Here is a 72089-nt window from a genome sequence, read left to right on the forward strand (position 1 = left end):
GGCAATAAATTTATTTCCTGGGTGAGACTCCTATACACTTCACCCACAGCATCCATTAGAACCAATAACATCCTCTCAGAACATTTTCCTCTGTACCGCTCCACCCGGCAGGGCTTCCCTCTGACGTCTCATTCTTATGAAATGGAAATCCCCGACTCCACCAACCTGTCATGTATGGATACATTTTTTACTTTATCGACATGGAGAAAATCCGTTCCACACTGAGGGGATCGTCTGCTTCTTTCAGGAAAACATGGGGCCCATTTTTTGCATACACAAATAAATTGACTTTTCCTAACATCCCAAACTGACAAACAACCCTTTGTACGTTGTCTGATCTGTTTTAATGTCATGCTTTGTACAGATGTATGTGATTGTACACTTTAATGTCGGACTCCGTAGTTTTCTCTGGGCCCCTGCCAAATCTAACCAGTGATGACATGTTTAGCCACATGTCATCATTCAACCGCTGGCTGTCGAGGTGGTGTCCAGCAAACACTGTGGGCTTTGTTGGTAATTGCCGGACTTTCTGGGGAAAACCTGGTCTGATTAGGAGAGACGGCATCCATCCCACTTTGGACGGAGCGGCTCTCATCTCTAGAAATCTGACCCATTTTATTAGCCAACCACTAACCTGACAACCCAGAGTTGAGACCAGGAGGCAGAGCTGCAGTCTTACACGCTTCTCTGAGCTTCCATTAGATCAGTTGCACACCCAAAACTTTATTGAGACTGTGTCTGCCCCCCGACCACCTAAATTAATCAAATCAAAAGTCAGCAGAAGAGGAGTTGTGCATGAAAATCTAATAAAAATTAACAGCAACTCTGCAATTTCAAAACAAGACAAGAGAATTAAATGTGGACTCCTCAACATCAGATCCCTGTCATCGAAAGCTGTACTAGTAAATGACTTAATTTCAGATTGTAATATTGATTTATTCTGTCACACTGAAACCTGGCTGCATCCTGTCAGCCTGAATGAATCCACTCCCCCTAGTCATATTAATACTCACATTCCCCCTAGTCATATTAATACTCACACATTCACAGACTTAAGTCTGTCAATCAATCCTCATTTGAAAGCCTTGTTCTTAGTCTTTCACATCCAACGTGGAAAACTTTACAGCCAGTTCTATTTGTTGTAGTGTATCAAGCACCTGGTCCTTACTCAGAATTTTTATCTGAATTCTCTGAGTTTTTATCAAGTCTAGTCCTCAAATCAGATAAAGTAATTATTGTAGGTGATTTTAATATTCATGTGGATGTTAATGATAGCCTTAGTACTGCATTTATCTCATTATTAGACTCTATTGGCTTCTCTCAGTGTGTACATAAACCTACTCACTGTTTTTACCACACCCTTGACCTTGTTCTAGCTTATGGTATCGAGATTGAAAATCTAACAGTTTCTCCACAGAATCCTATTTTATCAGACCAACCCTTAATAACTTTTGAAGTTCTATTACTGGACTACACACCATTAGGCAAAAACTCCTTCACTAGATGTCTATCTGATAGTGCTGTAGCTAAATTTAAGGAAATTATACCGCTGGCACTAAATTCAATGCCATGTCTTAATATAATAGAGGACTCCTCCGCTAACCTCTATTCCTCACAAATTGATCATCTTGTTGATAGCACTGCAGGCTCATTGCGAACAACACTGGACTCTATTGCCCCTCTGAAAAAGAAACCTATAAAACACAGGAGGTTAGCACCTTGGTATAACTCGGATACCCGCAAATTGAAGCAAACATCACGGAAATTTGAAAGGAAATGGCGTTCCACCAATTTGGAAGAATCTCGCTTAGCCTGGAAAGATGGCCTTAAAATATATAGGAAGGCCCTCCGCAATGCCAGAGCAAGCTATTACTCGTCATTAATAGAGGAAAATAAAAACAACACCAGGTTTCTTTTCAGCACTGTAGCCAGGCTGACAGAAAGTCACAGCTCTACTGAACCATGTATTCCTACAACACTTAGTAGTAATGACTTCATGAGCTTCTTTAATGATAACATTTTAACTTTTAGAGAGAAAATCCATCATCGCTTGCCCTCAACTGGCACTATTGTATCTTTAAACACAGGAACCTCAGAAACAGTTGCAAATTCTGACTTATATTTAGACTGCTTCTCTCCCATTGACCTCCACCAACCAACTTCGATGATTTCTTCATCTAGACCAACAACTTGTCTCCTAGACCCCATCCCGACTAGGTTGCTAAAAGAAACTTTACCTTTAATTAGCTCATCTCTACTAGAAATGATCAACCTGTCTCTATTAACAGGATACGTACCACAGTCCTTTAAACTAGCTGTAATTAGACCACTTCTTAAAAAGCCTAATCTTGATCCAGAAGCTTTAGCCAACTATAGACCTATATCCAACCTCTTTTTCCTCTCCAAGATCCTTGAGAAAGCAGTCACCAACCAGCTATGTGACTTTCTTCATAACAATAGTTTATATGAGGATTTTCAATCAGGTTTTAGAGCACATCATAGCACAGAGACGGCACTGGTGAAAGTTACAAATGACCTCCTAATCGCTTCTGACAAAGGACTTGTCTCTGTCCTGGTCTTGCTAGATCTTAGTGCTGCATTTGATACCATTGATCATCACATTCTACTACAGAGACTGGAACACTTAATTGGCATTAAAGGACCCGCATTAAACTGGTTTAAGTCCTATTTATCGGATCGATTTCAGTTTGTACTTGTTAATGATGAGTCATCCCTGTATACCAAGGTTAGTCATGGTGATCCTCAAGGCTCTGTGCTTGGACCCATACTATTCACCTTATATATGCTCCCTCTAGGAAATATAATTCGGAAACACTCCATAAACTTTCATTGTTACGCAGATGATACCAAGTTATACTTATCAATAAAGCCAGATGAAACTAATCAGCTAACTAAACTCCATGCATGTCTCAAGGACATTAAGAACTGGATGACCCGCAATTTTCTGCTGTTAAACTCAGATAAAACCGAAGGTATAGTACTTGGTCCTTAACACCTTAGAGATACATTATCTAATGATATAGCTAGTTTGGATGGCATTAACTTGGCCTCCAGCACCACCGTCAGGAATCTGGGAGTTATCTTTGATCAAGATATGTCCTTCAACTCCCACATAAAACAAATTTCAAGGTCTGCATTTTTTCATCTACGTAACATTGCAAAAATCAGGCCCATCCTGTCTCAAAAAGACGCAGAAAAGCTAGTCCATGCATTTGTTACTTCCAGGCTGGACTATTGTAATTCTCTATTATCAGGCTGCCCTAACAAGTCTCTAAAGAGTCTCCAGCTGGTCCAGAATGCTGCAGCACGTGTACTGACAGGAACTAAGAAAAGAGATCATATTTCTCCTGTATTGGCCTCTCTGCAATGGCTCCCTGTAAAATCAAGAATAGAGTTTAAAATCCTTCTCCTCACTTACAAAGCTGTTAATGGTCAGGCACCATCATATCTCCAGGAGCTCATACTACCCTATTACCCAACTAGAGCATTACGCTCCCAGAACACAGGATTACTTGTAGTTCCTAAAGTCTCCAAAAGCAGAATGGGAGCCAGAGCCTTCAGTTATCAAGCTCCTCTTCTGTGGAACCATCTTCCTGTTTTGGTCCGGGAGGCGGACACCCTCTCTACCTTTAAGAGTAGACTTAAGACCTTCCTTTTTGATATAGCTTATAGTTAGGGCTGGCCCAGGCCTGTCTTGGACCAGCTCTTAGTTATGCTGCTATAGGCCCAGTCCGGGGGACAAATGATACACTGAGCTTCTCTCTCCTCCTCTCCTCTCCATCTGTATACATTATTTAGCGCCGCCCCTCCCTAGACGCAGAACACGCGCTGTGCGTAGGGCCCCACGATCCGTGGGGGGCCCCATTTTGCGCAAGGGGACGCATTCTCTGCAAATGCGCAAAGGATGCGCATCGCTGCCGTGAGGCGCGCTTAGAGCACCGAGTCAGCCCGAGGCAGGAGAGAGAAAAAAGAGACGAGTAATCTGACAAATGATTGCCGCAATGATTGACAGCACGCAGCATCTGACCAATCAGCGGTCAGATGCGCCGACAGGCAGTTGGATGCAGGTGGAGAGATGGCGTCCAAACGGCAATATGAATCGGGAGCAAGCAAAAGAAAGACAAAGTCAAAACAAGAAGAGGCTTGTGCTTCACTTGAAGTTGGGTATGTTTTGGCATGAACACCTCAGCTGCTAGCCTGCTAATCATGAGACAGAAGAGAGGATAATTCTGTCTAGATGTGGACTGGAGATTAAATTTTCCAGCGGCCCTGATTATCATTTATTGAATGTCTTGTTAACTGCATCTACATTCAGCTATGTTGAAAAAGGAGCGGTTAATTGACCAGTTGGTGGTCTTATGTTGGCTCAGGTTTATAGCCTATCAATCTATGCTATCAGTAGAAGTTTTGGGCTATTTTTATGGAGGTAAAATGTCGCCATCTTTTGGTGAATTTAATTCATAAGTCATATAAGATTAGATAAGAAAAATTAAGATAATCCTTTATTTGACCCACAATGGAGAAATGTAAAGCGTTGCAGCAGCAAACAGCAGTGTAGGAATATAGAACCTAAGTACTAAATGTAAAAATAAGTATATAAAAATATTTAAATATAGAAATATCATCAAATCAAATCATAATGAATATTATTAGCTGTAGTCGTATTTGCATTAATTGCATTTTAATCTTTTTGAGGCTAGTATTTACATTAATTTCATTGTGTAATTTACCATTAAGACCAGAACAAATCTTAATAATCTGCTTGTATGGTGGATTTCTTGTCATAACAGGGTCCATGCTGAAGTTTGTTACTAAGGGTGACACGGAGCCAGCACCCAGTATGTCACAAGGGCCATCAGGCACCATGTCTACTGAAGCAGCCTGCATCTGTAAAAGGCTTGTTCCATTGTTGAAAGAGGCTGTTCATTTGATTTGTTCCTACTAATAAAAGGTTGTAAACCTAAATGGCATTTAGTGATACAGTCATTTTGTAAAGGGGGGGCCTCAAAATAAAATTCTGCTTAGGGCCCCAATTTTACCAGGGGCGGCCCTGACATTATGCCTGTATATATGCCCCATCTCTGCATGTCACTGACTTCACTTCTTCCCCGGAGTCCTTGTGCTTTCTAGTCCTACAGGCTCTCATGGATCCTGGCCGCGCCCGGGTCGTGGATCGTGGATGCGCCTACTGCCATGGCCCTGCCTGACACCCACCACTACTGTTGCTAATATTAGTCATATCTCTGTTACATACGTTTCACTACTATTATTGTAATGCATTACTACATACTATCCTTACCGTTAACCACTACTACTGCAATTACTAGTAGTCACATTTCCATTATGTGCATTTGATTATTATTGCTGTAATACCTCTTTATGTACTTTCATTCCTGTCAACCATCTATTATAATTGTATACATTGTGATCTCGTTGATCTGCTCTGTACATGCGACATCTATTGCACGTCTGTCCGTCCTGGGAGAGGGATCCCTCCTCTGTGGCTCTTCCTGAAGTTTCTTCCGCATTTTTTCCCTGTTAAAAGGGTTTTTTTGGGGGCAAGTTTTTCCTCACTCAAATCGAGGGTCGATGGACAGAGGGTGTCGTCTCTGTACAGATTGTAAAATCCTCTGAGGCAAACTGTGATTTGTGAATTTGGGCTATACAAATAAGATTTTGATTTGATTTAATAACTGCCATCTATGCTACTGTCCAATTCTTCATTTAGTGTCGTGGCACACATTTTGTGGCCTCTAGAGGTGTCATTCTAGTCTTATTTTGTTGCAATCTGTCGTAAAAGAGACTATATTGTTAAGTGTTTTCCTATTGGTCAGTTAAGGTCATGTGACCATAAGTTACAGGAAGTGCAGTTATTCCTGCTCCATGCGGTCAGGCACATAGCTCCTCTCCCCTTTTCTGCTACGTGAGTGCCTTGGAGAGCCTTTGCTTGTAAGTTTTGTTACTTTTTCTGTGTTTTGCTCAACAGAACATATAAATAATTTGCAATTCTTAAGTTTGATTTAAAAACACAATAACTGTGATAATATAATTTGCTAAATGCTAAGAAAAGCTAAACGTAGCTTATTGTTATGGATTGTGCATTGAGACTGTAATCAATGTAAATTCATTCTGGGTTGTATTTTGTGAGTTACTAAAGCACTGTAACTTTATATTCATTTCAGTTTTACAAAAAAGGATGGAAAGAAGAGTAAAAAGGACTCAGTAAAGAAAAGTAAACATACTCCTGTGTCCGACTTTCTCTAACTCCTGCTGTTAGCTATCTGTCAGTTTGTGCGTATATGATACACGCCTCAGGGACAGAATATTTAGTATAAGTGACCTACCCTTTTTGTTTGTTTGCTTGTTTATTTTTTTTTTGCGGGTTTTTTTGTGTTTGTTTATATATATGTATATATATATATATATATATACACACAAGTATCTTGTTCATTGTTTGTCTTTATTTGAGTTTTGTAATAATAATGAGAAACTTGATACTTGCTTTCTTATAACTGTCACTAATGTGTTTGGAAATTCAATAAAAAAAGAAATAAAAAAAAGAAAAAGCGAATCTTCCTAGTGATTGAGTCTCCTATGATATGTGGGGTAGGAGCGAAGAGGGGACGAGGAGATGATGGCTGTGGGCTTTCAGTACTCTGTGTCCGAGCAGGGGAGTGCTGTGGCCGTGTAGTAACTAGGTACCTCGGAGAGGTATCGATAGCCGGCTTGGTGTGAGGAAGAGCACCGGAGCACTGCATTACAGCATCCCTCAGGATCCGGCGCCGCGAGGAGGAAGTTTTGGACCTGGATGAGAGCCACTGGTTCTGGTCGGGCGAGGAAGGTCATCTGGGTCAGCAGGCATAGCCATCGGGCGGAGAGGAGCAGCAGGCGTCGTCATCGGGCGAAGAGGAGTCGCAGGCGTCGTCCTCAGGCAAACAGTAGCCGCAGGCATCATCATCGGGTGATGAGGAGCCGCAGGGGGCTCATCAGGATGAGCTGGGTTGTCAGCCGACAGGGCTGCATAGCGGTTTGAGAGGTTCAGGCAAGGCGGAGAAGCAGACCCATCTGGGTCCCTCTTTCGACCGCGGACCAAAACCTCGGTCCAAGGCAGCTGCTTGGGTGTTGAGCAGGAGGAGAGTCGTGGCCTCGTAGGCCATCAGCTGGGTCCCAAACTACTGTGTCCTGGAGGATTGCACTGAGCAAGGCAATCTCTTTGGATTGTACTGATGCTACATCCATGAAGTTGGATAGCAGTGACTCTTTCTTCTGGAGTTCATCAGAGAGCCATTGGATATCATTCTTGAGGTCAGAGATCTTTTTGTTTGCTTGATGTAGGAGGTAACAGTCCACGCCAGGCATGGTTAGCAATGTTGTTGTGGTTAGCATAGCCGTGATGCTAACAAGCGACACTGGTCAGGCAGTTAGACTCTTAGCTCAGTCCAAAAAGTCAGGTGGAAAGAGTGTTCAGAGTATCCTCGCTGTGTCCTCAGCCCAGATTTGTTAAACTGTGGCTGTACGCAGCTGAAAATGCCCAAATAATTTGCCGCAACAAAAATGTGGTGCTTGTTTCTCAGTATGTCGCAGTTTGGTGACGTATGAGACTTTTCATATACTTTTCATATACTGCATACTCCCTACAAAATAAATGTTTAAGTATGTTATTACCAGCAGACCATTCACTCTAAAGTATGCAGAAGCAATACATCTTCTCGGCACAACACAACTAAATTGATCACATTACCATCTCCCCAATACATCCATGTGCCAGCGACTGTTAAATAAACCTTATTCATCACAAATTTAAATCAATATTATGTCCCCTTCGCAATGCATCCCATGCAACATCTCCCAGTTATTTTAAGGCAAACTAGAGACAAAGGGTAGAGATGTGGAAAGGCTGTTTTTTGGGACACTTTTAATTTTTAAGTATAAAGTATGAGGTGAAATAACAATTAAGATCAAAGATGGACAGAGCAATGTTAGAAGCTACTGTGGGTATACGTTAACAAGTACAAAAGCAGGCTGCAAAGCTGAGGCGATTGAGAGTGAAACAAGCTGGGAGCAGGAGTAGGAGGATTTGTGTCAGTTATCTTATAATTTACCTTAAGCAGCACTTAACTTTAAAAATGGAAAATAAACAGGATAAATCCAGTGCAGTAGACAGAAGTGACACGAAAGTTGTCCACTGCATTGACTGCAGTGCTCTACGGGGGGTCTATAAGTCAACTAGGCAGATACAGGCAGATAGCTGGCTGGCTAGCTAGCTGCCCCACAGACACTTGAATGGAGCAACTCGGCTCCAAAAACATCAGACCAATTTACGATGCTGTTGATTTTTGAGTAAAAATATTCTCAGAAGTTAAGTTAGTGATAAAATGAATACGAAAATTGTAAATAAAACTCCAATATGGTGCTTGAACTGTCTGCCTTGCAGCCTTCCGTTCAATAGTCTGAAGAAGCGCAATGCATTCTGGGGTGACTGCATACAAATTCTACCATAGGGTATCTGGGTATTTCTTGCATACACAAAATCTGCATACCATGCAGTTGAAACACACTACATACTCAACTTGATGTCATACTTAGTATAGTACATTAGTAGCCGATTTTAAACACACCCACAGATTTAATACACAAGGGATGGAAGAGTAATGAAGGACAGGGGAAACTAATCAGTGTAGGGTTAACAATGACACAGGCAGGAAACACACAAAGGCAATAAGTGAAGTATCTGAAACAAGAGAAGAAAAGAGCATATCAAAACAAAACTGAAAATGATGAATGAACACACATGGTAGTATTTATTGTGGGCTGTGATGAATACGAAAGATGAATACATTCTGGTTCTCTAACGTGCAAGATAAAGTTTCTGTTGAGCAATTTCTGTCAAGAAAAATAAGCAAATTGCCTCAAAACATTCACATCTATTCATTATTCTCATGATCCATTGTTGATCTTTCAGCTGTTTTCACCCTTTGGCAGTGCACTTTGCAGCTCCTCGATCAGTGCTGGAAGAAAAAAACCCCAGAGAAATACATAGGTATAACACTATCATCTTTACAAGTAAATAGCTTCATAAGTTTATGTAATGACAATGGATGGCATACTTAGTTAGAACTCACCTTTGATAATCTCCTCCTTTACTTTTTGTAGTTCTTTTTTCACTTCTTCAAGGATTTCCTTCAAACACACATACATAAAAATTTTTGTAGGATCTCTGCTCATTATTAATATAGGCCACAACATTTTCTGTGCCACACAAAGGAAACTGTGGTTTTTGATTAGTTAAAAGTTAATATTCTGCTATAAAACATTCATAACACAGAGCTTCATTGTATTCTTGTATTTTCAAATGGAGATCGAGGGACCAACCTGTTTGATTCGTTCCATATCAGTTTCCCTTCCTTCACCATCTGAGTTCTTTTTCACCACCTTCATTCTAAGATAAAAATTAAATGCTTGAATAAACTGAGGGGGGGTCCAGAGAGCTGACCAGGAGAAGCAGCACAATAAATTTCAGACAAAAAAAACAGAAGCACTGAGAGACTGAGAGAAACAGAATAGCAGCAGTCAAAAACTAATGGAATTAGTAAATTCTGGATGTTGATGCTATCTTTAAAAATATATAATAGTATAGTTAAATAATGTAATGATACATTTAAACAATCCAGTATGAAAGATAGAACATTTTCAAATTTGTTGAAAACCTGATGCTAAACTAAATTGCTGGCTTGAATTTGTGTGAAAAGCAGCTGAGTATGAAGACAAAAAATGGGAAAGAGTGGAATTATGAATTGGATCTAAAACTTGAATCCAAGTCTATGTATTACAAGTGAAGTAAAGTGGCAAAAATCTTAAAACTGGGTTTTTCCTCAAACCCCTCTTTTACTTTTTACTTTATTACTTTACGACATTGAGAGTGTAGGTGCAGTGAGTCACACTTGCAGCCTTCTTGCAATAAATAAATCCAGGGAGCATTCACAATTTACTGTTGCTGAAACTTCACAGTAGAATAAATGCATTATGGAAAACAGTGCAGTTCTTTCAGAGTTCTTGAACTTAAACTAGGGATGAGCTGTAAGGCTGAGGTCAATGATGGTATTTGCTGTTCCTCGCCTTCCCCTCACCGCGTGCCATAAGAACCAAGTTATAGTAGCACCCTCACCAGCTATGACCAGTGCACACATTTGAACTTTTTTTTTTTTTTTTCATTTTTTCTCGGATTGGCTGCTTTAAATTCGTATTCATTTATCGCGCACATTATGTGAAAGGATGCGTTGTGGGACCAACATACTTTCCTTATATACTTATACTTATGTTGAGTGTTCTCTTTCATTTTGAAGAGGCATTAGTTCATCAAAGGTCATACCATGTATGTTGAGTTTTAGTCTGCTTGTCCATGCAACTCCCATAGACTACAGTAGAACACCGTTCCTTCTTTTGTGGGGTGGATCACCACCTATCAGCTGGTGGTGAATTTCTGCAGGAGTGGACACTCCCCCCCCTCCGACAACGGTAAACATCCAGGGAATGGACATTGAGATATTGAACTCTTACAAGTACCTGGGTGTTCACATGAACAATAAACTGGACTGGACAGACAACACAAATGCACAAATGACAGGAAAGGTCAATGCAGACTCTACCTACTGAGGAGACTCAGGTCCGTTGGACTCCTGAGGACCTTTTTTGACTCTGTTGTGGCATTAGCCATTCTCTATGGAGTGGTCTGCTGGGGCAGTAGCATCATGACTGCTGACAGAAAGAGACTAGACAAACTGATCAAGAAGGCCAGCTCTGTCTTGGGATGCCCCCTTGAACCAGTGCAGGTGGTGGGAGAAAGAAGGAAGATATCTAAGCTACCAAACCCCCACCCTATGCAGCACACTCTGAGAGCACTGGAGAGGTCCCTCACCGACAGGCTGCTTCACCCTAAGTGTGTGAAGAAGCGATATCGCAGGTCATTCCTTCCTGCTGCTGTTAGATTGTACAACCAGCACTGCTCCCAGTAGACCACACATACACCAAATCAACTTAAAACTGTGAAATCTCATTATCCAAATGTGCAGTTTCTGCATCTCAATGTGCAATGGTGTAAATATTCTTATCAGTGTGCAATAGTGTAAATCTTTTTTTGTTTTGTGTTATGTTGTTTATATTCTTTCTACTGCTTTTTAACATATATTTCTATATATTTTTCACATTTTTTATACTACTGTTTTAATTGATGTTCTCTATTTTTGCTATCCCCTTTGCTGCTGTAATATTGCAAATTTTCCCGTTATGGGACTAATAAAGGATTATCTTATTTTTATAGGTTATCTGACATACAGACTGTTAAGTCAAAGAGGTTCAGTGAGTTTATTGTTGGAAAACCGCGGAATGTCTAATGTCTTCAGACTACATGAGATGCATGTAGTTGCAGGGCATTATCATGGCAACATGTTGCATTGAAGCAGAAGACCAAAAGTCATTATAGCAGCTGACAAACAAGTTTTAGCCTCTTGCTATAATAATAGTCTCAAACAAAAACCACCAAATGTTGAGTGCTTTGTTTGTTGTAGTGAGTCATTTGCAAGCAGCACACCAGCAGTGATACCAGTGCAGAGCTCATTTCAATAGCTCATAGCATTTGAAGCAGGGATCACTGACAGGTAGTCTATTTGGATGGGAGAGAACCTTGGCAGCAGGTGGGAGCAGAGTGGTAATTGATACCTGGATCCAGAGGTGGTGCCGGAGTTAGAAGAGGGACTTTGGCTGCAGTCCCTTTGATTGTTGGTTAAGGATTTAGGCCTGCAAAAACATGCACATTCTTTAAGGCAGCTGCTGATTTGATCTTTGAATGTGTATGGATTAGGGGGTTGTTATTTATCAGAAAATATTATGGGTGTCTACAGAAAGTATGTAATAATCAATTATGTGGATTGTGAAGACTTGTGAAGGCTTGATGGATCAGGCTCTTACCTTGGCATGGTGGCAGATTTTTCCTTGGTCTTTCCATCAATTTCTGTTGAAACACAGTATAATTGTATGTATCATGAAAGGGGAAATCCAGTATTTTTAAACCTGAGCCCGACATTTACACGTTTGGGTGTGTAAATGATTCATACTTACCAAAAGTTTTGGAATTGGTCCAGTAGACCACCTAAGCTGGCAGCCGAGACACAGCTGCAATGGCTGCAATGATTCCTACAGTACATAATCCTTTGGGGCAACTCTGACTGTCAAATTTATGTCTACTGAAAGTGCTTTTATTTGCCACTGTGAGACTGAGGTTGCTATTCTAAGTGTCTGACAACATTACAGAAATGATTCCTACTGGAGAGAGACCTTTTTGTTAAATAATAAGATCCTTTTTGTGACCAGAATCATAAGTCTCGTCAAGGAGAAGTCTCACTTGAAATGTTGTTTCAGTTGTTGTCTCATGCAGATTGTTACCTAACCCTAACCCATCAGTTAAATAATCAGCCATGAACTGCTGATAAACTCTTGCTGGCAGTTCTTCTAAGTAAACTACAAACTCCTCTCTTAAACTCTGACACATGATTCATGTTCCTCCAACAACTCAGCCTTGAGATCACCACATGAGACTCTGTTAGCAGAGGCGATCTGCTGGACCCAATTCCAAAACTTTGGGTAAGTATGAAATATTTATACACCAAAACATGTGAATATAGGGCCCAGGTGTAAAAATACCTGAATTCCCCATTAAAGTACATCGAAATGCGATTAAATTAAATGTTTAGTTGTCCATTTTAGTCTAAGGAATGAAGATATAATAACAAAAACAAATATATTTTAAGCACGTTATTCTATAATTAATCGAAAAGAGTTAAGTACCATGTTTTCTTGTTATTTTTAAAACTGCTCTTTTGCAGTATCATGTGCTTGGAAGTCCCCCTCCAGTCCGTGTTTCTTCTTGTCTAACGGTCAATGTTCTCTCAACAGAGAATGGGGCTTGGTTAATAGTCATACGTAGTTATCACCATATATGAGATCAACCCATTTGGGTATTTTGCCCTTGCATCACCTGGGCCCTATATTCACATGTGGTCAATACAAATTCTAACGACTCTAACGGCAAAATTAACAGCATAAAATAAGAAAACCATATGTCTTTTAGGTATTAGCATCCAAAATACTATGTCAGGCAAGCAATTATATTATGTTGTTGCCTATCAATGATCGGCATCATTACAAAAAATAGTGGATGATGAGTGTCATTTCAGTCCCAATCTTCATTAAAGTAGACGAACCTGACACACACAACTACATTATTAAATGTCCAGGTCATTTTTCTGTCATCTATCATCTTTTCTGTCATTGAGACTCTTTATGTTGCTGTTTTGTAATCTGTTCAATGTGACTTCATTGTAAACTAATCACATCTCTGTGGTGAAGCAGAACCGCTTTCTCTATTCTGACAGTTGTTTGTGTCTTATTGACTCAACCCATTACTCCAAGCTGAGAGGAGGTGAAAACAGGTCAGTTTAGCTCCACTTCCAACATTAATTTATGCTTTTTACAAGGTTCATTATTAGAAGGCAGGTCAGCTCGGTTTATGCGTGTTATTAATATTAAAACACCCTTTGCTCCTGGTCTGATTCCATGGAGTTTGGTTTACCGTAAACCAATCTCCAATCTAAAAGCAGGTGTTTTAAGGTTGGGCCTTATTTTTTCACAGTAAAAACTGTAGTTACGACTGTACAAAGGCGCTTTTTTGATTGTCTTCGATCTACAGACACTCGGTAACATCATTAACTTAACCTGTGATGAAGTGTTTGACAGACGGACACATATTGACTGGACGGGTATCTCGGTTTACAATTTTCATCCTCTCTGCGGACGACGTGAAGCCACAGATCTCTTTTTAAACTGCCCTTCAGTCTTTGGAGTAGTGAATAAAATCATAACCTTTGGGATTTTTCATTGTTCAATGTGAAAAAAGCAACACAGTGGCTTTTAGACATGTCACTACTTGCAGTTTTCAATCTTGCGCCAGCACTTTCACAGCATTTGTTTTCACCCAAAAGGGGTCATGGTCGTTCTGGAGACAGGATGGTCTGTGTGGCTGATCTCATCTATTGCAACCAGACTGCCGTTCTGATAAGATCAACATCACTAGCATGGATTAGCGATGGCATATTAGCATGGACAAGCAGCATTAATATTAGCAGGGATAGTGATAGCTGTGACTTTAAGCACAAAATTACGTTTTTTGTCAAAAAATATTTGTCAAATAGTAAACAGTATGGCTCATCAACATTACCAGGAAAGGACCCAAAAAATATGAAATATCATAAAAATACCAAAATACACTGGAGGGGGTCTTTAAGTGTGACAATGAAAAGATATCAGTACAATGAAAGGTATTTACATAACTATATTACAGTCCTGTAGGAGGAGTGAAAGTGACATTACTTACCTCCTGGTCCTGAAACTTTTGATATTGAGGAGTCAGTATCCTCCTGCAGTCATGTAAAGACATTTCAAAGTTATCAATTACTCATATCTTAAATCTTACTGCTCATTCTACAAAAGTTACAGAATAATGACAGGAAATCCAGTTATCCTGAAGTCACTAACAGGACACTTACATTGCAAGATTCTACCTTTCTTGAAGTCGGATTGTCAGCAGCTTTCCTCCTATTTAAAATAATTGTATTATAGACATTCCATAATATCAGATAATCACATGCATATCTGTCTTGGATGACTCTGAAGTAGTAACTTGCCTTCTAGCAAGGATGGCACTCATTTCTCCCATTAGATTACCACCTCCACCTCCACCTCCACCTGATGACAGTGCTGGGGCTGCTGCTTCTCCCTCATCCTGGATATACAAAAAGAGTCATTATGTTCAAAGGATACTAAGTGCTATATCATAGGCAACTGGACTTGTTTCAGTTTCTTGAAGACATTTCACTTCTCATCCAAGAGGCTTCTTCAGTTCAGTTCTTAAAGGAATAGTTCACTCTAAAATAAAATTCAGTCATTATCGACTCACCCACATGCTGATGAGAAGTCCGGTGTAGTTCTTATTCCTCAAATTGCAGCTGGAGACCCACAGTGCTTCCCTCCGGCAGGAGTAATCCATATAACGAGCATAAGTGGCGACCCAGGGAAAATGTCCATAAAACTACACAAAAACTTTGTAATATTCCTCCATACTGCTCGTCCGCTGCAATCCAAGTGTCCTGAAGTGGCGACATCCAGAGTTTACTCCAAACGACGTCATTTAGTACATTTTTACAGCCTAAACAGTCACTATGCTATGTTTACACGGAGGCACGCTCTGCGTTCACGCGAGTCTCCCTCGCAGTCGATTGCGCTACAGAAGCCGCGCCGGACAGATGAACGAGCCTCGCGAAGATACACACCGGCATTTACTTCTTGTTTTGAGTGACCGCGCGACACACAAACACAAGAGGGATCTGCTGCACTAGTGAGTTGAAACTTTGACACTCACTGCAGGAAGTAAATGCCGGTGTGTATCTATCACGAGTCTCGTTCATCTTGCGGCTTCCGTAGTGCAATCGGCTACAAGGGAGTCTCGTGTGAACGCAGAGCGTGCCTCCCTGTAAACATAGCATAGTGACTGTTTAGGCTGTAAAAATGTACTAAATGACGTCGTTTGGAGTAAACTCTGGATGTCGCCACTTCACGACACTTGGATTGCAGCAGACAAGCAGTATGGAGGAATATTACAAAGTTTTTGTGTAGTTTTATGGACATTTTCCTCTCGGTCACAATTGATGTCTGTTATATGGATTACTCATGCCGGAGGGAAGCACCGCGGGTCTCCAGCTGCACTTCGAGGAATAAGAAACTACACCGGACTTCTCATCAGCATGTGGGTGAGTCAATAATGACTGAATTTTGTTTTAGAGTGAACTATTCCTTTAACCTGGATGATTGAGAACCTTCATCAACATGTTCAAAGGAATTCAATTAATCAGCTTCTCACTGTGTCATTCACAAAATGATTTGTGCCAAACTATATCTTAGCATAACATCTGGGTGAGTACTTGATTGTGATTGGCTGCAGGGTGTCAATTAAGTTTTGATATACAGACACTCTTGAATCAAGTAGTTCAAGTGAAACTGTTTGTTCACCATTCTAAAATAATGCACCATAGCCTGTATCTAAAATGACTGGCACTGGTGTTACACCCTGAAAAGGGGAAATATCAATAAAGATGCTCAGACACAATGCTTTCCTCTTTGGCAGCTTCATTGAGAATAAATTGTTTCAGAAGTATTAACAGAAGGTACAAAAGTTACATATCTTTACATTTGAAGTTTTTGAATTATTTTCTCCATGTTAACCAAGTTCTCTTTGACAGGTATACTGTACAAATACAACAGGTAAGTACACATAAAAAAGGTCTATAAATAAACACACATTTAAATTATCCAACTTAATTGTACACTTGTGTCTGTTCTTGTTACTTGTTAGTTAGGAATCCCAACATAAAAAAAAGCATTAAGAGCATAAATAATCATTCTGTACCTGAAAAGGGCAATACAGTTGCTCAGACACAGTGCTTCCTCTTTGGCAGTTTCATTTAGAATGAAGCGCTGTGGCTGAGAGCTCCCCCCCTCCACACTGCAGGCGTAACTAATCAATCACAAGCATCATCTCTTAAAAGGCTTAACAGGTGGATACAAGATTAGCTCATCTGACAGGTAGGTATATTAATAACACTTTAAAATGTTTTAACCTTGTTTTTAACCTCTTGTGTGTCGGTATATTCAATGGTCCTGCCAACCATGGACACCTGAGGCTGTACAACTGGCTTATCATAGTACCCCACTAGAGGTGGGCCAATAGGACCTTTTACAAACTGTCGTTAACAGCTGAACTTGGCTCCAATGGTGTCAGATGGCTGCGCAGCCTCCACCGACGCCGGGGGAGTACGTCACAATTTTGCATGGAGTCAATCTTGGAGTCATCATTTTAGGGACACTTATGCTTAAGAAATCTAAATCCTCTTACTCTCCCTCTTAATCTAAAGTAAACAAATTGACACAGACAGATAACTCCTATACATTAACATTAGATATGCAACAGCCATACATGCATGACAGACTTTAGTTGTAATTTAATGTAACATTTTTCAATGTAGACTAAGAAAGTTACATCAGAGATCTAGTAGTAAGTCTTCTAGTCTAGAAGTAATTCTCCACTCCATGAAATACCTTCCACGCATTACACTGGCGATAGGGTTAGAAAATATGGGCTACTCCTAAATCTTTGCGGTCATGGGGTAATGTTAAATGTTGGAACAGATGATTTTACCAGAGACTGACTAGTGTGGCATTCAAGTCATATGTAGTCTTGCATAGCCAGACCTCTCTCATCGGACCCCTTTTCAGTTTATCTAGTCTTGAATATATAACGCAACACCATCACCTTGTCAATGATAGGGACAAGGCACTGAAGGCAGCCAGACAGGCAGGAGCAGAAACCATTCTGTTAACATTGCGTTACTTAATACTGTGCTTACCAATGTGGTGTTGTCTCGATGTTCTGGTCAGGCAGCGCCATGTAAATAGTTTTGCAGATCTACTAATATCAGAATACTACTCTCTTCATACCACTAACAACTTCACACACTTAGATAAAAAGTTGAGTTATGTCGATAATCTCTGCCAAGAAAACCTCAAGGAAGCAACAAGTCAGACTCGGAGGAGAAGGCTAACGCTAATGCTATTGCTAGCACAGCAGAGGTCTCTGACACGCTCGACGACCAGCACGTCCTGCTACTAGCCATTGAGTCTTTAAAACAAGACCTGATGGCAAAAATGGAAGAAAAGGTGACAGCACAGTCAGTGGAACTTCGCGGCCAGACTACCCAGATTCGGACGGAATTTTGTAGTGCAGTGGAACAATTCAATAAAAGAATGGAGGCAACCGAGGGACAAGTGTTTGAGCTAGATACGGTGGTTGGCGGCCACTCTGATTCAATCACCTGCCTGCAGTCTAATGTCCGCAGCATGGAGAAAGAACTGGCCAAGTTGAGGGACCGATGCGAAGATCTAGAGGCAAGATCACGGCGCTGCAATATCTGCATCATGGGGGTGAAGGAGGGACGCAAGCATGGGAAACTTCCCTCTCAGCACCAAACTCTCCGCAGCAAACCGTCGCAAGACAACCTTCCACCGCGGGCAATAGTAGTGAAATGCCACTATTTCACAGAAAAAGAGTCGCTGTTAAAGAGGGCCATTGAAATGATGATGGTGACCAGATATGAATCCTGCCGGACTTTACCCAGGCCATAAGTAAACAACGGGCTGCTTTTTCCAAGGTGAAGGGCTTGCTCCGTGGCTGTGAAGGAGTCCGCTACAGCCTGAGATACCCAGCGCTATTAAGAATCACAACACCGGACGAACTGCATTTTTACAAGAAGTTTTTATGACAGTTGTGTGGCATTTGAGCATAATTGTGAGAGCAAGACATGTCAAGAAAGTCATCAAGGGTGACAAAACCTCCACAGAGGTTCATTGAGGATCACAGTGACCATGACAAAGGAGCAACTTCCTCTGAACCAGAGTATGTAGTAAACTTTGTACAAGCTAGCTAATAAGCTAACATTTTTATGACAAATGTACTTACTGTAAGTCACTTTGGACCAAAGCGTCTGCTAAATGCCCTAAATGTAAATGTCTAATAAGTTTTAGCTTTTAGGATGCCTTCTGCCGAAGGGCCATCCAGATCGGTGCCAGAGAGTTCCAGCCGTGGTCGCAGTCCCAGCCGTGGCCGGGACCGTGGAGGTGCTGGTGATGCCGTTAGAAGCTGGTCACCAATTAGTGCGTGGAAGACAGAGGTGGATCCTGATGTTGTCACTCAAGCAATAAGGTTTACCCCGTAGCGAAAGCCTGGTGTTCAACCCCCTCTCAATGGTGGAAAACCACCACCAATTGAAATATTCGGTAATTTTTTGATTCAGAAGTCCTCAAGTCTTGTGTGCAAACAAGTATAAATAAAATAAAATAAAAATGCAGCAAGAAATCTGGAGAATGGGAAGAAATTCACCTGGAAAGAACTAACCACACATGAATTGCAAAAGTACCAGGGCTTGTTGCTGTACATGGCAGTGATGGACATCCCAAAGGTGACAGACTTCTGAAGGAGGAAAACAATTTATCATGTGGCCTTTGCTTCCACTGTTATGCCCAGGGACCGGTTCCTGGCAATTTCTGCCAACTTGCACATCAGTGATCCATCAGAAGACCCAAAGAATGAAAAAAAAGGGCACAGAGGACTATGACTGTCTCCATCGGGTCAGACCTCTTCTTGACATGATGAGGAACCACTGCATGACCATCTATCATTCAAAGCAGCACATTTCAGTCGATGAGAGGATGGTTGCTACCAAGGCCAGATTGGCTATCAAGCAGTACATGAAGGCCAAGCCCACTTGGGGGCTAAAACATTTTGTACTCATAGATGTGGATGGCTACACTGTTGACTACAAGCTGTACACAGGGAAGTCAAAGTTTGCATTGGGGAAGGGGCTCTCCTATGATGTGGTGGCATCACTGGTCAACAAAGATTTCCTGGGATCTGGCTACATCATCTACTGTGACAACTTCTACACAAGTCCCCTCCTCTTCCAACACTTGGACCAGCAGGGATTTGGAGCTTGTGGGACGTACAGGCAGGTAAGAGTTGGTGTTCCATCCACTCAGGAAAATGCTTGGCACAAAAAGTCACCAAGAGGCTCAATTTGCTGCATTTGGGACAGTGACCTTTTATTTGTGAAGTGGATGGACACCAGAGAAGTCTCCCTTTGTACTAACATCCACCCTGTGTACAGTGGGGAGACAGGGATGCGCTGGCAGAAGGCAGATGATGGGCAACATCAGACCCACAGCAGTGGCAGAATATAACAAGTACATGGGAGGAGTGGACACGTCGGATCAAATGCTGGGTACCAATTCAGTCCATCGCAAAACAAAGAAATGGTACATTACTGTTTTCCAGCATTTTCTGGACATTGCTGTGACAAACAGTTACATAATTCACAAAGGATTATGTGCCAGCCAGCAGCAGAAGCACATGAGTCGCCAAAACTTCCAGGAAGAGCTCTCTGCGCAGCTCCTAGGAGTTCCACTGGATGGCAAGCCCAAGGAGACCACCAGTCACAACCACTTCCCTGTCCCCGCAAGCTACGGACAGGACAAATCACAGAGAGCCAGCACGGGGCGACGACAGTGCACTCTGTGCAAAAGGTGCACTCCCTGGAAGTGTGAGGAGTATCTGCAGCTGGAGAGGAACTGCTTCAGGGAATACCACAAAGGCCAAAAAACGCCTGGACATTTTTAGGCAAAACAGGCCAAAATATAAAAACTATGAGGCCAAGGCTCACAAACTTTCTTGCACAGATGTGTTATAGTAAAATTTCAAATGAACATGTGTAATATTTTTGTCTATGTGTAAATACAGTTTCTATTTTACTAAAAACCTTGTAAATCCAATTTCGTTTTGTGTTTTCTTACCCTTTAAACTATTATTACACACTCAAAACATACAGTAATGTCAAATAATTGCCAGATATTAAAAGTTGAAGTAATCCTGGAAAAAGGGGCAAAAGCATTTACTCATAGCATATTTTCTGACATTTTTACAGCCAAAACAACAAAATAAATCCAGGCGGCCTGTTTGAGGCTTAGGTGTTAAATTAATGCTTTGTATTTATGTTTTTCTTTTCTTTTTAATGTGAGTATATAGCAATGGAACGTGCAATGGTGACCACATGAATTTCCTACTTCAGGGACCCAAAGCAAGCTAAGGAGTTTGTTTGGAAGGTGGTGAGTAAGGACTTATAGGGGTTGTGTCTCGGTATATTCAGTGTGTCATCCGACATATTTACAGTATTTTTGGGTAGTCATACGCACATAAGGAAAAGTGTAATGTGAGCCGAGACCAGCTATGCCACGGACAATATCATGAACAATACCATGGATACGTGAATGTATGGGACACTTTTAGTTTGTTGTATTACAACGTGTTAAGAACTATTTAGGTCCCCATGTGGAATGTTTTATTTTATCATATTTTATTTGGTTTTGCTGGCTTGGCACAAGCAGAGAGGACCGGATCAATTATCTGGGAATCTGCAAAGCAGTCTTTTCAAAACCAATGGCAGTGATCAGACAGTGGCATTACGTGAGAGGCGGCCCTCATGATGGTTAGAGATATAGCCAGGGCTGACACCTCACTGGTGAGTTGGAATGTAAGAGGACTAAATCATCCGATCAATCGAGGCAAGGTATTCTCCCATCTATGGAGACTATGAACCAATATAGTATATTTGCAAGAAACTAATTTATTGAACAGAGACCACACCAAACTCCGTACAGGAGGATTTTCACAGATCTTCCACTCTGACTTCAATAGCTAAAGCTGAGGAGTGGCCATTCTTCTCCACCAAGACATACAGTTTGAAGAGTCCAACACCATAAGGGACAAAAAAGGTCGCTACATAATCATTCAAGGAAAACTGTTTGGTAGCCCAGTAGTGCTTGCGAATGTGTATGCTTTCTTCAGTAATCTCTTTTGACTCTTACCTGATTTGGACTTGCATGATTTAATATTAGGGGTTGATCTAAACTGTGTCTTACATCCAGCATTAGATTGTTTGAGCTCAAAGATTGCCACACCTAGCAAAACTGCACGTTGCATAAATACATTTCTCCAAGCCTATGGTGTGAGTCACCCCTGGAGATTCAAATACCCAATGTCCAGACAGTTTTCTTTTTTCTCTCCTGTACACCAGACGTACTCTAGAATCGATTATTTCTTAATAGACCAGAGACTACTGCCCTTAATTACACAAGTGGAATACAACAACATAGTCATATCAGATCACTGTCAAGGCTACAGAGTTGCTTGACAGAATCAAAGTGGTTGACCAATTACATGCAACATCACCTTCTGAAAACCTATACAGAGAGAGGATCTCACTCCAAACAGAATTTGACTCCCTGATAACGCTACAGATCTCTATCTGAAATCACAATTTTTCTGAACATGGGGAGCGTGCTAGTAAGCTTTTGTGTGACCAACTCAAACAGTCAGCAACAACAGGTTTTATTTCTGCAATAAAAGATGGGGAGGGTAATATGGTTTTGGACCAAAGAAACATCAATGCACAGTTTAAGTCTTTTTATGAAAACCTGTATACCTCAGAAGCAAGTAACAAAGAATTAATAGAGGACTTTTTCAGTAAGTTGAAGATGCCCTCCCTGGATGAATTGGACAAAACCGCAGCAGAGATTAATAGTGCAATTAAAAAACTGAAACCCGGAAAGGCACCAGGCTCTAATGGGTTCCCAATAGAATTCTTTAAGAAATTTGCTCCCAAATTACTCCCATTACTGCCAAAGGTACTTGAAAAAGTCTTGGATAAAAAGGCTCTCCCCCCTACTACATGACTATGACACAGGCCTCTATCCTATTATTGATGGGGGGGGGACTACATAAAGTATCGCTCTATTCGGATGATCTTCTCCTTTTCATCTTGAATCCATATACCACAATACTGATTGCACTGGATCTTATCGCTGAGTTTGGAAGAATATCAGGATACAAGATACATTTTACAAAATGTGTTCTGTTCCCCATAAATGATAAAGCACGGCAAATGTCATTTCAGAGTTTCCCCTTCTCCATTAGCAGGGATAGCTTTAATTATATTTGGCTTTGTGTGTCACCTCTGAGTACAGGGATCTGTTTGACAACAACATTAAAACATTGTTCAATAGGGCCAAGCAAGACATGGAGAGGTGGTCGACTCTCCCCTCGTCGCTCTCCAGCAGGATCAATTCGGTAAAGATGACTATCATGCCCAGATTTGTATTTCTGCTCCAAACAATCCCAGTTTTTATTCCGAAATCCTTCTTTAAACAATTAAATAAGTGCATGTCTGTGTTTATTTGGAATAAAACTGTACCCTTAATAAGGAAAGAATACTTGGAATGACAAAAGGAGGAAGGTGGTCTATTCCTACCCAATTATTTATATTATTATTGGGCGGCTAACTTCCATAAATGGATATTTCTGGTTTCTGATTTATCTGAGGATGACTCTCCAGTTTGGGCTCATATGGAGCAACACTCAAGTAATCCAGTGTCACTTTGTTCCTTGATTTGTGCCCAGCTACCTCTAAAGGTGCGTTCACACCAGACCTTTTATTTTTGTCTCTGGCGACAAGTTTACATATTAAGTCAATGCAAACGAGCGACTGAGCGGTTAATCGCTCAGGCGAAATATTGCTGGGGCTCCGAGCAACAGCGTCCGAGCGATGGAGCGTAAAAACGCTCAATCGCTCTGTCGCTCGAGATGAGAAACCCCAAGTCTCTGGCCGTCAGTCGCTTGTCGCTCAGTGCTGACTGGCTGCCGTAATCTATGTGTAACTATGACAACTACTGAAACCATGGAAACGTAATACAACTCCACCGGTCCGGAAGAGCAAAGCCAGCTTTACGTTGACACACACACACACACGCGCGCGCACACACACACACACAGCCACTCACCGGAGACAAATGGCCAGGCGCTCCTCAGCTGGGATGGAGCGCCTGTAGTTGGTGTCCAACCGGGCAATCCTGCCTCCGATTCTCGCCAACAGCTCGTCAAACTGGGCCGTTGTCAGCCGCGTATACCTCCTGGAATAGCCGGTGGTATTCACCGAGATCAGTGCGCATCTTGAGTATGTTGTGGACCCAAAACCGACGACGCTTGGTTGTACGGCGCTTGTGGGGACTTCCACAACAGGTAAACGGCGGCAACAGGTACAATGTCAGCCATGCTGGACCAATACAAACGGGAAGAAATCAGCGCCTCCAAGCGACGTGAAATTCACTGGAATCGATTGAATGGCGTCATCAGAGCGATCTGTTGAATTGTGCCGACGAGCGACTGCAGCTGAGTGACACGAGCGACAGCGACAACAAAAATAAAAAGTCCGGTGTGAATGCACCTTAAGCAAACATCACTGGACTAACAACCCAATTATTCACAGTTCTTTAAAGATATGGTCTCAGTTTAGAACTCATTTTAAATGTACACAAGCCCTCGTCTCCTCCCCTATCCCTTGTGGATCCATCCTTTCAGTTGTGACATAGACGTGGGACGTGGGCATAGACGTGGGATCGTGGGAGTGAAGGACCTCTTTAAGTATGGCCACTTTACACCTTTCGAACAGCTAAAGAGGGACTTTAATATTCCCCAGTCAGATTTCTTTGGATACCTATAGGTGCATAGCTATGTCAAAAGACACTTCCCCCTAACAAGTCCACAGTGTTCTTGGATAGATGACTGTCTGAGTATGGATCCAGTTGGCAGAGGTCTGGTATCTGCATATTATGATAGCATTCAGAGGGCTGCCTCTTGGAGAGAGTTGGAAGAGTTGGGAATTACTATATCAGACACAGACTGGCAGGCTGCAGTCACACTGGTTCACTCCTCATCTCTGTGCATTTGACATGGGTTGATAATATTTAAGGTTTTGCATAGGCTGCATCTCTCTGCTTAGACCCAACCTGCATTAGATGCAGTCAAGACCCAGCCAGCCTCAGTCATATGTTTTGGCTATGTCCCACACTGATGCCATTCTGGACAGGTATATTTAACACATTTGCATATATGTGTAATGTGACTATAGATCCTAACCCACTGACTGCATTGTTTGGTTAAGTCCCACAGGGAACACCAATTACAAAATACCAGGCTGTAGCCATAGCATTTTCCACCTTATTAGCTAGACGCTTGATACTTAGCAGTTGGAAGAAAGCTGTGCCACCATCTCACAGGTGCTGGGTGGAGGAGGTAATGGCACATCTTAAACTTGAACAACTTAGATACACTGCACAGGGCTCCACCCAGAAGTATTATAAAATCTGGCAACCATTTCTCAATTACTTTGAGACTTCCCAGAGTTCCCAGCTATCATCGCAACATAACCAGTCCCTTTCACCCTCCCCTCCTTTTTTATTTACCTATCTTTTTATTTACTTGTTTTTAGAAATCTATTAATTTCTTTATTTTCTGCCCCCTTTTAATTTACTCATTCACGTCAATTCTGTGCACTAAAGTGGTGTTTCACCTCACAGAATTGAAGTTATAAACTATTTTGTTTTATGTTTATATGTCTTCGTTTATTTGTGAGTGCCACTGTGTTTCTGTTTGTGATAAAAATCAATAAAAATATTTGAGTAATGATAATGTGGAGTTGTCTCTTCCAAATAATCCAGCCACGTAACTATCCATCCATAATGAAATGAAATCGCACAGCACAAACATGAATGGTTTGTAAGAGTGGCATTTAGGAAATCTAAAAGGACTGTGCCTCCCACCCTCTCTATTGAAGGAGAGGAGGTGGAGAGGGTGGAGAGCTTCAAGTTCCTTGGGGTACACATTTCAGCCGACTTCACCTGGTCCATCCACATCTCGAATCAGGTGAAGGAACTTCTACAGAGCATCCATCGAGTCTATCCTGACCTACTGCTGCACTGTGTGGTTCACCAGCTGCACTGCCAAGGACAGGAAGGACCTACAGTGGGTGGTGAGGACGGCAGAGAGGATCATTGGGACCACTCTGCCCCCCCTCAGAGATATTTACTCTGGCCGACTGCACAAGAAGGCCAGAAACATCAGCACTGATCTCACACACCCCGGACATGCCCTGTTCTCCCCACTCCCCTCTGGAAAGAGGTACCGCTCTCTCAAATCCAGAACCGCAAGATTGAGTAACAGCTTTTTCCACCAGGCTGCCAGAACCATTAACCCACCCCTATTCATCTCACGCAAGGACTGACATTGAATACATACACTCACCGGCCACTTTATTAGGTACACCTTGCTAGTACCGGGTTGGACCCCCTTTTGCCTTCAGAACTGCTTTAATCCTTCGTGACATAGATTCAACAAGGTACTGGAAACATTCCTCAGAGAGTTTGGTCCATATTGACATGATAGCATCACGCAGTTGCTGCAGATTTGTCGGCTGCACATCCATGATGCGAATCTCCCGTTCCACCACATCCCAAAGGTGCTCTATTGGATTGAGATCTGGTGACTGTGGAGGCCATTTGAGTACAGTGAACTCATTGTCATGTTCAAGAAACCAGTCTGAGATGATTCGCGCTTTATGACATGGCTCGTTATCCTGCTGGAGGTAGCCATCAGAAGATGGGTACACTGTGGTCATAAAGGGATGGACATGGTCAGCAACAATACTCAGGTAGGCTGTGGCGTTGACACGATGCTCAATGGGTACTAATGGGCCCAAAGTGTGCCAAGAAAATATCCCCCACACCATTACACCACCACCACCAGCCTGAACCGTTGATACAAGGCAGGATGGATCCATGCTTTCATGTTGTTGACGCCAAATTCTGACCCTACCGTCCGAATGTCGCAGCAGAAATCAAGACTCATCAGACCAGGCAACGTTTTTCCAATCTTCTATTGTCCAATTTTGCTGAGCCTGTGCGAATTGTGGCCTCAGTTTCCTTTTCTTAGCTGACAGGAGTGGCACCCGGTGTGGTCTTCTGCTGCTGTAGCCCATCCGCCTCAAGGTTCGACGTGTTGTGCGTTCAGAGATGCTCTTCTGCATACCTCGGTTGTAACAAGTGGTTATTTGAGTTACTGTTGCCTTTCTATCAGCTCGAACCAGTCTGGCCACTCTCCTCTGACCTCTGGCATCAACAAGGAATTTGCGCCCACAGAACTGCCGCTCACTGGATATTTTCTCTTTTTCGGACCATTCTCTGTAAACCCTAGAGATGGTTGTGCGTGAAAATCCCAGTAGATCAGCAGTTTCTGAAATACTCAGACCAGCCCGTCTGGCACCAACAACCATGCCACGTTCAAAGTCACTTAAATCACCTTTCTTCCCCATTTTGATGCTCGGTTTGAACTGCAGCAGATCGTCGTGACCATATCTACATGCCTAAATGCATTGAGTTGCTGCCATGTGATTGGCTGATTAGAAATTTGCGTTAACGAGCAGTTGGACAGGTGTACCTAATAAAGTGGCCAGTGAGTGTACATACACACACTACCAAGTGCAATACATCCTCCTTCCTCCTCCATTGTACTACGAGCCCACTGTGTTTGCACTTTTGCACCACCTTGAACTTGCACATGTCCATATTTATGGGGACTTGTTTTTATACTGTTTATCTGTGTATCTTTTATATATACTGTTTTTATTTTTTCTACTGTCCTACTGCCATGTGGAGCTGCTAAACATATTTTCACAGTAAATGTTGGTGACAATGGTGACAGTGACAATAAAGGATTCTATTCTATTTAACAATGTAATGGGATGCGTAACAGAGGTAATCCTGGCCAGTTCAGCCACAGAACAGTTCATTGTAAACAGAACAGATTCCAACGATGTAATCCACTAAATCACACATTTCTAGATCTTGATCCTGCGCATCTCTAAGGTTACTCTATTTTACTAATGTTACAAAGCCCGAGCATCCTCATCATCTTCCTCTTCCTAGTCTGTGTTTTTGTGGTTGTCTCGGTGATCTTTTTCTTTTGCTTAGATGCTCCTTTTGGCTGGATTTCCAAAGGTAAATGATCACACACTAGCAACAGGTTGCAATGCAGGATTCTTGATCTTCCTCTTCCCTGCTTGGGTTTAAAAAAAAGGGGGCACAAAGGGGAGAAACCTGCTACCTCAAATTGTGTGCAGTTATATGCATAGATCCACTAGTTCAAGGATTCTTTCCAGTTTGTTTTCTGTTTGTCAGTAAGTGACTTTCACATTTGTAACAGTGTTCTGTTGAAGTGTTCGACTTTCCCATTTCCTAGCAGGTTATAGGGTGTCGTTCCCGATCCTAGTACGCCACAGTTCTTTTTCAGCTAGACAAGAGCTGGTTCTCACATTCTCCACCTTGATCATGGCCTATCCGTGCTGGCAGTCCAAACTTCAGGGCATAATCGTTGAATATTCGATCAGCAACAGACAGACCTGGAGCCTATGCAAAACAAGTGATGTGATCAACTTTTACCAATATATACTTCTATCTGCCTTTACATTTGTCCAGGTGGAGAAAATCTGTTGACACCAGTTTAAATGTCTGCTTGGTAATGATGCTTGTGAGAGGTGCCCTTGTTTCTTCACATGGTGTCTTTTGTTCCAGGCAGGTACATGTCCTTGCTACATAATGTTCAATTTCTTTTTGCATGCAAGGCCAAAATAATCTATCCCTGATCAGTGATGTTGTTTGATCAATGCCCTGATCCCATCTCATCATGCAATTCTTTTGATCCAGTGGACTTAGACCTCTCAGGTAATACAAGCTGTTTTGTTCAGTCTTTCTGCAAAGAATGCGGTTTGCATTGCATTACTGGACCAATGTTATCCAGTGTAGTCATCTTGCTGTGATTGTCTGATCTCAGCATCTGAGAATGGCTTGTGCATCTCCTCACTCACAGCTGTACATCAGAGAGGAGTAAGCACTGGACAGACCCATAGTGAGCTGGAGTCTTGAGCCTCAACAGCTAGGGTTGTCACTGCCACACAATCTGGTGCAAGTTCTTCAGTACACTGTCTGTACACACTGTCATTTTTACAGACATTCCTGACAGACTAGCGGCATCCACATTTTCTTGTCTGCATGATATTGGATAGTATTGAAGTCTGCAAGCTCTGCAACCCATCGGCAATTGGTTGCATTGACCTTGGCACTTGAGGACATATGTGAGAGGATTATTATCACTGAATACAGTGAAAGTAGATGCATGATACAGGTAATCTCTGAGTTTTTCTGTGACTGCCCACTTTCAGGAGAGAAATTCCAAATTTCCTGAGTGGAGATGGTAATTCCATTCAGCGGCAGTCAGTTTTCGGGAACCATGGGCTATCACACAGAGTTTGTAATTTTATCGTTGGTATAGAACTGCCTCCAGGCCTTGGTTTGAGACATCTGTGTGGAGGATAAATGGCTGTGGAATGTCCAGGAACCCAAGGACTGGTGGCTCAACCATGCCGTCTATTAGCCATTCCAGGATGCGCTGATGGTCCTCAGTCCACACAATTGGTTTGCGCTAGCCCCCCTCCTATCTGGCCCGTGACCCTATGTCAAAAATATAATGTAATCTGGCCCACAAAATTATTTTTTTTATTACATTTTTTTTGTTGTTGTTGTTTCACACCAATTTAAACTACCCCCTCGTATGCAATTGAAATAAAAAACACAATTATATTTAAAAAAAAATGTATTTAATGTGATGCAAAATATGTAATGGCAAAGGTCACGGGTGCCCGCACTGCTCGGAGTTGTACTTGTTTGGCTGTGAAAATCAAAGATGTCTCTTTCCAAACCACAAAGAAAAGTGAATGATAAACACAGACAGTTTCAAGACTGGTGGCTATATTTTTTCCTGGAGTTCAGTGGAAATGCTATCTGCCTGATTTGCAAGGAAAAACTCGCCATTCTAAAGGATAAGTATATAATATAATCTCAAGTGTCATTACTCGACTGAACAGCGAGAACAACATGAAAAGTACCAGGCAGAAGAGAGGAAAAGAAGACGGACTATCGTCTCAGCAAGGTCTTTTCCATAAAGCGAAGAAAGACGCTGATGCTGCAGTTGAAGCAAGTTATTTGGTGAGTGAATTAAGCCTTTAACCGTAGGGCCGTTTCTGAAGGATTGCATGTTGCAAGTCACTGATATTCTATGTCCAGAAAAAAAGAGCTTGTTCAACAATATCTCTCTATTGGCAAACACAGAGCAGATAAACGAGTTATCAAGTGACATTTATGAACAGTTACGAGACAAAGCCCAAAGTTTCACTGCATACTCTGTGGTGCTTAATGAAAGCACAGACCGGGACCAACAATGCCCAGCTAACCATTTTCATCAGGGGTATTAATAACAATGCATGGCCGTACGACAGCTAAGGATATATTTCAGCAGCTGTGCGACGCGATTGAGCGGGCTGGTTTACCATGGAACAGACTGGTAGGCATTCGCACTGATGGAGCCCTGTCCAAAAACAACGGACTGGTAGTGCTGGTTGTTTTGCACTGCATTATACATCATCAGGCACCATGAAGCAAATGCTTGAAATTTGAACAGGTCATGTCTGTTGTCCTGAAATATATCAATTACATCAGGTACAGGAGTTTACAGCACTGCCAGGTCCGGCCCTTTTTAGAAGAAATCGAGTCAGCATATGGTGATGTACTTTACTGAGGTACACTGGTGCAGCAGGGTGACTGGCTTGAAGAGTTTGAGTTAAGAGCAGAGGTGAAAAAATTCATGGAAGATGGCAGAATGGATGTTCCCGAACTTGATGATCCAAAATGGACCACGGATCTTGCATATATAAGGGCTGTCAAATGATTAAAATATTTAATTGCGATTAATCGCATGATTTTCCATGGATACCTCAGGATTAATCGCAAATTAATCACACATTTTTAATCTATTCTAAATGTACCTTAAAGGGATATTTTTCAAGTTTTTCATATTCTTATCAATATGAGAGTGGACAAAAATATTCTTGCTTTATGCAAATGTATGTTTATTATTATTGCAACAATCCAAAACAATGACAAATACTGTCAAGAATATTCTCAAGCTGTAAATTATTTCAAGCAGACTTTCGTCCTTTACAATGTTGATCTGCCTTTGGCGAGGGGGAGAAGGGCTCGAGTCCATTTTGCTAGTTAAAAGTCAGATAATCTGGGCACAAAGTGAGGCACACGGCGCAAAGGGGTTGTATTTAGAATTAAACCAATCCATGTATCATCTCCAATTCCCCTTAAGAGCCAGGTGTGCCAGGACCTGGACGATGTTTAACAGTGGCACTCGTCTTTATTGAGGGACAGGGATGTGGTCCTCGGATGCTGGACCTTCTGACCAGTGGTGTAGTCTAGTTTATTGTAGTGGGTATACTGTGATGATTCCCTCCCAGCCTCGTACACACCCGTCCGACACCCCATAAGCACCACCACACTCACTAACACATACAGTAGGCTACATGCATCCACACATAATTGAAAGCATTCTGAAAGACTGGGTATGTATTATCAACAATGTATTAGCAACACAAGACTTTAACAGCATATGACATTTACAGCTGGAGAGATTTAAATTTAAATCACCAGGGATGGTGATTAACACTAAAACAGTTGTAACCCGGGTCATAAATACCTGTGCAGTGACGTCACCATCTTGTGTCTCTCGTGAGATTTTCATGAGCCAATCAGAGCAGCCGTAAGGCTACATACGGCAGTAGTAGCAGCAGCAGCAGCAGCAGCAGCAGGTAGAGTCAGACGGTGTGAGAGAGCAAGTGTGTGGGCAGTGGCGTGTATCTGTGGAGTGAAGCTGACAGACGGAGCTTGACGTCCGCAGCCGCCGATCTGAGTTGAGTGACTGTATGCCTTGAGTGAACGGCGGAGTTGGTGAGTGCTGTGTTGTTGTGCTACATGCTAAGCTGCTACTTCCTGCTCTGGTTGTCGCTCTTGTAAAAGTGTTACAGGTTTCTATGATGTTATGTGTTTACGAATGTATATGTATAAATGTGTATGGGTGGAGTGTGTATTTAAACTGTGCTTCAAACTGTGAAGCCCTGCTATTTTTAGCGGTTAGCGTGGGCCGCTAGCTTAGTTGCTAATGTTAGCAAGCGGAAATGGGAATGCTAACCCTAAACCAGAAGTGATGTCTTTGCCCTGTAAAAATATTAGTGGTATTAAGTGAATTCAATGTTTTATTTCACTTTATTCACTATTGAGCTTTTTGATATTTCTAGAAATGACACAGCTGTGATTTATTTATTATGTTTGATTGTTTAAAGTGGGCCTTGTGTTTATACAGGCCAGGTTTTCCTGAGACCTTGATGGCGAGCTAGCGACCAGGATCCAGAAGCAACATGTCTGCCTGAGTGGTGGGACACCAATGATCTTCTCCATTCATCCTTCACACACACTAAATCACCAGCCCAATCCCCTTTTCTCTCCCCGTCCTGGACAATTCATACCCACACATCTCGCACAGACTCTCTCACTCTTTTGGGGTGGACAGGATCGGACTATTGGGACTGGAGCAGCAATTCGTTGCATTGTTTTTTCTGAGTGTGGTCTACTATTTGTGTGTGATTAATTTGATGCAATTGGTTTCATAGAAGTGTGTTCTCTGATAACATTTCTTTTCTTTTTTTTATTAGAGGTGCAGACATAATCTATGCAAACTATCAACTCAAAGCTTGTGGCCTACTGTATATTCTGTAAATATTGCTTATCACTGTGTACAATACACCTTCTTTAGCAAACTCCATTGTCTGTGGTTTTCATTCTTATTCTGGGCCTCAGAATAATTCAGTCCTCCCGTGCCTTTCACTTCTGACTAGCCTAAACATTCTTTTCACCATTGGCACTTGCTACACAGTGTTTTTGTGTTAATCACCATCCCTGGTGATTTCGCATGGCTGGAGGAGACAGTCAGCCACTGTTTTGACAGTCAATGGTGTGCTTCACATGGGGGTTCATCACAGATCTTTGGGCTTTTTAATCATGGTCTGGATGAGAGTGAGAAAAAAATACAGTCCTCAACAGACCACAATTAGGAGAGGAATTAAAACAGTATATTGACTTATCTTATCTTCAATGGAAAAATAAGTAAAAATCCTGCATTCAAAAAATCCTGCATTCAAAAACATAAGCATTATCTAAATATACTCACAGTATTAAAAGTAAAAGTACTCATATTGCAGAAACATTGCCACTGTGAGTGTTACATCATTATGCATCATATAATTGGATTATTAATTCTGATGCATTAATGTGTAAGTAGCATTTTACTATTGTAGTTTGTCAAGGTGGAGCCAATAAACTGATCACGTTTTCTATATAAAATCTTAATCTGAGAAGTAACTAGTAACTAAAGCTGTTAAATCAATGTAGTGGACTAAAAAGTACAATGTTTCCCTCTGAAATCTAGTGGAGTAGAAGTATAAAGTAGCATAAAATGTATATACTCAAGTAAACAACAAGTGCCTCAAAAACTATTAAACATGACGGACGTTGAGAACATTGCTCGCAGTTAGCTAACTTCAGTTACACTAGATATGGCACAGCAGTAAATATATTTCAATATGCACACCAACAATCCCCTGCTGTTACAATAAATCTGCTAACTTGTATGTGACTTTCACGTACCAGGTGTAGCGTTACCATCAGGCTCCTTTTCTGTAACGTTGGTTTCTGTAGTGTCATCTGAAGCGGCAGCCACAGCTTCAGGGCCAGGCTTACGAAAACACTCTAACAGTGTAGTTTGCTTTCGTTTCATATCTCCTTTGGTGGTATATACTACAATACTATAGAAAAGTAATTTTACATTATGTTAGCTAATTTTAAACTTGCAACGCTGAGAGCTACTGTCTAGCCAGGGAAATAACCATCAAGCAACCGTGTTCGTTGGTAGGTGACGTCAGGTATAGGTCACGGACTCACGGCCAAACTCAAGCTACATACAAAGAGCGCACAAGGGAAAAAAAAAAAAAAAAAGAGAGCGCACAGGGTGAATTTTATGAATGGAAGTGAAAAGAGGAGATGCATTCCCCTTCAAAAATTTATTTTATTGCAGTTATTTACCCAGTATTTGCGAAACAAAATCACTGAAGTTAAAGTTCTGTCACAAAACTATATTGTTACGGATCTTTGAACAGTTTTAAGTGGACATACGGAAATCCTGGAGATTTCTTAGTGGGTATACACCGTATACCTGTGTATCACGTAGACTACACCACTGCTTCTGACTTCTGACATTAAAGCCAGCCGAACTGGTGTCTCTTGCCTCTGTATATTTGTATCCAAAGATATCACATATGGTGATGAGGATAAAAGCCTAAGTTAGGGCAAAGGATGACTGCTGTCTGAGATTCTTGACCATTTTTTCATCGCAATTGGTATTGATGATGAAGAAAGGAGACAAGCTGAGCTGCTGAGTGGTGTGGATGCTCAGACCTATGCACGGATGAGGAACCTGCTCAGCTTGGATAAATCAGAAGATCATTTGTACAATGAACTGGTGAGTCTGATGAAAGATCACTTTAACCCTAAACCAAGTGAAATAATGCAATGGTGGAAATGTAATAAATGGAGCAGAATCAGAGGGTCTGTGAACAAGGTGAGCAATGCCCGCACAAAACCCCAGCCAGACATGAGGAAATGCTACAGATTGCGGGGCTAAAGACTGCAGGTTTGCCAACAAGAAGTGTGGAAAGGTGGGGCACCAACGAAGAGTCTGATGCTGATGCTGAGAGGAGCGTGCTTGGGTTGAGACCTCCGGAAGTCAACAATCATCACCTTCATTTTTTCCGCATTGAGCACCAGATTATTTTCTCTGCACCAACCCTCTAGATGTTTAACTTCTTCTCTGTACAGTGATTCCTCATTTCTATGAATGAGTCCCACCACTGTGGTGTCATCCGCAAGCCTTGCCTCTGCGACGTCCACAGCCTCGGCAGCTCTCGGAAGTGGAGAGCTGCTGAGGCTGTGGACGTCGTAAAGGCAAGGCTACGGCAAAGGGTGCTGGTGGGCACAGTGGCACATGGAAGAGCTGGCCTAGGCAGCGGTAGAACACCTTGCTACAACAAGGCACAGGGGACAGAGAGGAGGTCGCTGATCCTTGAGGAGGTGTGAGCAGGTGTTGAGGAGAAGCAAGCCAGCCAGATGGTGGGAATGCGGCAGCAGGGAGCCTGGACGAGATGGGAGCAAGCTGCAGAGCGCAAGGTCACATGGACCGAGCTGTGGAAAGCTGAACCCCATCAGATAAAATTCTTGATCCAGGCGGTCTACGACGTGTTGCCAAGTCCATCCAACCTCTTCATCTGGGGGAAGGTGGAGACACCAGCTTGCCCCCTCTGCCAGAGGAGAGGAACCTTGGAGCACATTCTAAGCTGCTGCACAAAAGCCCTAGGCGAAGGGCAGAAGTGGCGTCGAATTGGCTGTGGATCAGGAGGGGAGAGGTGTGGCATGTAGGTTAGCGCAACCTGGACACAAGCTGGGGCTTGATCAACCCAAGCTGGGTCGCCTGTAGGGGGCGGGGGGACGACTTTCTCTCCATCAGAAAGTCCCGGATCCAGAGACATGTGGCGGTGTTCAGGCCGAGTAGGAGGAGTTTCTCCATTAGTCTCTGGGGGACGATGGTATTTAATGCTGAGCTGAAATCAATGTACAGGATTCTGGCGTAGGTGTCTTTCAAGTCCAGATGGGTGATGACTGAGTGCAAAGTGGTGGATATTGCATTCTCTGTGAAGCGGTTGGGACGATAAGCAAACTGGTGTGGGTCATGTGATGCAGGGAGGCTGGCTGTGATGTGTGGTTTGACAAGCCGCTAAAAACACTTCATCACAATTGGTGTCAGTGTGACGGGGCGGTAGTCATTCAGACAGGATACAACTGATTTCTTTGCTACTGGTATTATAGTGGATGTTTTGAAGCATCTGGGGACGATGGCCTGACTGGTGGAGATGTTGAAGATGTCAGTCAGGACATCTGCTAGCTCACCAGCGCAGGTTCTGAGATGTTATCCGGGCCTCCTGCTTTCCGTGGGTTGACCCTGGTTAGGGCCCTGCGTGTGTCTGCTGCATTGATGGTGAGGGCTGGCCCGATAGATGGTAGAGAAGTACCAGCCCACCCTCTGGTTGTCGGGTTTGGTGCTTCAAAGCATGCAAAGAAGTTGTTGAGCCTCAAATATGCAAATTAATTTAAATAGGGCCTGCACCGGGGATTCCCCTCTCTGCACCATCAGATTTACACCATGAGTAAAGGGAAGAAGCGCAACTTCACCGAGTCTGAGCTCTAAACGCTATTAAATGAAGTCGAGACGCGAAGATCTGTATTATTTGGTAGCCTCTTGTCAGGGATAAACACCAAAAAAAGAAATGTGAGTGGGAGTGTTTGTGAGGCAGTGAACGCTGTGGGGTCGGAGCAGCACACGCTCACTGAAATTTTTTTTAAAAATGGTCCGACGTGAAGGTGGACAGGAAGGGAGGAACTGACCCCCTTTGATCAGAGAGTGGCGGCTATTGTGGATGACACAGCTCTTACCGGAGTTGTGGGGGCCCATAACCCTAACCCTAACCCTAACCCAAGGTAAATGTTTTAAACTCAGAAATGTTGTCATTATACTGGTCATACAATAGGCTGCTCACATTACAAATGCTCGTGCGTAAATTTGCCAGGATATAAACACATTGACTCATTTTCAATTACTTCATTTTTTTATTATCATCATTTCTGAATAGACGATGAGCCAGGAGAGGGCACCTCCACCGGCACCGCGCGCCCTGGCGTCTCCACCAGCACGATGCTCCCCGGCGACTCTACGCCAGCTGCTGACGTCCGCCCGACTGGCCGTGTCCTCACACAAGCTGTGCTAGAATCACAGGAGGTGATGTAACGTGCGTACACCAGCCATGAAGCTGGCGTGGGGCACCGCACATTTCCACGGTCATTTCACTTTTGATACATCTGACCGGAAAATGACATACGGCACGTTTTTGTGCGTACGCAACATTGATACATGAGGCCCCAGGACCAGCATGTTCTGTGCTATAGTTTTAACGTCCACAACTTGCTTGAACTTGGGGAAAACAGCCTTTAAACTGGTGTGGTTGAAATCCCCTGCCACCACTACAAAGCTATGCAGGTGTTTAGTCAGGAGCTCACTGATGGCATCTTGTAGCCCTCCAAGTGCCTCGTTAGCATTAGCTTTAGCATTTGTGCTAGGAGCTATGTAAACAACAGCTACAATCACTATGGTGAAATCCCTCGGCAGATAGAATGGCCGGCATTTCATGATGAGGAACTCCGCCAGCTGAGAGCAGTGTTTAGTGGCTAACGTGGCGTTTACACACCAGTCTTTGTTGATATAAATGCACAGACCCCCTCCTCGACTTTTACCGGAGGTAGCTGCATCTCTGTCCGCCCAAAAGGCCGTCATCCCCTCCAGCTGTATGGCTGCGTCTGGGATAATGTCCTGGAGCCATGTTTCAGTGAAAGCAAACACACAGCAGTCTTTCCACTCTCTGTGGGTTTCTCTCAACAAACATAGCTCATCCAGCTTGTTGTCGAGGGAGCAGACATTGGAGAGTAGGAGCGACGGTACTGGCTCTCTTCCCCCTCTTGGGTTTACGTTCGCACCACTTTCGTCTTCTCTTCTTACGGTTGGCTGGCTCCAATAAGATCCTGTGCTGGCGTAATATGTCAAAATCACAACCAAGCGTCATAGTTTTAGCAGCCTGCGTTACCCTGATTTTTTGGTAAAGCCTCTCAGCTGTAAATTTTGCAGTCTGTTCAGGTCTGGGATAGGTAGGACACCCAAAACTCTCACTCTCGCTGATCCCTAGAGAGGCTGCTGCATCCATGTGCTGCCGCCATAGCAACAACAGTGGTGTACAGTAGTAGTAGTGGTACAGTCTAGTGGGACGAGGGTGGATTAAAGCCTTCAAGTTAGACTTGCAATCAGTACATAAGATAGAGGACAGAGAGGACCCTCTACAGGAAGTTTTGTCAGAACACGAGTCAGCGTTTAAGGAGGAGCTAGGGATGCTGAAGAGCTTCACAGCAAAGATACACCAAATTAGACATGCTCATCAACAGATCATGCTGGATGAAGAATCAAGAAAGCATGTCACAGTGAACACACACAAGGGGCTGTTTACATACACAAGGTTAACCTTTTGTGTCAGTTCCAGTGCAGCCATATTTCAGCACACAAAGGAAGGTGTACTGCAAGGAATCGGAAATGTGGCAGTATACCTCAATGACATCATTCTAACTGGAAAGGATGACAAGGATCACCTCCACACACTGGACCAAGTATTGCGGTGGCTGGAGAACGCAGGACTACGTTTGAAAAGGAGCAAATGCCAGTTCATGGAAGAGGAAGTGACATTCTTAGAATATCGAGTGGACAAAACAGGGCTGCATCCACTGCCAGCAAAGGTGACAGCGGTACAGGAATTGCATTCACCCACCTCAGTGACAGAACTCAAAGCGTTTTTGGGACTGTTCCACTTCTACAATACGTTCCTTCCAAACTTGTTTACATTACTGGCACCTCTGCACCAACTACTGAGAAGAGTGAACTGTGGTCTTGGGGGCCAGAGCAGGAAAAGGAGAAATCAAAAGAATTTTTACAATCCAGCAGTGTGTGAAAACAAAGAACTGATACTGTACTGTCCCAGCTTGATTAACAGAGATTACTGTAGCTGTTATTTTGAGTACAGCATTTTCACAAGTATCTGTATGGAAGAAAATGTTTGATTTGCACAGATCACAAACCACTTATAAGTTTACTCCGTGAGATGAAAGCTGTGCCACAGATGGATACACAGAGGGCTGTTTTGTTAAGAGTGCATGAATGTGATTGTATACAGACCAAGTAAAGACAATGGTAACGCTGACATAGTGGAGTAGGCTAGGCGTAGTAAAGCTGTAACGTATCTCTACATTAACATGTACATTTGCACATGAGGAACAGCTGAAATTCTCAATTGATTATTTAAAACTCCTGACTCGCCAACAGGATCGGTTAGTATTTCATGTTACTAAATGATCTATGTTCTTTGGCCCATCAGAAGGTCACACACACAATCCAGATTCAGACAGTAAAATAGTTTGGCACGAAGCAGCTGTTCTGATAAATCCTTAGATCCTGTCTAAACATATTTCTTTCAGAAACTAAAAGTTTAATTCTGTTTCCTTTGTAGAGTTTATAACTACGGCTTTTAGTTTTTTTAATTTAAATATGCCACGATATTTGTTACAGTGACATTAATGCATGCGTGGAAATGTTTAAAATAACTGAAAGCAGCCTCTCAAATCATAAAATCAGAGCATATGCACACTGCAAAGCATAATATAGAGCCCAAGGTGTCCATAATCAGGAATTAATGGCATCTACACCGACCATTCATTTCTGATAATGGACACCTCATTAGGCATGATCCCATTTATACTAGCTCATACAGTAGAGCAAGTCTGCTTCAGGGTAATTGCTTTTGTGGAATACATAAAGGAGAAAACAGCTATCAGCACCTCACCTTGACTGTTTTACGCAGTTTGGTTCCCGCTAGAGCTGCAGCTAGATCACTCCCCCCCCCACCCCCTCCACTTCCTCCAGCAGGTGGTGGGGGTGGTGCTGGTGGGGCAATTCCCCCAGGAGGAGGTGGTGGAGGGGCAGGTGGGCATGCTCCAGAGGAAGGCGGTGGGCCTGGAGGTGGTGGGGGTGCTGGTGGAGCAGCTGGTGGGGTTGGAGGAGCAGGAGGGGCAGATGCAGCAGCAACGGCCTGCTTCTCTCTTTCCAGGCGCTCCTTCTCCTGCTGCTCCTGTCTCTGACGCTCTAGTCTGTACAGAGATCAACAGGCAATTCAAAGCTAAGATATGCTCCTGTTGTGGTGAAAACCCTGCAGCTTTTAAGTGATGTTTCCTATTTTTGTTTAGCTTTTTCCACAGCTGAGTGCACAGCTATGCCAGGAAGGACTGATTGATTCATTCATTAATTAATCATTGGAGCCATTTATGATGCATAACAGCCAAACAGGGTCTAGCTTCTCAAATGTTAGGATTAGTGCGTAATCATTGTCCACATATTAGCATAGCATTTTTCTGCAGAATGTCAATGTAGGCCTTGGGAAATTGTGGCATTTTTCAAAATTTTCAGAAAACTTTATAAACAATTATTTGAGAAATATAAACCAAGACAGCAATCAATGATAAAAGTAGTTTAAACAGTTTCTGCCTTAGTGTCATTAAAACTGAACAGTACCTTCTCTGGTGTTCCAGCTCCTGTGCAGAGGGTTCATTCTGAGCTGGGCCTGAGCAAAAGAAAATTGTCGTTGGGTGTAATTGGCAAGTGTGCTCCACTGCATCCAGATTATTTGAACTCAAAGAAACCTTAAACACAAGCAAGAGTGTAGCCCAGAGGAAATCCACCTAAACTATAGGCTCACATTGATTTTAATTGCAAAAAAAATAATAGTGTACAATGAATTCGGTGTCATCAGCTGAAATGTTTGCAAATATATGTTTTTTTTAACTATACATATTTAGTAACTTAAAAACATAACCATTTAGATTTAGATGTATGCCTTTACGACACTGTCTTTATAAAGTTGACAGTATGAGCAACAGAAATTCTTCACACTTCTGACCTTGATTTAATGTTCATCGTGCATTTCTGTATTTACCTGTGCCTGCCAGTCCATTGAGTACCTCAAATGCATGCATCATAGAGTTGGCAAAAAGAGCAGCATCCTCTTTACTGCCAAAGTTCAACCCCCACACCTGTTTGGGATCTCGCCACTGGTGGAAGTTTGGTGTGGCTTGATTATACTTCATCCCTTTCAGAATAGGACAGTTGATCACCACCTGGCATTAACAGGATGCAAAAGATAGTGACTATATTGAGGATTTGAGACAGTGTTGGTCAAAGCTTGAATTGTCATGAACACATATGTGCTGCAATTAATGCAAATGTCAGAGGTCACATGTGAGATCATTCAAATTCAATTCAAATGATCACTAGTGAATGCACATTTGCTTGAATTGCATTTAACTGTTAGTGTTACAATATATGTTGTAAAATTTTAAGCGCTGTATCACAGGCAACTGGACTTGTTTCAGTTTCTTGAAGACATTTCACCTCTCATCCAAGAGGCTTCCTCAGTTCTTCCTAACTGGAGAGGAGTTGCAGGCTTTTAAACTCTGTGTGGGTGTGTCTTTACAAACTCGTTAAGGACACGCATTAGCTCTGAGTTTCAGAGTCGTTAGGGCCACTTGTGGGTCGTTGACCCGACCGGCCTTCATGTGGGTTTCTAGGGCTAGGTGAGCCCAGGTGTGAATGGTTGATAAGCTGTCTGGGGAGGGAACTCAGTACTGCATTGTAGGTGGTTGATGAATAATGTCTTAGGCCACCTCCTCTGTTCAAAGACGGTCATTCCAGTTAAGATGGTGAAGGAATGCCTGCTACAGGACAGCACCTTGTCCAGCAAAACCAACTTTACCCCAGACCAAATTTGTGCCTTACTTCACCTCTGTCTGATGACCACCTACTTCCAATAAAGTGAAAGGTTTCTACAGACAGAAGCACGGCTGTGAGTCAAGACTCTGCTGTCCACTTACATCTCAAGGAGAAAAATCATTCCTTTGAGGACAGCAATGTAAACATCTTGGCCAGAGAAGACCGATGGTTTGAAAGAGGAGTAAAGGAATCCATCTATGTCGAACTGGAACGGCTGTCTTTGAACAGAGGAGGTGGCCTAAGACATTACTTGTCACCCACCTACAATGCAGTACTGAGTTTCCTCCCCAGACAGCTTAACAACCATTCACACATGGGCTCATCCATGAAGGCCGGTTGGGTCAACAACCCACAAGTGGTCCTAATAACTCTGAAACTCAGAACTCACACATGTCCTTACTGACTCTGGAAGGACACTCCCACACAGAGTTAAAAGCCTGCAACTCCCCTCCAGTTAATTAGAACTGAAGAAGCCTCTTGGATGAGAGGTGAAACATCTTCAAGAAACTGAAACAAGTCCAGTTGCCTATGATACAGCACTTACCATGACCTGGATGACTGAGAACCTTCATCAACATATGGTGTAAAAGTTATAATTTTCTCCATCTGTATAATAAGTCTGTATGATTTGAACAGAATACAATGCAGCTAAGTTTATTAAATGGTGATACATTGTTTAAAAGGAAAGGTTAATCATCAGCTCATAACAGAAGAGAGGTGATACCGAACTTCTCTACTGTGAATCCCACAGTTCAATAGTAAGTTATAATTTGATTTATGCAAGATACAACAAATGTAGGTCTCTGCTGGTCAAACTTCAGCAAACTTAAAATCTATTATATGATCTTTCAGAAGCTCTTGTCAAACTGCATTGTTGAGATTATTATTATACAGTGTTTCAAGAAAAAGGAATTACAGGCACATTAAATAATCATGCAGTTTAGTGTGTGTAGCCTTCAACCAGAGAGACTTTACTGTATGTGTTTCGAACCAGAACATGTGAACACGATTGTTTGGCTTTATTTGTGTATACTTTTTTGTACCTGCTGGTCGGCCTGCAGTTTGCGGCCTACCACTCTGAAAGTGTTGGCCGTTGGGTTGTGATAGATCTGGACGCGGCTGAAGGACGGACTGTCAGATCCCGCCGGCACCCAACGCTTGTTGGTGTCATCATACAGCATGACGGTCGCCCTCACCTGGCATATACTGGACTCACTGTTGGAGGGAAAGATGATGTGATATAGAGTATGAGTACTAGAGAGCAACATATGTAGTAGGTGAGATGTAGTGCAGATATGGATACCTGGTTTTAAACAGGTAAGCCATGAATATTCATATTTAGTCCTTAGTGCAACAACGAAACCCCCCCAAAAAAGCATAATTAAAATAAATAAATAAATACAAATAAATAAATAAAAAATTTACAAATGAGAACAATTTGCACTTTATTAGCACCTGATGTTGAAACTGGCTCCTGCTGGTTCTGGTGTGAAATTATGGCAGAATTTCAACCCAGAAGCCTAATATGTACAAGGTTTAGCAAAAGCAACATGTGTGCTGGAAAAGTGCTACATTTGAGTAGATAATTATGTGGTCGGTATACAACGTAAAACAAAGTAAGATTTACAGTACATAGCTACTTGTTAAAGTAATTTTTAATGTCTCTCCTAAAACTGCTAATGCTGTTAATCTTTTAATTTCAGATGACCTGGAAAAATAACACACAGGGAAGGTCCTACCCAAGTGGGTATCACACCTCAATGCTTTTTTTGGTATACAGTGTGCGTAGTATCACAAAGTGTCAAGTACCAACATCTGGCACTGAATGTGTAGTTAGGTGATTTTGTTTGTGAATCAAATAATTCCTGATTTAGTAATTGACAATTTTAGACTGTGTTATCTTCAGACAAAGTTAATGTACAACACCTACATTTGTGAACTTTGGCTTCTCTGGTTTAAGTGTTTTTGTTAAAAGTTCATGTTTCAAAGCAAGGCATTCTCTATGGGTGACCATTTTGAAAAATGTCAAAAGATCAAGAGCCCTACTCAACACTGAGTGTTTTTGAAATGATAATTCTTTCACAACTGGATATAGATTCCTACTAGTCATAGAACGGACATGGTGTATCAGAAGTGGAGGAAGTATTCAGATCCTTTACTAAAAACAGTGATAACAAAATGCAAGAATACTCTATTACAAGTAAAAATCTTATCTATGATGATATATCAGTTTGTGATTATTACTGATAATATAAACAATAATATTTTAGTATAAAGAATAATGAAATGCAAATGCTCAAGTGCAAGTAACCCTAATTGTACTTAAGTAGAGAATTTAAGTAATATACTTAGTTACATTCAACCACTTTAAAATAACTAGACAAAGACGTATTATTGCATATCTTTTTGTAGATTATATCTTTAAAACTAATTATACACAGTCTTTCACATATTTTTATTGTGTTAGTTTGAATGTTTTCCTGCAAAAGTAAGGAAAAGGAAAATACATACAATTGCAGCAGTAATGCATTTATTTCTATATACTCTATGTGGCATTGTGAAAATGAATTATTTTCAGTCTTGTTGCAAAGTCTGTAGCCTGTGGGAAATCTTCATTTCCTGCCAAAAAGGTTTCAATGTTTTGACCACTTCCTGTGCTTAGTGCAATGCTGCCTAATATGGACTGCCTCATGACACTTGCTAGTAAAATACAAACTTCTAAAAAGCATTAGCCCTCAAAATCTTTATCAACGATTTAAAAATATGCAAATACACAGCAAACACAGATACAGCTCTGATATTTTCATTCCATGCGTGACAATTGTAAAACAGAACCCTTCCGATGAACTCTGTACGTTTGCTTAAAGCAGGAAATATTGTCAGAACTAAAGAGCTTGTTAGGCAACGTTGAGTGTAGAGTTGATACAAAGCAGTACTGTTGTGCATTTAACAAGCACGTTTTTAAGCATAAGACATTAAAAATGATGTGGGAGAAAAAGCAGTTATTAGTGGATTTACTTTATCACTGTTTTTAAAAAAATACTCACCTCATATTCAGCTGTAGTCAGGATCCAAAGTTTCACTCGCTTTTAAACAAGCTGCTGCTACCCATCAATCTAAATGACTTCCTCTTTCCTCTCACAAGTATATTTGTTGTCTATTCAACCAAACCTGCTGTCATTCTTGTCTAAACACCTCCGACACTCTCTCCCACGATACTGTTTAACAGCAACCACTTGCACTTCTGCCTTTGTGTTCTCATTTCCTAGACAGGTTTTTTTTTTCTCTCTTCCTGTTCTCGTCTCCTCCACTTGCTCTTTTAGATTTTATTTTCACACCTCTGGCTCTTTCTGTCTCTCTGTGGCCCTGATTTCTGTGGAGATAGTTTTAAGTACTTCTTCAGATAAAGAGTTGGAAGCATCACATGGCAGTTCAGTGCTGCTTCAAGACAAGCAGCAGGTGTTAATAACAAAGGTGTTAACAAGTAGTTCTTACTGTTCTGTAATATACTACACTATATTTATCTATTTGTTAGTTTCATTATCCAACAACAGTATAATAGAGTAAAATTTAACTCTGAATGTGTTAAATGGACTAAATCTGGATTAATAATTGTAGTAGAACTGGACATAGAGGTAGCAACAGCAGCAGCAGAGTGAAGGGGAGATGAGGGGTAATGGAAGCCACATCTAAATGTTCTGAGTCATCCCAAAAAGAGGAAACTGCATAACAGTTTAAAAAGTTCTTCATGATTGATTGATGAATGGAGCAAATATATTCAGTCATTAAGTCTTTTGTATATTCAAAGTGAAATCACAGTTGTGGTTGTGTTTATGCTATTAAGTATATGTATATCTATTTTCCATATTCTCTTCGCTCCTCACCCCTCCCATCCCTCCCACTCCCTCCTCCCTCACTGCTGATGACTTTGCAACTTACTTTACTGGGAAAGTAAATGACATCAGCTCCTCATTTACTAACCGTGCCACCACCTGTTCCCTCGACCCAATTCCCTCCTCTCTTCTCCAAAACATCTCGCACGACATCTTGCCTTTCCTCACCACTCTGATCAACTCCTCCCTCACTTCAGGCCATATTCCAGCTCCTTTCAAGACAGCTACAGTAAAGCCAGTCCTAAAGAAACCCACCCTTGACTCGGCTGACATCCGAAACTACAGACCTGTATCTCTTCTCTTGTTCCTCTCTAAAACTCTGGAATGTGCTGTCTACAACCAACTGTCCTCCTACCTTTCACAGAACAACCTCCTTGACCCTAATCAGTCAGGCTTCAGGACTGCTCACACCACTAAGATGGCCCTCCTCACAGTGACTCACTCCGTGCCGCCAGAGCCTCGTCCCACTCATCAGTCCTCATCCTCCTCAACTTATCCTCTGCGTTTGACACAGTCAACCACCAAATCCTCCTCTCCACTCTGGCTGAACTTGGCATTGCTGACTCTGCTCTAGCCTGGTTCGCATCATACATGACAAATCGCACCTTTCAAGTGAATGACTCTTTTATTGTCATTATACAGGGTGTACAATAAAAACTTTGTTCGACTATTCTCGGTTAAAGACAACATAAGTTAGACAATATAAAATATATAAAAATATAAAAGGCACACATGGAGATCAACAAAACAAGACAAGAGCAGCAGTATATATAAAAGAAAGAAAGTGTCTGTGCAGCAGAAAGGTGTCAGTGCAGCTTCAAATAATGATAATAATAATAATAAGTGATAGCAGCAGCATGTATAACATGCATGTGTATAACAGTGACTGTTATGATGGAAATGGGATGATGGAGGCAACAGCTCTGGGGTAGAAGCTGTTTCTCAGTCTGTTTGTTTTGGTTCTGATTGTCCTGAACCTTCTGACAGATGGTAGCAGCTCAAACGTGGAGTGACCAGGGTGTGTGGTGTCTCTGAGGATGCTGAGGGCTTTCTTGTTGAGCCTTTTTGTGTAAATGGTGTCCAGTCCGGGGAGCTCCAACCTAATGACGCGCTGAGCCGCCTTCACCACACGATGGAGACTATAGCGTTATGCGGCTGTACAGCTGGCGTACCACACTGTGGCGCTGTTGGTCAGGATGGACTCTATGGTGCTTCTGTGGAAGTTGAGGAGTAGTTTTGGAGCAGAGGCGATTGCTCTAAGACTGCAAGGGAAGCTCAGCTTCCTCTAAAATGTCACCCAAAAAAAAAAAAGTGGTGAAATATTTACTGCTGTGCGTACATTTCATTGACTAAATACGCGCTAGAAAGCCTTCATCTTTTGTTCAGAATCAGCTACTTATCACAGGTAACTGGCGCAACTTCCTTCTCATTCATCCCCGCAGCGCCACAGCGCTTTACACAGTCGGACGCTCAGCTTCTACTGACTTCAATGGGGAAGTGTAGAGCGGGTTGTTCCACTGCAGCGAAACTAGACGCTCATTGGATAAATGCTGGGCTTTGTCCCGCCCATCGGACGCTCAGCGTCTCTGGGGGTCTATGGGGCAGTGGGCTGGCCCGGACGCTCGGCTTCTGCATGATGATTGGATGAGCTGTCTGAGGCGGAATCCTTTTTTGATTGACAGCTAAATGAGCGAATCAGCGATCTTGAAGAATAAACATCCACCGGAGCATTTTCCAAGTTTTTCATTCTGTTGTGCTGAACTGATCCGGAGACTTTACCGATCCCCAGCAATTGTGTCTTTGTTAAAAAACGACTAGCGTTGTGTTTGGCGACTCTGTTCTGTCACTCTGCGGTTTCTTTCCCCAACGAGCAGCGGAGCTTCTCCCCCCGTCATGATCACTCACACTCACAGGCGGTCACACTTCACAGTAGCCTAAAAATGAGCTTCCCCTCCTTGAAAGACCAGCAGCCGCCACTGTTTTGGAGGTAGTTTGGCCCGCTTCAGTTTCCTCAGGAAAAAGATCTCTGTTGAGCTTTCTTGACCAGCTGCATGGTGTTGTTTGTCCATGCCAGCTGGTTCAACAGTGTGACTCCCAGAAACTTCAGCTTTTCTACCTCCTCCACTGTCTCCCCATTTATGTGTAGGGGGGCGTGGGGTTCCACCTTAGTCCTACGGAAGTCAAAGATCATCTCCTTGGTTTTGATGGTGTTGCGGATGAGGTCGTTTACTCCGCACCACTGTATGAGATGATCCACGTCACGTCTGTAAGCTGTCTCATCCTCCTCTGAGATCAAGCCCACTACAGTCGTGTCATCGGCAAATTTAATGACAGTGGTTGAGGGGTACAGGGGTGCAGTCATGTGTGAATAGTGTGAAGAGCATTGGGCTCAGCACACAGCCCTGAGGGGTTCCAGTCCTGAGAGTGAGGGTGGAGGAGATGTTTTTGCCCACTCTGACTTGCTGTGGACGGTCCATGAGGAAATCCATGACCCATGCACACAGGGAGGAGCTGAGACCCAAGATGTACAGTTTGGAGACCAGCTTGTGGGGGATGACTGTGTTAAATGCAGATCTAAAGTCCACAAATAACATCCTCACATGGCTGTTTGGTGTCTCCAGGTGGTTCAGGGCGGGGTGGAGGGCTGTTATGATGGCATCCTCTTTGGAGCGGTTGGTCCTGTATGCAAATTGGTGCTTGTCCAGGTCAGGTGGGATAGTAGCCTTTAGGTGTGAGAGCACCAGCCTCTCAAAGCACTTCATAATAATTGGTGTTAGTGCTACAGGCCAGTAGTCATTTAGGCACTTTGCAGGGGAGTTTTTGGGCACCGGGACGATCGTGGAGGTTTTGAGGCATGTTGGGACAGCAGCTTGTTGTAGTGACAGGTTAAATATGTTGGTAATCACGCCTGTAAGCTGGTCGGCACATGCTTTCAGAACCTGCCCGGGCACTCCATCTGGACCAGTTGCCTTATTCACATTGACTCCCCTCAGGACGGTCCTCACCTGATGTTGCTCAAGGGCCAGCGCTGGTTCCTCATCAGCTAGGGTGAAAAGTGGAGCTGCTTCCTGCCTCTGGGTGTCAAAGCGAGCAAAGAACTGATTTAGGGCATCAGGCAGTGTGGCGCCATCCTCAGGCAGCAGGTTGGTGGATTTGTAGTCCGTCAGTACCTTGATGCCATTCCACATGCTGCGGGAGTTGTTGGTGTTGAAGTGTTCTTCAATGTGCTGTTTGTATTCCCGCTTTGCCTCCCTGATGCCTCTGTGGAGATTCCCCCGTGCTTCAGTGTAGGCCTGCTTGTCCCCTGACCTGAAGGCTGCATCTCGCTCCCGCAGTAGTGCTCTCACATTTGTGTTAAACCATCTTCTGTGTTGTGACATTTCCTGTGCAGAAATTGATATATCCCAAGACAGAGTCAGTATATTCCTCTAGGTCTGCCCCCTCTGCAAACACACCCCAGTCTGTGTCTTCAAAACAGTCCTGCAGCATTGAGGTGGCTTCCTCAGTCCATACCTGCACTGTTTTGATGGTGGGTTTTTCTCTGCAGATCCGTGGTCTGTACGCTGGGGTCAGGCTGAGAGAGATGTGATCTGACTGGCCTAGGTGTGCAGATGGAGTTGCTTTGAATGCTCCTGGGATATTGGTGTAGACTTGGTCGAGTTCTCTCTCGAGTTGCAAAAGTCACATTTTTGTGAAATTTCGGCATGACCAGTTTAAAGGAACTTGGGGCAGGATCAAGAAATAAGACTCAATAGTGACATGACGGCCGTTGCGGCCATTAGGGTGACTGCAGCCATCAGCCAAGCCGGTGTGGAAGCACGCATGAACTCTTCACAACAGTGCAGCTGATGCCTTATCCCCTTCACACACAAAGCAGCTGGGAAGCCGGCTCGCTGGGTGTAGCGACACACTAGCGCGGCGATTTACCGTTACGGTCTGAAAGGCACAGGCGAAAGCAAAGACGGCATATTGGGGGACAGAAATATCGTCTCTGATATGGGATTGCTGTGAGTAAGTGGCTAATGTTGCTACACAGACACAAACAAACCATTAGCCAGTGGCTATAGCCAGCTGCTAACGTCACCTCCCGGATAACAGGTTGGGCTTTCGGTCCCATATATAAGGGGACATATTTCTAACTATTCGGTTTCAGACTAGAGGACCATGTCCATCTGTAACTATTCAGTGTTACACAGCGGTGGACTGAGTTACATGTTTGCAGCTAACACTACTTAGCACGTTAGGTCACTCCGAGTCCTCGGTGATCTCGTATGATTTTCAAATCAAGCTCTAAACATGACCTGTAATGTTTTCTTAACTGGTTACTAGGAAATGAGCCATGTCAGCATCTGTTTTCAGTCCCAATTCAAGTTGAAGCTGCCTCCATTAGTTGAACGCGTATCTGATGTGTATTCGGGTGCCAGCCCGGCTTTGGTCGTAATTTCGTTTTGACTCACGACATACCGCTGATAAAACCCTCTTTTTCTGCTTAGTATGACTTTTTAGTGGACTTTATGTGGTGGTGGGTCGTTTGCTGGCCGTAGCAGAATCCATTACCACCCAAACACTAGTTTGGGTCCACCGCGCTTTTGTCTTCTTCCCGTATCCAAGGACGCGCATTCAGCATCATTGGACGTCACGTCCGCAAGACTGCTTGGGAAATTCGGACACCGAATTGCAGTACATTATGCAGCACACAGCCTGTTCAAGGCAATGGAGAGATACGTTGGTGGGCTCATTCTTTTTGGTTTTGAACGCTTCATCACCCATTAGCATTAAAAAACTTAAAATGCATGTTAATTTTTTACAAACCCTGCCCCAAGTTCCTTTAAAGTCCACATGATTAAAGTCCCCAGCTGCAATGACCACGCTGTCCGGGTGCACTGTGAGCTGTTTGCTAGCGCTTTCAGGTCACGTGGAATGGCTCTTCGTCCAAACCCTGCTCCCTGGAAACTGTCGTCCCTCAAGGCTCAGGACTCGGACCGCTTCTGTTTTCAATATACTCTAGATCAGTGGGCACTGCAATCACATCACATGGATTATCTTACCACTGTTATGCTGATGACACCCAACTGTTCCTCTCCTTTCCCCCATCCTCCAATACTCACGTTGCCCAACGCATCTCAGAATGTCTGGCAGACATCTCCGCTTGGACAACTGCGCATCATCTCAAACTCAATAAAAGTGAACTCCTCTTCATACCAGCAAAAGACTGCCCTCACATGGACCTGGCAGTCACTGTAGAGAACGTCACGGTATCGCCTGCATCGACTGCGAGAAACCTGGGTGTGATCCTCGACGACGGACTATCCTGCACTTTCAACGTCACCGCAGTTGCCCGATCCTGCAGATTTGCCCTCTACAACATCTGCAGGATCCGGTCTTTCCCCACAAAGGATGCAACGCAACTCTTGGTCCAATCGCTGATCATTTCCCGCCTGGACTATTGCAACTCTCTCTTGGCTTGACTCCCAGCCTCTGAGACTAAACCATTGCAACATATCCAGAACGCTGCAGTGCGCCTTGTTTTCAATCTACCCAAATTCTCCCATGTGACCCCCCTCCTCCGTGACCTCCACTGGCTTCCTGTTGCGGCCCACATCAGATTCAAGAACATGGTGCTGGCCTTCAAGGCCGTCAACGGAACTGCACCCATCTACCTCCAAACACTGGTCAGACCACACGCCCCAACGCGAGCACTTTGCTCTACATCAGCTGGCCGGTTGGTACCGCCATCGCTGAGAGCAAACAAAGGCCACTCAGTGAAGTCGCGACTCTTCTCTGTTTTGGCGCCGCAGTGGTGGAATGAACTCCCGACCAATGTCAGGACAGCAGAATCGCTCCCCATCTTCCGCAAAAGACTCAAGACTCACTTGTTCAGACTTCACCTCGGCCCCGCATAGCATGACTCCCTCCCAACCCCCCACCCTCCCCCCACAAAAAAAATATTTATTTATATGCACTTGTAAGTTCTTACCCATAGCACTTTCATCATAGCACTTTTGTACTTATGGTATCCTTGATAAATAGCAGCTACTTTGCTCAGATGAGGGCTTGAAAATTGTTTCTCTTTTCTTTTCTACTTTATCGACGGTGATATGTCGTGGTTTCTTTCTTGTGACAAATGTACTTATTGTAAGTTGCTTTGGACAAAAGCTAAATGCCCTAAATGTAAATGATAGTATGCTGTACACTGTGTTCAAGTTTATGTCTCATCCCTCAGTCGCTAACTAGCACTTTACTTTCTCCTGGAACTGCAGAATAGCAATGAAAGAAGAACTGCAAACTTCATTATTTTTGCTTCTAAGGGACTGAATTAATATGAGTTCTGATAGATGAGGAACACATTTTTGTAAAATGTATACATCTAAATCTTGCCTTACATGTTTGTCAGGTGTTCCAAGATGTTTTGAATGAAATATTTACCCAGTCTTGGCCTCTTTGGCCAGTGCATTTGAGAGGGTCTTTTTTATCATAAGTTAAGATCTTGACAACAATACTATATATTTGGCATTTAAGATACATTACATTACTATTAATACATACATACTAAAAATGACTAGACCTATGTTACTGTATATATTTTCTTGAGCTGTCTTTTTGCATTATCCTAAAAGTTTCCAACAATGTTCAAACCCAGAGAAAAGCTTACAACCATGAAGGTACATTTCATAGAAACATCAGTGAACCTCAGCTGACCTTTCAATCAGGTCATATTACATATAAGAGTAAGATGCTGAGTCATCAAAATGTAAATATGTCCCAAATAATAATCACTAATTATAAAAGTCACTCGTAAAAATCATAAATAATTGAAATATACCATAACTAAGTAGAATATAATCATAAATTAAAACTGCAAGCAGTGATGAACGGGCCCTCGCAGGGCATGCTGCTGTCAGGGCGTGCTGCTGTCGGGGCTTGTTCATGCAACAAGTTCCATTGAGAAATCAACAGTGAAGGCAGTCAAGCTGTCATTTTGTCATTCAGCAATAAAAGCGGCACCTATTGGCAGATTTGCGCCAAATTTTGCACAAACCGTCATTGGGCCATGGAACACAATTAGGAAAAGTTTTGTGGTAATCGGACTGTATTTCGTCAAGATACGCAAGACTGTCTGTTTGACCACAATGTGCAGGAAATTGTTGTTTTACATTTTGGGCGTTGTTTGGACTATCAAAATTATTTTATTAACTTTTCATGTCCACAGATGTTGTGTGCAAAGTCTGGTGCAAATTGGTGAAATTGCCAGGGAGGAGTTTGAAAAAGTAGGTTTGTGACATTTTGCGAGTTTGTGGAAAAAAACGGTGGGCAGAAATGGGCATGGCCTATATTCCAAGATTCATCACAAATCAGGGAATGCGTGGATGTAAGGTTTTTGAATGTGCGACAAACTATATGGGATTTATAAGCCAAAACACACTTTCCTTGATTATAGCGCCACCTAGTGGTGGACGTTCACGACGACCATAGATTATGAATTTTGGAGAAACAAAAAGGAAAAAAATAATAATCCTTACAAAAACAATAGGGACCTCGCAGGTTTCCTGCTCAGGCCCTAATAATAAATAATCAATACAAAAACACTAGGGACCTCGCAGGTTTCCTGCTCGGGCCCTAATAATAATCAATACAAAAACAATATGAATATTGTCATGTGTATGTGTTGAGGCCAGGACTCTTACCAAACATGAGTGCAGTGTCGATCATGTACAGCTGAGTCAAAGCAACTTCCTGTTTAATGGCCAATCATTAATATTTGCCACCCTGCCATGCCCCTCAACGAAAACTCAAGCTTTTGCTTGCTTTTCATCGCAAAGATGTTGATGTTTTAAGTCGATCAGGTTATAGTACTCGGAAGAGGTGGTGACCTCCTGAGTGTCTTTAGTAACTGTTGCAAATCCCATCAGTTACCATGTGAAAAATATTGTTCCTTTGACCCAATCATAGTTGGTTTCATTTAAAGCCCTCCAAAATCTAGGACATATTATCCATAGACATGGTGTTTCCTTACATTGTTATATCAGTGACACAGATTTACTTGCCCATTAGAGCCACTGAACCTGGCATGCTTAGTTTCTACTGACTGCCTATATGATGGATGACACAAAATTTTCTGCAGCTTATTACTAGCAAAACAAAGATCGTTGTTGGTTCCCAGCACATAGCAAAGAAAATTCAGCTATCTGCTGGTCCCCTGCTGGAACACATCAACATAGCTGCAAAGCATCTTTCGAAATTTATTTGATTGTAATTTAAGCTTTGAGCAGCACACAACAAAACTTGCAGTCCCAGAAATATGTCTAAAAATACGATCCATTTTTATCTTTAAAAGACACAGAGACCATTTAACATGATTTAATCTACTCCACCTTGACTATTGCCATCCCCTTTTCACTGGGCTCAACCAAAAATCTATTATTTGGCTTCAGATTGTACAGAATTTCGCTGCCAGGCTTTACCAACATACAAGATTAGTGACCACATCAGGTCTGATTAAGACTGCGTGCATTGGCTACCAGTGTGTTTTAGAATTGCTTTTAAGATCCTGCTGTTGACTTTTAAGGCTCTTCATGGCCTCTCTCCATGCTATTTATCTGAACTCTTTCATACGAGCCAGTACATAGCCTGAGATCCTCTGGCAAAGGTCTCTTATCTGTACATGCGTCAGAAAACGAGAAGTGACAGAGCATTCACAGGCCAAGCCCCAAAGCTACAAGCTGCCTGAGGAAATAGGTCAATAGAAACAGTGACCTCTTTCAAATTGCTTCTTAAAACATACTTTTATTGGAGAGCTTTCTATGTTTTAACTAGATTTAATTGACTGTACTGCTGGTTTTATTTATTTGCCTAGTGTATTTAGATTTTATGAACTAATGTGAAGCACTTTTTCTTTGAGTTTGTCTGTGTATTCATACATGAACACATGAAAACTTTAGTGTGTGTGTGTGTGTGTGTGTGTGTGTGTGTGTGTGTGTGTGTGTGTGTGTGTGTGAAACTGACTGACACCTTGAACCCTCACTATGTCCCATTAATAGCCCTCTCTAGTCATATCAAGTGTTCATTTCCTCTTACCACTCACAATCACTCTGTAGTTCCTCATTCTGCTAATGTCTATGTACCATGCTAAGCATAATCTGCAGTAATACGTCATCTTACTAGATATCAGCTACAATATGCAAGTACATTATACAATATGCAATATGAACAAATTTATCATCAGTATTTTCCTGCAATATCAAAATGATGTTTCAGGGGATGTATACCTCCAAGTAAGCTTCTTAGTTTTGTTCAACAGTTTGTCAGAGCCAGCACTACAGCCACAGAGCCATGGACATTAGAACAGTTTTTAAAAATACATAAATGTTGCAGTACATGGTCTTGACAGGCTCACTTTTAATGAATAGTGAGATCTACACTTACAAGAGCCATGCTCTTATCAGGATGTATCCATCAGTGCCATTTTCTATTATGAAAGATGCAAGAATATCGTACCACGCTAAGATAACCGATTTTATCATCTGACCGGTGGCACCGGAATAATGGTGGTTTATTAGCCTACATACATAGAGAGAATCATTTTAATAGCCTCCAAATTAAATGCGGCCAGTGAAACAAAGTATTACTTTGTCACTTCTATCAACTGATGATGGGGGGCGCTGCAAAAGCAAACCAACCATGAACCTACCTAAAGGCAAGAACGAAAGAGAAAAAAATAACAGATCAATACCAGTGATGTTTTCAAAATGGACAGTGACACCACAGTATTTGTAAGTCATCCCTCCAACCATAGACTGATAAACTATGAAAATCAAAATGGATGTATATTACGAGGTAGTCGACCCACTGGCAGAGTTTACGCTAGACTTTTGTGACGGTCCAAATGTCCCTAAATACTTCAGAACCTTGGCTGGTGTAACGTTAGACTCAAACAAAGACTCAAACAGTGTCTTTACAGCATCAGTTAAAACAGGTATGGTAATAAAGTTACAAAAACAAACACAAATTTACTGACTGTTACAATGAGTGGTGTAAAAATGCGTTGTTATGGAAATGGTGCTTTTTCATCCTTGGATTGCGTCATCTGCATAAACTCTGCCCAGTAGCTAGCCTTGGTATTTTCATGACTTAATTCTTAATTCGACTGTGATAGCATGTAAATAGCCTATCAGTTGACCATGTGTTTACTTTATTCACTGACAGATGAAAATGAAAAGACTACGACAGGCAAAGCTGAACTTTTGTACTGGAAAGGAGACTGAGAGAAAGAGAAAGAGAGGTGATGGAGGGGAGAGAAAGAGAAAGATAAAGAGAGGTGATGGAGGTGAGAGAAAGTGATGTGTAATTAGGGCCCGAGCAGGAAACCTGCGAGGTCCCTATTGTTTTTGTAGTGATTATTTATTATTAGGGCCCGAGCACGAATCTCGTGCGAGGCCCTATTGGATTCGCTCGGATTATTAGGGCCCGAGCACGAATCTCGTGCGAGGACAGAGGTGGACAGAGTACACAACTTCACTACTTGAGTAAAAGTACAGATACTCCTTGTCAAGTATTACTCCAATACAAGTAAAAGTAGCTTAGTCAAAATATTACTTAAGTAAAAGTACTAAAGTATTTGCTTAAAAAATTACTTAAGTAAAAGTATTTAAAAAATATCTCAGGAAATACAGGAAAGGAAAGTAGCTTAATGTCATTATACAATACACTGATGCGATTCTGCTACAGACGTGTTTATAGCTCAAAAATAAACAAATAAAGGCAAGAAGCCTCAGAACACAGACTCAGCTGCATTCATCAACAAATGAAATATATACTATACTCACTCTATGCTACTCGCTCTCTCTCTCTCACACTCACACTCACACTCACACACACTCTCTCTCTCTCACACCCACACACACTCACTCTCTCTCTCTCTCTCTCACACACACACACCCACACACACTCTCTCTCTCTCACACCCACACACTCTCTCTCTCTCTCTCTCTCTCACACACACACACTCTCTCTCTCTCACACACATACACACACACACACACTCACTCTCTCTCTCTCTCTCACACACACACACACACACCCACTCTCTCTCTCACACACACCCACTCTATCTCTCTCTCTCACACACACACACACACCTAACCCCTACCTTGGACTCTTTGATATGAATTGTATAAAAAACATGAACAGAAAGTCAAATCAATCATTCAACTGCACTGCAACAGTTGCCATATTTTTAAACCGTTTAAAAATGGCAACTATGATACTACAAACACATACAATTACGTTTAAAATGTTCATCTGCAATTTAACCAACATTAAGCTAGCTAACGTTAGTAACAACTTTACATACCGCGACGTGCTTTTTCAGGTTGGAAGACGAGTTTTTCTAGGCCGTGATATAATTTGTTCGCGATAAGCACAACAAACATTTAAACTGAAACGAATCAAACATGGGTTTGAGATAAGGCCACGGGTGCTCGGTGGGAGCTTCCCCCGTGTTTCTCCAGTTTCTTCCTCCATTTCTTCGTATGGCATGACGTAGTACAGGTACGGCAATACGACTAAGACAAACCATACGCAAATCAGCAGAAACAGTTTATTTTCTCTGAATTTTGCACAAAAAAAAAAAAAAAAAAAATCATCAGCTGACGTAAGCTCAAAAGTAGCAAGTAACGAGAGCATCAATAGAAATGTAGTGGAGTAAAAAGTACAATATTTGTCCTTCAAATGTAGTGGAGTGAAAGTAAAAGTATCCCCAAAAAATAATACTTAAGTAAACTACAGATACTCAAAAACTGTACTTAAGTACAGTACTCAAGTAAATTTGCTTCGTTACTGTCCACCACTGTGCGAGGACCTATTGTATCTGCTAGGATTATTAGGGCCCGAGCACGAATCTCGTGCGAGGACCTATTGTATCTGCTAGGATTATTTATTAGGGCCCGAGCAGGGAACCTGCAAGGACCCTATTGTAATTGTAATGATTATTATTATTATTAGGGCCCGAGCAGGGAACCTGCGAGGTCCCTATTGTTTTTGTAATGATTATTATTAGGGCCCGAGCAGGGAACCTGCGAGGTCCCTATTGTTTTTGTAATGATTATTATTATTAGGGCCCGAGCACGAATCTCGTGCGAGGACCTATTGGATTCGCTAGGATTATTAGGGCCCGAGCAGGGAACCTGCAAGGACCCTATTGTAATTGTAATGATTATTATTATTATTTTTATTTTTATTTTTCCCAAATGATCGCATTTTTCACTGCCTGAACATACCCCAAAACTCGCCAAACTTGGAATATATGTCACACCTGGCGAAAAATTTTATAATCTGTTGTCAGTGTTAATTTTCGCCACTAGGTGGCGCTGTTATCAAGGACAGTGCGTTTTGCCTAATAACTCCCACATACTTTGTCGCACATTCTAAATCCTTATATCCACGCGTTCAGTGAATCCTCCTGAATCTCTGGGTATAGGCCACGCCCATATCCGCCTACCGTTTTTTTTCGCTAGCTCGCAAAATGTCGCAAACCTACTTTTTCGAACTCCTCCCAGGCAGTTCGACCGATTTGCACGAAACTTTGCACACAGCATCTGTGGACCCTCCTGACAAAAACTTATTAAAAGAATTTTGATATTCCAAAGAATACTCAAGTTATTAAATAACAATTTCCTGCAGATTTCGGTCAAAGTAGGAAGTGTTGCATATCTCCACATTGGTGTGTCCGAATGACATGAAACTCAGGATCCTACTTCCCCATGAGCAGGGAACCTGCAAGGACCCTATTGTAATTGTAATGATTATTAGGGCCCGAGCAGGGAACCTGCAAGGACCCTATTGTTTTTGTAGTGATTATTATTATTTTTTTTTTTATTATTTTTAGGCCAAAATGATCGCATTTTTCACTGCCTTAACATACCCCAAAACTCGCCAAACTTGGAATATACGTCACACCTGGCGAAAAATTTTATAATCTGTCGTCGTTGTGAATTTTCACCACTAGGTGGCGCTGTTATCAAGGAAAGTGCGTTTTGCCTAATAACTCCCACATACTTTGTCGCACATTCTAAATCCTTATATCCACGCGTTCAGTGAATCCTCCTGAATCTCTGGGTATAGGCCACGCCCATATCCGCCTACCGTTTTTTTTCGCTAGCTCGCAAAATGTCGCAAACCTACTTTTTCGAACTCCTCCCAGGCAATTTCACCGATTTGCACGAAACTTTGCACACAGCATCTGTGGACCCTCCTGACAAAAAGTTATTAAAAGAATTTTGATATACCAAAAAATACTCAACTTATTAAATTACAAATTCCTGCAGATTTCGCTCATAACAGGAAGTTTTGCATATCTCCACATTGGTGTGTCCGAATGACTTCAAACTCAGGATCCTACTTCCCTATGAGGCCCTAAGGCTCTGTTCAAAATTTTGCCCGATGACCACTAGGTGGCGCTCTTTAAATTGGAGTAATTTATATCTCCACATTGGTTTGTCGGATTAACATGAAACTTGGTACACTCATTGCCAATGCCCTCCTGAGGATAGCTGACGAAGGTCTTACCGATCCAACACTAGGTGGCGCTCTGGTGGCAGTTTCATTTTTTATTTGCCACTGTGCCCACACCATAACACTTATGGATATGAAACTCATAGGGGTGCTATAAACTGGCCCCTGTAACTCACACACCAAAAATGACCAGCAGGTGGCGCTATTATCAACACAAAACCGTTTTTGCCTAATAACTCCCACATAACATGGTGTGAATTCTTAAACCTTATATCTATGTGTTCCCTGCATTCAGCTGAATTGTGTGATGTAGGCCACGCCCACTTTCGCGTCACACTTCCATTTGAAAATTCCGGAATGTCACAAACCTTCTTCTCCGAACTCCACCTATGCAATTAATCCCATTTCCACCAAACTTTGCACACATCATCTGTGGACCCTCCTGACAAAAAGTTATTAAAAGAATTGTGATAGTCCAAACAACGGCCATAATATGAAACAACAATTTCCTGCAAATTCTGTTCAAACAGACAGTCTTCCATATCTTCACCAAATGCAGTCCCATTAACACACGGACAGTTAAGACATACATACACAATAATCGGGCAATGCGGCCGGGTAACTGGCAGGCCCCGACCGCAGCACACCCCGACACGCGTGGACTGCGAGGGCCCGTTCATCACTGCTTGCAGTTTTAATTATTATTATTTTTATTTTTATTTTTCCCAAATGATCGCATTTTTCACTGCCTGAACATACCCCAAAACTCGCCAAACTTGGAATATATGTCACACCTGGCGAAAAATTTTATAATCTGTTGTCAGTGTTAATTTTCGCCACTAGGTGGCGCTGTTATCAAGGACAGTGCGTTTTGCCTAATAACTCCCACATACTTTGTCGCACATTCTAAATCCTTATATCCACGCGTTCAGTGAATCCTCCTGAATCTCTGGGTATAGGCCACGCCCATATCCGCCTACCGTTTTTTTTCGCTAGCTCGCAAAATGTCGCAAACCTACTTTTTCGAACTCCTCCCAGGCAGTTCGACCGATTTGCACGAAACTTTGCACACAGCATCTGTGGACCCTCCTGACAAAAACTTATTAAAAGAATTTTGATATTCCAAAGAATACTCAAGTTATTAAATAACAATTTCCTGCAGATTTCGGTCAAAGTAGGAAGTGTTGCATATCTCCACATTGGTGTGTCCGAATGACATGAAACTCAGGATCCTACTTCCCCATGAGCCCCTAAGGCTCTGTGCCAAATTTTGGCCGACCACCACTAGGTGGCGCTCTTTAAATTAAACTATTTTATATCTCCACATCGGTTGGTCCGATTAATGCCAAACTTGGTACACTCATTGCCAGTGCCCTCCTGAGGATAGCTGATGAAGGTCTTACCGATCCGACACTAGGTGGCGCTCTGGTGGCAGTTTCATTTTACATTTGGCACTGTGCCCACACCATAACACTTATGGATATGAAACTCATTGGGGTGGTATAGACTGGCCCCTGTAACTCACACACCAAAAATGACCAGCAGGTGGCGCTGTTATCAAGAGAAAAGAGTTTTCGCTGAATAACTCCCACATAATATGTCGCACAGTTCAAAGCCTTATATCTACGTGTTCCCTGAATCCAGATGAAGTGATTGATGTAGGCCACGCCCACGTTCACCCCAAATTTCCATTCGCAAAATCGCGCAAACTGAAAAACCTACTTTTTCGAACTCCTCCCAGGCAATTTCATCGATTTTCACCAAACTTTGCACACAGGATCTGTACATGCTCACGACAAAAAGTTATTAAAACAATTTTGATACTCCAATAAACACCCAAAATATAGAATTACAATTTCCTGCAAATTCTGTTCAAACAGACAGTCTTCCATATCTTCACCAAATGCAGTCCCATTAACACACGGACAGTTAAGACATACATACACAATAATCGGGTAATGCGGCTGGGTAACTGGCAGGCCCCGACTGCAGCACACCCCGACACGCGTGGACTGCGAGGGCCCGTTCATCACTGCTTGCAGTTTTAATTAGGGCCCGAGCAGGGAACCTGCAAGGACCCTATTGTTTTTGTAGTGATTATTATTAGGGCCCGAGCAGGAAACCTGCGAGGTCCCTATTGTAATTGTAATGATTATTATTAGGGCCCGAGCAGGGAACCTGCAAGGACCCTATTGTTTTTGTAGTGATTATTATTATTTTTTTTTTTATTATTTTTAGGCCAAAATGATCGCATTTTTCACTGCCTGAACATACCCCAAAACTCACCAAACTTGGAATATAGATCAGACCTGGCGAAAAATTTTATAATCTATTGTTGTTGTGAAATTTCACCACTAGGTGGCGCTATTATCAAGGAAAGTGCGTTTTGGCTAATAACTCCCACATACTTTGTCGCACATTCAAAAACCTTATATCCACGCCTTCAGTGAATTGTGCTGAATCTCCTGATATAGGCCACGCCCATATCCGCCTACCGTTTTTTTTCGCTAGCTCGCAAAATGTCGCAAACCTACTTTTTCGAACTCCTCCCAGGCAATTTCACCAATTTGCACCAAACTTTGCACACAGCATCTGTGGACCCTCCTGACTCAAAGTTATTAAAAGAATTTTGATATTCCAAAGAATACTCAAGTTATTAAATTACAACTTCCTGCAGATTTCGCTCCAAACAGGAAGTGTTGCATATCTCCACATTGGTTTGTCCGAAGGACATGAAACTCAAGATACTACTTCCCCATGAGCCCCTACGGCTCTGTACTAAATTTTGTCTCATGACCACTAGGTGGCGCTCTTTAAATTGAAGTAATTTATATCTCCACATCCGTTTGTCGGATTAACATGAAACTTGCTACGCTCATTGCCAATGCCCTCCTGAGGATATCTGACGAAGGTCATACCGATCCGACACTAGGTGGCGCTCTGGTGGCAGTTTCATTTTTTATTTGGCACTGTGCCCACACCATAATACTTATGGATATGAAATTCATAGGGGTGGTATAGACTGGTGCCTGTAACTCACACACCAAAAATGACCGGCAGGTGGCGCTATTTTCAACACAAAACCGTTTTTGGCTAATAACTCCCACATAGCATGGTGCACATTGTTAAACCTTATGTCTACGTGTTCCCTGCATTCATCTGAATTTTGTGATGTAGGCCAACCCCACTTTCACGACAGAATTCCATTTGCAAATTCCGGAATGTCTCAAACCTACTTTTTCCAACTCCTCCCACCCAATTTCTCCGATTTGCACCAAACTTTGCACACAGCATCTGTGGACCCTCCTGACAAAAAGTTATTAAAATAATAGTGATAGTCCAAACAACGGCCAAAATATGCAACAACAATTTCCTGCACATTGTGGTCAAACCGACAGTCTTCCATATCTTGATGAAATACACTCCCATTAACACTAAAGTTTTTTTTATTGTGTTCCATGGCCCGATGACGGTTTGTGAAAAATTTGGTGCAAATCGCCCAATAGGGGGCGCTTTTATTGCTAAATGACGAAAGAACAGCTTGCCTGCCTTCACTTTTCATTCCTCAGCGGAAGTTGTTGCATGAACAAGCCGCGACAGCAGCATGCCCCGACAGCAGCATGTAGCGACAGCAGCACGCCGCAACATCAGCATGCTCCGACACGCGTGGACTGCGAGGGCCCGTTCATCGCTGCTTGCAGCTTTAATTAGGGCCCGAGCAGGAACCTGCGAGGTCCCTATTGTTTTTGTAGTGATTATTATTATTTTTCTTTTTCCCAAATGATCGCATTTTTCACTGCCTGAACATGGATGAAAACGCGATTTTATTTGGTAAACACATTAGGCCTGGCGAAAAATTTTATAATCTGTTGTTGTTGTGAATTTTCACCACTAGGTGGCGCTATTATCAAGGAAAGTGCCTTTTGCCTAATAACTCCCACATAATTTGTCGCACATTCAAAAACCTTATATCCACGCCTTCAGTGAATTGGGCTGAATCTCCTGATATAGGCCACGCCCATATCCGCCTACCATTTTTTTTCGCTAGCTCGCGAAATGTCGCAAACCTACTTTTTCGAACTCCTCCCAGGTAATTTCACCGATTTGCACCAAACTTTGCACACAGCATCTGTGGTCCCTTCTGACAAAAAGTTATTAAAACAATTGTAATATTCCAAAGAATACTCAAGTTATTAAATACCAACTTCCTGCAGATTTAGCTCCAAACAGGAAGTGTTGCATATCTCCACATTGCTTTGTCCGAATGACATCAAACTCAAAGTACTACTTCCCCATGAGCCCCTAAGGCTCTGTGCAAAATTTTGGCGGATGACCACTAGGTGGCGCTCATTAAATTGAAGTAATTTATATCTCCACATCCGTTGGTCGGATTAACACGAAACTTGGTATAATTATTGTCAATGCCCTCCTGAGGTTATCTCTTGAAGGTTTCACCGATCCGCCATCAGGTGGCGCTCTGGTGGCAGTTTTATTTTAGGTTTGGTACTGTGCCAACACCATAACACTTGTGGATATGAAATTCATATGGGTGGTAAAGACTGGCCCCTGTAACTCACACACCAAAAATGACCAGCAGGTGGCGCTATTTTCAACACAAAAACGTTTTTGCCTAATAACTCCCACATAATATGGCGTACATTGTTAAACCTTATATCTATGTGTTCCCTGCATACAGCTGAATTGTATGATGTAGGCCAGGCCCACTTTCGCGCTACATTTTCATTCGCAAATTCGCCTAATGTCGCAAACCTACGTTTTCCAACTCCTCCCAGGTAATTTCACCGATATGCACCAAACTTTGCACACAGCATCCTTGGACTCTCCTGACAAAAACTTATAAAAAGAATTTTGATATTCCAAACAATACTCCACTTATTAAATAACAACTTCCTGCAGATTTCCTTTTAAAACAGGAAGTGTTGCACATCTCCACATTGTTTTCTCCCAATAACATAAAACTCAGGTTAGTACTTCCACATGAGCCCCTAAGAAACTTGGTAGAATTATTGTCAATGCCTTCCTGAGGATAATTGACAAAGGTGTTACCGATCCGACACTAGGTGGTGCTCTGGTGCCCGTTTTATTTGCTTATGTTTGGAACTCTCCCACATCATTTGTTGCACACTTTCCAACCTTTTATGTACGTGTTTCCTCGTGTGATGTATTTTTTTGTGTGATGTAGGCCATGCCCACTTTCACAACAAATTTCACTAGCAAAATCAGCAAAAGTGAAAAACCTACTTTTTCAAACTCCTCCCAGGCAATTTCACCGATTTGCACAAAACTTTGCACACAGCATCTGTGGACCCTCCTGACATAAAGTTATCAAAACAATTGTGATAGTCCAAAATATAATACAACAGTTTCAACAACATTGTCATCAAAACACACAGTGTTGCATTACCAAGGACACAAGGACACGGCTGGAGCAGGATGAAAAGGTTCTTTATTTCAACACAAATGAATTCATAGCTGATGATGGTTTTAGGTTCAGGCTGCTGGAGAGCTGCGTGGTGTCTGGCTGCTTGGGGGAGCGCAGATCAGGTTGTCTGTTGCAGTGGGGCTTAAGAGCTGTGTGGTGTTTGCCCGCTCGGAGGAGCGCAGGTCAGGTTGACTGCTGGAGGAGAGTCGTGTTTGTCGGCGCTCAGGACGACACTACACAAAGGCAAAGTTAGTCGTTGTACTGCAAAACACAGGTCCACTACAGTAAGCCAACAAAAGACTGTGGTTCACGAAATCATCTGGCAGCAGCTACAGTCAGGATAAAGGCTTTTAAGTGGGCGGTGATTGTCAACCTGCTGCAGGTGCGTTTGAGTGTCATCCCTCATGAGCCCGCAAACTCCGCCCAGCCTTCCAGTGCACCTCTACAAGCAAACAGAAAACATAAGCACAAAAAACACAACACAGGCACTGCAGCCACATATCGTGACAAGATGATTATTATCATTTTCAGCATATATCCTTTGTATTTTCACTAGTTTTTTGTGGTGATGTAATTTGGTGTTGATTTTCTGTTATGGAGTCTAGTCACACTTGTTATACATGTAATTGAGTCAAATATGGCCTTTCATGTAAATGCCAAAACAATCAGCAAGACACCGCAGGGAATCGAACCCCATCCCAGTAAACCAGGAGTACCATTACCAGTGCCTTTTGCTTTTTGTGGCTACATGAAAGGTAAAGCAAAACCTGCATTAGCAACAGCATATGACTGGCAGCAATTGATATTATGCGATTACTGCAGTATAGTAAGTGCTATATATCAGCTTAATCGTTTTCAATAAAATGTCTGAGTTATAAAACTTCAAATGTGTATTATTTAAATTAGTGATTACAGTTTTTATTACTATTTGTCATTACATGTTTTAGTTTAAAATGCTGTTGTAATGCAGGAAACGAAACCCTTTTTATATCCAACAGTTTTTTTGTTTTGTTTTTTTTTTACTTTGAACACAAAATATAGAATTACACACAACTCATAAGGAAACATGCAAATAACTAAATGCTATGAAAAACTTTTTTTTTAAAAATATATATATATATATATATATATATTACAAACACACAACATAGCACACAAAACTCCTAAAAGGAAACATGCATATATAAATAACTACAATATAAACACTATCAACAATTATTTTTTGGTCTTTTTTTTTTTTTTTTTTTTGAACACACAAAACATACATATATACACAACTCCACAATAACAGAAGGTTAATTACAAAACTGCTACTACAATTACTACTGCTATTTGTGCTCTTGTCCCTAACTATTCTTCTATGTCCTAGATGTAAAAGAAGACACGATCCCCTCATGGTCACTGAAATAAGTTGGCACCACTAATGCTTCAACAATATAATGTGTTGTTTTCACATACACATGATCAATTAGTGTGCCGTTTTCTGTTGTTGGTTGTTTCACAAATTGAACAAACCCTTTGTTTGTCATGAATTTGGCGATTGACGATGATTTCCCAATGTCGTCATTGAAATCTCCCATGACAGCAATTGTGTCACTTTTTGGATTCAGCCAATCAAGTAATTTGCCTAAATTTTGTTTAAACAAAGTCATGGGATAAGATGGTGGTCTGTAAATTACTGCTATCAATATGCTGTATGTAGTGCAGTGGTAAACCAAACATTCTAAATTTACATTTGGTACCTGGAGAACATTACATGCCAAATCGTCTGCACTATACAGGCCAACTCCACCATGTTGTTGGCCTTGAATTTCTGTCAATATTGGGTTGCTGCTACTGTAGGATAAATTCCTTGGCTGATTATGAAAACCATAACCTTCCATCTTTACAGTTTCAAATGAGGAAACTGCAGGCAGCCATGTTTCTGTAACAGCAATGCAGTTAAGCTGCAAATGCTGTGTACACAATGCCAAATCGGATACATGTTGGGTCAAATTCTGCACATTCATCAAAAACACAGTAAAGGTCTGTGTATTGAATTTGTGCCTTGTAATATTCTCGACCATGAAGGGAGGCATGTTTTCAATTGCATCTTTAATTGCATCCTTACAATAGATGACTTTCTCCTTAAAATCCCTGATCACCAACCCTGACAAATCTCTAACCCGACTCAAAGCTACATACGCCTGTCCAGCTGCAAAAATTCTTTCAAGCGACACTACCGCTTCATCTACTGTAATGCCTTGTACTTTATGTACTGTACAAGCCCAGGCAAGCTTCAGTGGAAATTGCCTACGCATTCCACCCTTTTTCGTTACCCTATCCTCTTCAGGTTCAATGCCCGTGGAACCCATTTCTACTGCAGAGGCAAATGCACAGCGTTTCCTCTTCTGTACGCCTACCCTATCATCATCAAATTTAACATATACTGTCTGAGGAAACCTTGTTTCGTCATTCTCTGGATAAACTATGTGTGTGACAGTGCCACACACCCCATTAACTAGACCATCCGCTACATCTAAGTTTTTAAACAGCATTACACGAGCATCTTTCCCTAAAAGCAGCGTCTCATCCAGACATGTGTCGTATGCTCTGGAATGATGTCCGCTTATCAACTCCAGCTTGCCTGTTTTCTTACTGTTCACATAATCCTGAGCCTCTATCTCAACATAATCCGGACAGCTTTCAAACAACTGCTTTACATTATGCTCATTTACTTGTCGATTTGTGGGAAATATGTGCAAAGCTGAGCTGACTTCGCCGGTTTCACAACGTTGTAATATTTCAATGTCGCTATCCAACATCGGCGTACCTTTTGAACGAGTTCTAACTCTGTTCAACAACTCTGCAAATACGTGATCTTTCTGACGAACGATTGTTTTCAATTCCGCAATCTTAAACAACCGAGACCACAAATCAACACCTACGTCATCTAAATACAGAGCTTTCCCTTTCACCGGAGGCAACTGATAAAAATCTCCAACTGCAATTACACTAACATTTCCAAAAGGGGAATAGTCACCAGATTGCTTAATTTGTCTTAATCTTCCATGGATATAAGCCAATAGTTTGTGATCAACCATGGAGATTTCATCTATTATCAAAAGCTGCAAGCTACTATATTTAGCACGTAAAGAATTCAGCTTCTCCTCTCCCAATGGAGTGTAAGGTAAGCGTACATCTTTACCAATGCTAAATGCATTGTGAATAGTAGCCGCATTTAAATTGTGTGCCGCTATCCCTGTAGGAGCTGTTAGTAGAACGCAAATGTCGTCCGGATCGCAACACACTCTGGACAACAACCTCATTGCCTCGAACTGTAAAGCCTTGATTAAATGGCTCTTACCTGTCCCTGCACCGCCTGTAATAAATACATGTATCGGATCTGGCTTTGCTCCATTTACCCTATCTAAGCACCACTGCCTAATCTGATAAAAAATACACATCTGTGTCTCATTCAGAGACCTAACTAAAGCCAAACCATCACGTCTGCAGAGGACATTGTTCCTCTTTTGTAAATGTGCAACGTCTTTGCCGTTTACCGCTAAATCTGGAATACTATCTACAGATTCGTCCACTATCTGCTCTGTCTCTCTGCGTTCCTCTATACACTCTAAACGCTCCAACTCCTGCTCTGGGCACAGCTCGCACCAGGCATCTTCTACAACACCGTCACTACTGATTGAATTTTGGATATCATCCAACTCGTCTGCGTCTCTTTCAAATTTGCATCTATTCTGATCGACAACCGCTTTAACCGAATGTAGCGATTTATCACATAATCTCACATGACCGTGACTATAAAACTGCTCAAACGTCTCAAACCCTGCCGGTTTCAGCTGCCCGTCTTTACGATACGGCAGGAACAACTGCAAAATGCTCTGATGGAACAATTCCGGATTCTTAGTCTCCGAAAAGCGCACGTAACGAACAACGGCGGGCTGCGTACGTGTTCTTTTCACAACAAAACCACAATCATTGCTTAATTTAACCCTATTGACGCACTTTTCGTTTTTACTCAAAACACGATACTCTGACGCAAATGTTGCCATACACATGTCATTAAATGTAATATCTTTTGGCCTATTCTTGTACCTGTCGACAGTATTCTTCATCCACATATCTTCCTCGGTAAGATCATGTGATGATGCCTTTTGTTTTAACACACTTAAAGGCAAACTCATTCTAACTGTATTCTCCCCTACCGGCACAAACACAACTTTCCTAGAGCACTCCTTTAGATGCATGTTTGTCAACCTATACACTGCCTCCTGAGCACAAACATCCCTATTGTGTAAATACACACTTCCTAAATTTTTCAATGCATCTTTAGCACTTCTATTACCCTCTTTAGCTGCTTCCCTCTGAGCATTTCCTAACAACAACCCCATCTCCTTTTCTGCCTTGGAGATGTAAGAAATAATGTACACTACACAAGCATAGGCATCAACCACATATTGGATGTCAATATTAGCATTCCAGCATTTTAAAAGTGGTTTGCTATACTGATTGATCCAAACCTCGTTCACCTGCCTCTTCAAAACGACATGCGTCTTCCTGCCAACACGATTATACGCAGCCTCAAAAACGGTTTGATTTAAACCTAAATGTCTAAACAACTGTTCCACACTATCAAAACTGGCATTCTCATCTGAAAGAGCCTTTTTGATTTTTGTCATAATGGCGACTGCGATCTCTTTTTTCATGATTTCTGTTTTTTTCTGCCCCTCATTTTTGCATGCACAGCTGTCCAATTTCTGTGCTTCATCTACCTTACATTTACAAGATTTTTTCCCATCCTCTTCACCGACTGGACGTGAAATAAAAGTTTTTGCGGACGGCGGCTTAGGAAAATTGAAACGACAAACAGTTTTATTCTTTTTACAAGATTTTGAATGTCGTTTTGAATGTTGTTGCACAGTTGTTACAATTTCCAATAATGTTTCATCCTGTGCTGGTAATTCACACGTCACATACTGATCAATAAATTGAACTACCTCTTCATCTGTGTTTTTATCAATTATTGGGGCATTCTCTATCCAAAAGAGGCAGTGAACATGTGGTGATCCACGCTGCTGGAATTCCACCCTATAAAAATAATCCTTTATTTTGCCAATAGGATTAGATGGAGACATGAGCACCTCTCTCAAAAAACAATGCCAGCGAAAATCAAACATTGTGGCCGCAGTGACCGGATTGCCACGCAAAAGTTGACACCTATCTGCCCATTCTAACTGTTCAGCTGTCTCTGTTCTACCTGCCTGCTTCAAAATACTATTGAGGAGATTTTTCCACCGCATGTCAGCTGAAGAAAACGAACAAAACCACGTCGGGACACCCAGCTGACGAACACAAGCCAACAAATCACGCTGGGCTCCCTGCCAAAAAGATGGGGTACCTCTAATAGGTTTAAGAAAACGAAACCCATCATCAACCTGCAACAAGTTTTTCAAGGATTCTTCATCATTCAATGCATTTCTGGTAACTTTTTGAGAAGTAGCACCTCCTTTACCCTTCCGCAATGCTATTGATACATTTGACACAACCTGCTCTACCTCAGATAAGTACTGAGCAAAAAAGATGTATTCAACATTTTGTGCAAATCTACCATCAGCATGTAAAATCCTGTTATTAAAATAACGCGACAAAGTCAAACGATGCTGTCTACTATCACGATATGTACCAAGTCCGCTAGGAAACAACACTGGGAAGCATTTTGCTTCATTTGTATAATCAGACAACAACCTGACAGGAGAGTTCCCTTCTGCTGGAGCCAAATTCAATATATCATCAAAAGATTGATCCAGTGTTTCCTGACCAATATCTACAGGCATAAGACAAGTGTCCTGGAACATGCAATGTTGTTGTCTATCATGCAGAAGCTCATCTTCCCCAACATCTGCAGATGCTTCAATACCACCATTACAATCAGTATCCGGTTGCCTACAAAACTGGTTTATCCACGCTTCATTAAACTCTACATCTTTATAATGGACATTTGTCCCTTTCAAATATTGCAAAGCTTGCCTTACGCGCGTACTATCAACAAACTGATACTCATAATGTCCTTTATAAGTTAGCTTCCGCTTCAACTTTACTGGCAACAAAGATCCTTCCATGTCTGTACGTGGCAGCAAATTGCTCGTCTGCACAATATTTGCAGGAACACACGTCACAGGTCCATGTACTCCATTTTGCCCACCTTTAGGCAACGCCAACATCTTCATAAACGGAATATGCAACGCGATCAAATGTTGCTCTAAACTATTCAAACACGCCAATTCTGGTGGAATGGGACAAACCGCCAAATTGTTCAATCCACATTCAGGTGGCACCACACCTTTACTAATCTTAGAATGACACGTGCTACAAATCCACAGCTCTCCTCTAGCTGTATCCAACCATTTACACGGCAATACGCAGTCTTGATTACATTTATGTAAATACTCTTCACTAATACATTTATCTGCAATTAAACCTATTTCTTTCCTTTTACTATAATCATCTCTTTTACACTTCAAAACTTGATTCTTAAACAACCCTCTGTGGCATACACAGCACACAAAATCTGGCCCATCTTTAACTTTTTCACAAAACTGTTCTCTAACATAATCAAACTGCTCTGCCTTTTCTTTATATTGTTCCCTCTTTAATTTGTTTCCTGCTATAACACGCTTCTTATGCTCAAGACTTCCATGATACTTCCTTGTACTCATTGCTTTTACATGCTGCCTGTGCACTTCACTTTCCCTATATTTTATTTTACTCATCTCCTTAACTTTATGCTGATGTACTACATTTTCCATATATTTAATTTTACTCATCTCCTTCACCTTATGCTTATATACTACATTTTCCCTATATTTCTTTTTAATAATTTCAATGACTTTAATCCTATGCAACACATTTGATTTATATTTCACTTTACCAATTTCCTTGACTTTCTCCCTATGCAAATCATTTTCCTGGTATTTTGTAATTATTTTTAACTTCTTTTTATTTTTCAAATACTTAGAAGGACTAACATAAGTTGGGTTAAATGTAAATGTGGTTGCCTCTTGTGTAGACACTGCACTATGCTGCTGTTGTCTAACATTGTCAACATCTATATCTTCTTCAGCTACACAACCTGAAGCTACAAATGGACTTGAAGTGTCAGCACAAACACTACTCTCTCTACTTTGCCGTCTCAAATTGTATCCTCCGGAAAAAGACCCGCAGTAACAATAACAAGTCTGCCTCTGAGGCTGCTTTACACAAACAACAGTCTCATAATGGTTACCGTTGCAATTTTCTAAATACACTGCCTGATTACACAACTGCTTATTCTTGCAACTGTATTCAAGCCAGTGATCACCACAAAACGTGAAAATATTTACTCCTAAACAATCTGCTGCTGCTTGAATCTCTACTTCAGTGGCCCAACTACCAACATAGCGCATTCTTGATCTACTCAGATAATCTGCCATTGAGGAATACTCAGGACGCAACATATATGCTAGAGGATTGGCCTGTAATTGCTTAAACACAGCAAATCTAATTTTTCTATGATTCTTCTGTGTGCCACACACAGCTTGACTAACCGCTCTAAAGAAACAATTACCATCACCAACTATTTGCTCGTTCCTACAAGGAGCCCCTAATGCACCAACCTCTGTAGACACTAGATCGAGTTTCTCCGACTCTACGTTCAACTGTTTGCACAAAGCTTGTACAACTTCACTACGCAGCGGATTATACTCAAATCTTTTACTTGTCACATCGCTGACAAATACAACATCTGAATTAACCACATTAACATCCCTGCTTTTCAACTTTTTGGATCCACAACTACCCACTGAAATCTTGCGTTTTACACCTGTCTGACTGCTGCTACTGCCAAGGCTTACCTGTTCAGCCGACACTTTAAGTAGCGGCTGAAGAGGTAAGCTACAACCAAAGTCAACCTCTCCACTTTCCACAGTTGCACTTGGACTTTTGTGAGTGACACAAACACCGGCAATCTCAAACAGCTTTGGACTGTTCATTGCGGCGGCAAATTTGCATATGTGATCAAACACACGGTCAAGGCAACTGAAATACACAACAACACTTAACCCGTTCACATCTACCATGCCATCTGCACCGCGTGCGTGGGAGTCAACAACTGCATACT

At 42.1% G+C, this 72089-nt stretch overlaps 1 protein-coding gene across 1 annotated transcript; it reads right to left on the bottom strand.

The window, feature by feature from the left end:
- Window positions 1-8803: 8803 nt before the first annotated feature.
- On the bottom strand, window positions 8804-44312 carry LOC311269886 (vasodilator-stimulated phosphoprotein-like). Its single transcript, XM_084374388.1, has 13 exons — window positions 44137-44312; window positions 42133-42304; window positions 40257-40437; window positions 39836-39884; window positions 39111-39414; window positions 14757-14854; window positions 14619-14667; window positions 14447-14489; window positions 11986-12028; window positions 11737-11814; window positions 9394-9460; window positions 9144-9201; window positions 8804-9029 (listed from the first exon to the last, which is right to left on the bottom strand). The coding sequence occupies exons 1-13, from the start codon at window positions 44139-44141 to the stop codon at window positions 8980-8982; spliced, it is 1197 nt and encodes a 398-aa protein (XP_084230514.1). The 5' UTR covers window positions 44142-44312; the 3' UTR covers window positions 8804-8979.
- Window positions 44313-72089: the final 27777 nt, after the last annotated feature.

This window comes from Pagrus pagrus (genome assembly GCF_965226575.1).
Source record: "Pagrus pagrus genome assembly, chromosome: 14".
Lineage (NCBI taxonomy): Eukaryota > Metazoa > Chordata > Actinopteri > Spariformes > Sparidae > Pagrus > Pagrus pagrus.

Coding starts and splice junctions, on each gene's coding strand:
- LOC311269886 (XM_084374388.1), bottom strand. Junction 14,855..39,110: donor AACTGCGTAAAACAGTCAAG/GTGAGGTGCTGA, acceptor TTGTATATCCAG/GATGAGGGAGAAGCAGCAGC. Junction 9,202..9,393: donor ATATGGAACGAATCAAACAG/GTTGGTCCCTCG, acceptor GTGTGTTTGAAG/GAAATCCTTGAAGAAGTGAA.